This window comes from Phoenix dactylifera, chromosome 4 (genome assembly GCF_009389715.1).
Source record: "Phoenix dactylifera cultivar Barhee BC4 chromosome 4, palm_55x_up_171113_PBpolish2nd_filt_p, whole genome shotgun sequence".
Taxonomy (NCBI): domain Eukaryota; kingdom Viridiplantae; phylum Streptophyta; class Magnoliopsida; order Arecales; family Arecaceae; genus Phoenix; species Phoenix dactylifera.
This window is the reverse complement of record NC_052395.1, coordinates 52,359-124,447: the sequence shown is the minus strand read 5'-3', so window position 1 is coordinate 124,447 and position 72,089 is coordinate 52,359. Positions and strand designations below refer to the sequence as shown.

The 72,089-nt window shown below is 41.0% G+C and overlaps 2 protein-coding genes and 1 long non-coding RNA gene across 3 annotated transcripts; 1 reads left to right on the top strand and 2 right to left on the bottom strand.

Moving 5' to 3' along the window:
• Positions 1-3,799: 3,799 nt before the first annotated feature.
• On the top strand, positions 3,800-7,875 carry LOC113461100. The gene is made up of 2 exons (XR_005511311.1): positions 3,800-4,168; positions 4,440-7,875. It is a non-coding gene; the product is annotated as an uncharacterized LOC113461100 (long non-coding RNA).
• A 9,051-nt stretch (positions 7,876-16,926) lies between these two features.
• On the bottom strand, positions 16,927-21,022 carry LOC103724349 (protein PLASTID MOVEMENT IMPAIRED 1-RELATED 1-like; the record flags this gene model as incomplete). The annotated part of the gene is made up of 2 exons (XM_008815579.4): positions 16,927-18,561; positions 18,675-21,022. Coding segments are annotated over 2 exons (3,495 nt in total), but the record flags the coding sequence as incomplete, so codon positions are not given.
• A 7,435-nt stretch (positions 21,023-28,457) lies between these two features.
• LOC103724350 (glycerophosphocholine acyltransferase 1) lies at positions 28,458-48,469 on the bottom strand. The gene is given in 16 exon segments (XM_039125206.1): positions 28,458-28,944; positions 28,947-29,089; positions 30,811-31,047; positions 33,571-33,605; positions 33,607-33,670; positions 33,763-33,790; positions 33,793-33,853; positions 44,975-44,989; positions 44,991-45,076; positions 45,212-45,233; positions 45,235-45,270; positions 45,514-45,646; positions 45,759-45,776; positions 47,779-47,863; positions 48,164-48,353; positions 48,461-48,469. Coding segments are annotated over 16 exon segments (1,392 nt in total). The 3' UTR covers positions 28,458-28,714.
• Positions 48,470-72,089: the final 23,620 nt, after the last annotated feature.

The window sequence follows — 72,089 nt, the reverse complement described above, 5'->3', positions numbered from 1 at the left end:
ATACACCAAGAGTCCCCTGCTTGGTGCGCGCATCCTCGTAAGTGCTTAGTCACGATGCAGGATGACCAACAATCCAACTACTTCTTTCGCCCGAGCTAAAGAGCAACTTGACCTCGAAAGTCGGAGGGCAAATGATGGGGGGCAAAATGGATCGTCCTACTCACAACAATAGGACTACCCAATTTCAGCCAAATAGACCCCAACACCGATTGAGCCAGACCTCAGTCCCGCTAAGAGCCAGTCCAATTTTGAACTCCGCTGAAGGCTCAACCGACCTCGGCTAGATCTCTCTGCTGCCACGACCTGCAGCAACCTCCTCTGATGTTTATAATGGCGTCCCGAGCCCAAGCAAGAAATGCCTTGCTAAGTCAACTGCGAGCCAAAGAGCTCCTTCGACCGCGGGACTATTCGTCGACGTACCCCAACCAAGCTCGGGGCGCCCCTTTATATTCGCTGACGCGCCCCGACTAAGCTCGGGGCGCCCCCTTTATATCCGCTAACGCACCCCTACCAAGCTCGGGGCGCCCCTTATATTCACTGACGTGCCCCGACCGAGCTCGGAGCGCCCTCCCTTTATATTTGCCGACATGCCCCGACCCGAGCTTGAAGCGCCCTTAGTATCTGACGATACGTCTCGCCCAAGTTCAAGGCACCCTATCTAACAATGCACCCCGACCCTTGAGCTCGGGGCGCCCTACTGAGCAAACCTTGAAATTAGGGATGCTAGGCCGACCTCGCCTAAATATATAGTGCGACCTCTCATCGAGCTCGGCCTCGCTCACAGTCGCATCCACGTACGTGCCCATGCCTACCTATGTGGCCGTACATTGCAACGCCACCACGCTATATTTTGCTTGCTGGCCAACGACAGCCAAGGACAACACCATGCTGCTTCGGCCATACCCCGTCACACTCATCCACGCCTTATTGTTCGCAAGGATGGCCTACATCGTGCGCCTCAAGCAAGCTTTAACTGAGCGCCATCTGTCTAAAACCCACCTCCTTCCATGATGAGGATGGGCCATACCTCCGTCACCTGGATACCTTTGCGAGGACTATAAATAGCCCTATCAGGTAACACTATGGGGACCTTTTGGACTAACTAAGATCCACCCTAACTTGAGCATCGGAGGGCCCTCACTGGAATCGTCGGTGAGGCTTTGTGCAGGTACTCCATCGCGCGGGAGGGGGCTCTCCTCTTTCTCCGCTCCGGCCGGCAGCTCCCTCGACTCCTCCGGCGTGGTCACCCTCAGGCCAAATTTGAACCACAACAACACCAATATAATGCCCACCTAAATACTAGTTCTCTTTCTCTCTCTTTCTTACTTGTACTTTATACTGTTTGCATAATCTAGCCATCCATGCATGCCACCAATCATAAACCCTAATTTCTATGGACTCCATTTAATCAAGTTTGTATCTCAGATACAATGTTAAGAAATAAGTAGTTGTGATTGATGGCGTGCACGGCAACTTGGTGCATGCAATGTACTTACGCACACGCATCTCAGGTCGGCGGCCCCGAAGAATAAAATTGTTTAACTTTACAACCAAAAATATGCTGATTACAATGTAGTCCAATGCACATGCAGGTCACACTTAATATTCTTTTAAATATTTTATTCCTCCGCTGTCCTTAGAGCTCATATTTTTAACGCTGGTAGACCAATCTAACAAAGAACTTTCTCTACCAACTATTACCAGGCCCACTGACCGAGAGTCATTTGGCATCGCCGGCGGGCCTTAAAGCTGTCCTCCAGTCAATTTCAGCACCTTGGTCCGAAAGAGACCGTCAACTTCCCACGGAGTTGCGAAAAGTATGAGCTCGCGCGTCCGCATTTGAAAATGATGGTGTTAATGAAGATCATAAAGAAGTCTGACCTTTTGTGTGTTAACCCAGGAACCGGGAATCTCAGTCATCGCACCCCAACGGAGGGGTTCGGTCAAGTTGGATCGCATGCAGTGCATGAACTCCCCAATTTATGTCTTCGGTCTTCCCCCCCATGACTTGGCCTCGAAGTTGATGAGCCATCACCTGCGGAGGACCCGTTAACGCAGATTTCGCGTCATGGCCTCAGGCTGCGTTGGAAGAACACGAATTGACCGTTCTGCACCAAAATGGCTTTCAGTTCACACCACTGCGTGGAAAACAGTAGGAAGAGTAAGGAGCAAAAATCATATGGGTGGGCACTTTAGAAAGAAATATAGGATGGGACTTTTTTTTTTTTTTTGCCATATTTTTTCTTATGCCTATCTTAAAAAAAATTCAGAAATTAAATAAAGATAAAAATTTTTCTGGAGTCCATGATAACTTTAAAAGACAAATAAAAAAAATTCATGCCCAAATAGAGACCGTGCGCAAAGAAAGACCGTCGCATTTTCTTTCTTCCTCGTTAAGTGATAAACACTCATTGGTTTTCTGATATATATCGTAAGCTTTTTTTGATACACAACTAATAGTAACCTAATATATATATCCAGATAAATCGGTATATAGTTTTCAGAATATGATGTTCACCCGTACATAATATATGACTTATCGATACACACCTAGCAATATAATCATCCAACATCCCAATACACATCTCTTGGTAAATCAATACACAGTCCACAATATGATGCTCATCAGTATACATTATAAGGTTAAGTACATATTTGTCGATTTTTCTGATATATACTATAAGCTTTTGTAATACACACCTAGTAGCAATCCGATACATATCTTCAAGTAATTGAATACATAGTTTCTAAAATATGATATTAATGGCTACACACTGCATGATCAGATGATACATATTTAGCAAAATAGTCATCTAATATTTCAATATACATCTTTAGATAAAACAATATACAGTTTTTATAAGAAAGAGAGAAAGAAACTCGGAAAGAAAAAAAAGCCCTCATAGATGAAAGAGACATGGCGAGAAAGAAAGAGGACGCGAATGATCTTTCTTCACAAATGGCCTCTTTTGGTGCATGCTTTTTTTTTTCATTTTTTTTTAGTTAGGAGATTGACGGTTTGGCTTTTCTTTTTAAAAAAAAATGTAATGCAAGAGAAAACGTGTCAAAAACAGAGCCCTTCCTTGTTTGCCCAATTAGAACCAAATGTTCCCACGGGGCCCCACAAAACACTGATGTGAAGGTCCCACAAGAGAAAAAACTGTGTCACCCTGGGAGCTTGTCAGAATAACATTCCTCGTTTGCCGCATTGAGAATCAAAGCATTTGCATAAGGCCATGAAACAACCGAAGAGAAGGCCAGAAAAACTGGTACCCTCAGAGCTTTTCATTGGTTCTCCAAATCTCACAAGGAACAGGCCTCCCTTCCAAAGTCAAAATCCAGGGGGAAGACTTGGGATTCTCTTGACCACGCTGGCCGGCTAACAATTATGTCTTTCATACATATCAGGAGTATTAAAGGTGGTGATACCAGAAGAAAATGGTGGCAGAATGCACAAAGTCTCTCAGGTCAACAGGTCTACCAAGTCGTCGCTAATGGGTCCTTGTCCGCTTGACTTGGGACAAGTTCGTCTGTTATCCCGAAGAGCAGCACGTGTCGTCAGCTTTGAAGTTTCCTTCCATCTCACTTGGAAGGTCTCCATGAAACCACGGCACTCCTCCGTTAGAATGGTCATGCCCGCTTCGCAAAATCTTCAAGTTACATCTTCCAGCAGAGGATCATACAGAGTTGGGATTTGCTGCCATGTCTTCCTACTCTTTGCCATCGTCAAATTCTTCGGAGAACAATTGGCCTGATGACATGCTGTTCGAGATCACCGACTACCTGGCCCTCAATGATCAGCTCGAGGACGACAAAGCACACCTGGTGCCGCCTCCCACTTGTCAGCAGAGTCCTTCCCCCCTGCAAGCAAATGGCGGTCATGATAACAAAACCTGCACCGGTGGCTGCAGCAAGCAAGTTTTCACTTCAAATAATTTTCATCACACATTTGAGCTGTGATTCTTCAAAATATTACCAGGAGATAATCATTTGTTTTTGGATGCTTTTGTGTGCATGTGTGAAGAAATAAGAATGTTGTGGAGGCTGCTTCGAAGGGGAGTACTACCAGAGTTGCATTCAAAACAAAATCAGAGCTTGAGATATTGGATGACGGATACAAGTGGAGGAAGTATGGAAAGAAGATGGTAAAGAACAGCCCAAATCCAAGGTAAAAATCTGCCCAAGAATACAGCACATACTTTAGAAGGAAAATAAGAAACAGAGAGAGCAATAGGTGAAAGATGTATAATACAGAAAATACTGGAAAACAATCGATAATAATATGCATGTCAATTCAGAAAAGCTTTAATATCATCTATACTCTTTCTCTTGTTTTGCACAGCAGCGACGGCCAAATGACATTATTGTTATTCACAGTGCTTTATAGATAAGTCTGAACTTGTAATTTAGAAACTAACAAAATGGTTGACACTTGACAGGAATTATTATCGCTGCTCAAGTGCAGGATGCAAAGTCAAGAAGAGAGTGGAGAGAGAGCGTGAAGACTCAAGCTATGTGTTAACCACCTATGAGGGTGTCCATAATCACCATGCTCCCTTACCTGTAACATCTCGACCTCAAGCACCTGATACACCTCAATTCCATGATTTCTCTTCATGATAAATATTTGTATTTTGTAATGACAATCAAGAGAGTGCTTTCACAAACTAAAGTTGGCTGATGGTCTGTCAAGGTACCAAACAGGGTTGGCGGCACTGTTTTGAACTGAGCGGTTCTAATCGTACCGAGACATCCCGGTCCGCAACGGAAACGAAATCGTCCCGGCAGCGGACCGGGATGGCTCCGGCAACGGAAACGAAATCGTCCCGGCAGCGGACCGGGACGGCTCCGGCAACGGAAACGAAATCCGTCGCCCAAGGAGGAGAAAGAGAAGAAAAGAGAGGACGAGGGAGGAAGAGGGAGAAGAAGGAAGAGAGAGGGAGGTGGAGGCCGGTCGGCGAACTGCACGGAGAAAGCTCCTTCGGGCTCCATGGTCGGGTCCCCTATTTCGTTCGAAACAGGAGTCCGGCCCATTTTTTATTTTTGTGACTTTTAAGTGAAGTCGGCAAGAAGGGACTCAGTGGCAGAGCCCTCCTCCGCCGCCTCCGTGCCGGCCTCCGCCACCCTCCTCTCTCCCCCCCTTCTCTCTTTTTATCTCCCGTTCGCCCTCTCTCCCGCCTCCTCTACGGGGCCGGCACGAAACCGTACAGAGCGTACCGTTCCGTGCTGCCGGGCAATCGGTCCGGGCCCCAGTTCCAGCACTGGTACCAAGATGTATATTTTTACAACTTAACAGATGTCATTGCATAGCAGTCACACATTGGATCATTCTCTCATTTTTGATCCACTGCAAGATATGTTTAACTTCAATAATGAGAATAATAGAAAGGGCAGCGCACAGGCCATGAACTAAGGGAGACATTATGCTTTTTCTAGATATCAATTAAAGACAGGTACTGGAGGCTCATAGCCTACTAAGATGGTGTACTGCCTACGTACTTCACCAATCAAAAGAACTGAGAGTTTTCAACTAAAATGTACATTTAGGTATATGATAGTCATTTTTGCATCAAGTGCTGTTGCTTCAACATTATTTTAAATCCTAGTGTGCACCTCTTCAAAATGAAGACAGTATCTGATATTTTGGGGAATGGATATTGAAAAACATGGGGGCACGAGATTATGATTTTTGCATTGTGGGTTTTCAGGGCTGCGATGTCTATTGGAAATTGACTCGTTGATTATATAATGCTATGGAAATATTATTTAGTCATTTTGGAAGATACAGAATCACGCAAACATGGTGCACAACTAGCCAAATATTGCATGCACATGAAGACCAGTACACCCATTCTTGCACCTAGAGATGACTCAAAAGGAACCAACAAAATATTGCATGCACATGCAGATTAGGAAACCCATTATTGTGTCAAGACATAACCCAAAAGAAGTATGTCAAAACCGTACACATTACAGCAACCCTGCTCTGTTGAAAGCCTGGATGTAATGTAAGTCGCATGCGCGCGGGCCAGAGAGAGTCAAGGATGTCGAAAGCTGCTTCCTGATTTCAGAGTCCACACTCCACACCTAGTAATGTCCTCAAACCAAAAACTGTAATCATGCAAAAGATTTCGATGCTAAATCATAACAATAAATTAATATAATTATAAGCTGATTTGCTCTTGTTTTCCTCTTCAACAATCTCTGCCAATTAATCATTCCATATCTGATATATCAACAAGGTTCATGTAGGACTATCTTACAGTAGGAGGTGACAAGTATGCTAGCATCAATAGCTGTATTCCCTTCCATTGCCATTTCTAGTTGCCCATAGAATCTCGCTTTGTATGTGATCATCTATCATCTTGTTGCCAAATATAAATGGAATGAGCAAAAGGATACCCTTTCAATTTCCTTATGGAGTAGTAGATCAATAGCAATCGCTAGAAGCAGGATTGAGCTGAACTAAATGTTTTCTACAAACTGGCCCAAGTATGACTTCCTGTTTCAGGTCCACAAGCAGCTTTTTTGTTTACCATTTGAAACCTAAGTGTAACATCCTCACAATCGAACAGAGTACCAAACCATGCAAACAGAGTTCTGTATGAGTAGTGCTGATTAAAGGGTAGGATCTTGGGAATGGGTCACACATAAACTTCAATTAGGATAATTCTTATGTTAAAGATGAAGCTTTGCAATAAAAGAACCACAAAGAACTTCAATGAAAAAGATAAAAGAAAAAACAAGATACATTTTCTTATCTACTTATCTCTCTTCCTTTTTTTTCTTCTTTTTTTTTCTCTTTTATTTTCTTTAAAGAAAGATTCTATCAGCAAAAGTCAATTGAAGGGAAGAAAAAATAGAATCAGCAAAAATTGTAGACCTTTTCCAAGATGTCATTCTCAACTCTGGTACAACCCCCCCACCCTCCTTTGCACATTATCATAAACTCCCAAACAGCATAGAGGTCATTAATTCAGAGATGATGTGCATGTGTTTTTTCCTCTCTCTTTTTGAGGGGGAAGGGGAGAGGGGTGTTGTTTCGATCGACAGGGAGGAATAAACTGGCAAGGATCTAATACACACTGTCCTACCTCCAAATACTTGAACCTAAAATCCTACCAAATGATCAGAAGCATCCAAAATTCTGCTAAGCAAGATAATAACATCCCACAGGGGTTTAGGAGCGACCAATTTCTACCCAAGTATATCTTTATGTCAAGATCTAGCAAAAGTAACTAGTTTGCACACTGTAAATTAACCAATGCCCATGTAGCTCAAGCAAGTTAATAGATCCATCCCTTTTAACCAGTATACATGGAATGAGAAGAGGTTCCCCTTTAACTATATTCAAATTCCTTCATCAAATATAGGATGACTTGGAGATAGAGCCATCAGAATTTACCTTGCAGTCTTGCACCAGCTGACTTCAAGTTTAGGCTTACACAACAGATCTCGTATAGCTACCCACTCTGATAAAATGGCTGCTGTAATTATTAGTAATTCTCGCATGATCATTGCTTTATTCGATTTTAGACCTTCAAGTCTGCATAGCAGCTTGGATATCTATCATAGTACTCCTAATCACTTGTATGTTAAAGGTTGATTCCTCAGAAGTTTAGAAACCCTGCCTCTTTAAGGGATACTACTGAACCCAATATACTACTTCGATCCTAGGCTTTATACAGATAAATTGAATTGAATAAAAATGTTTTTGCTACCAAATAAAATATGTAACGAATGAAGAAAGGATTCTTTATAAAATAATTGTCACAAGCCAGTAAGACTCAGGCAACAATATTTCCTATAAATAACAACAATGGATATGTCATAGTTATCTAGGCCTCTGACACAAGGAGAAACAAAGGAATATATGGCTTAAAAAATAAATTTATCCAACAGTGTTGAAGTAAATTCCTTAGAAAGAAGAAAGCCTCGAAGCAAAGAATATAATGGTTAAAATTATTGCCAAGTATCTGAATACTTTGTATAAATCTGCTTGTGAACATGTCAATGCAACCAAACTACATATCTTAGGGAAGCCACTAAACATGAATCCATCCAGTACAATGATATTGCTCTATGTCCTAGACTATTAATCAGTACAATACAGTTGCATAGATACATCTCAAGACATGTGGCAATTATTCGACACCCTTTTTCTAAAGCATTGGCAAGTTCTGCTTATCTTAATAACTTCACAATAATTGGTGGCCCAATAATTTCATGATGATTGGTGGTTGGCATTGTTAATGTGCCAAAATATTTCCATTTCTAATGACCTCTGTCAATTATGGTAGAGCATAAAAGTAAGAGGTTTCATAGCATATGACAGTTTGCTTGTGTCAAACCAGTAGTTCTAAAGTTTCCAGGTTAAAATTATCATTCACAAGACTTAGCAATGACTAGATGCTTTTTGTTACAAATAAAAATTGACAATGTAAGCACATTTGACTCAAAGAACATGACAAAACTGCTCTTGTTTTACAGGAATTAAAAGATTCGGTGCCTTAGTTTGTTAACATCTCTCTCTTTAGCTACAAATTAAACACTTAACAACCTGAGCACATGTGGAAAAGATGAGTTTAGTCTAGGAAAACCAGATGCTTAAAGACATGCATGATTCAAGGACAATATTGATGATTTTACATTACACACCAAGTAAACAAATGGTAATAACAATGATCAGAATACCTTGGTGGCACAAGATAAAAATTCAGATGTTCAGCTTCTTGGCATACCAGCTTTCTATACAAGCAAATGAAATTCAGAGGCATTCATTGAGTGACCCAGGCTCTAAATGAGTCAATATCATCTTATGATTCAATATTGTGCTGCCAGAAAAAGAAAATATGAGATGTCTTTACGCAATATCATGTTTTCAATAATCACCTAAAAATAAAGTAACAAAGCAAGCATGGAAGACATAAATTTAATCATTTTAAAGTACATGAAAACCTGTGAAATCACAAAGAGCTCTTACATGCCAGGGTTACTATCTGGGGGAAAAAATCACATATAAGCCATGGGAACAACATTTAATACACCTTTAGAACATGGTCTCCTCCTAAACTTATAAGATCATGTTACACTGACTGTTTGTGCTCGCCCTATCAGATTTTCAACAAACAAGAAAAGTTTTTACGATTGCTCGACAGTCCTTTTTTACAATTAAGAAAAAAATATTCTATCAGTTATACTAATGGTCAGAAAAAATTCCAGAAGGACTCATAAATATTCATGGTATTAGCCAAATTACTATTATTGATAAATTAATATTTTCAAGATATCTATTGGGGTTCCTTAGATTAATTGATTATCGCATAGCATGTATAGTGATTGAAGCTGAACAATCCCTAAATATTTCATTCTTGAAGCTAAAGAATCCTTATGATGAGGACCAATGAGAATCTGAAAAATTAATTCTCAGAATTATGATATTAAGCTTTAAGATCTTTCTAACTTCACAACACTTGACAGGAAGATGCTGCCGTTTGGAATTCAGGCGACTGATTATTATCCTTGAAACCAAGCGCAAAGATAACTACAGCTTTGTTGCAAAGCAGTGCAACTTAGATGTACTCAAAATGTAAGAAGAAGAAAGGAGCAAAGAGTAAAACCCTTCCCAAGAGGGCAAAGCAATAAAGCAATTAAATTAACAATAATATATACCAGAAAACTCAGCATAACAATAATGCATCTCTTACTTAACTCTACAGTCCAATATACACTCCTCATTTGAAATCCAAATCCGAAGAACTCCTAAGGACCGTTTGCGTTGCTCCTTTTCAGTTATCACCCAGCATCACCTTCAATTTCGTGTTTCCTGAACTCTCGAGTCATGAGTGGATAAACTTCTATGCTTCCAAATCTCCACCACATTTTCTGCAAACATTTTGATCTGGCCCAATGTTATAGCAAGCACAATCAGATCTAACCAAATGGAAGGCCCATGAAATTTGATGAATAGCACAACGGGAAGATCTTGAAGGACCAACAAAGCAAGTTCTGTCTGGATTACATTATCAAGCAAACTGGGAAGCACAGATATAGACATGGGATACGGTGAGACGATAGGATATGCCGATACAACAAATCTTAAAAAGTAGGATACGATATGACTAGGATATGCCAATGAATATACATACATTCAGTATATACATGTATAAACATCAACATACATATATATGTACATATGTATGCATGTAAAAAAAATCCAAAAAACATACTGAGCTATCAGAATAATGTAGTCCATACTTATATGGTAGCATCACCTTTTACAAGCTCATCATTTAGTCATCATTCAAATCTATAAAGACCCAAATCTATATTGCATATTCTAATACTAACTGTTGGGGAGGAAGCACTCATCCTTCGATCGTACTATTTTTTTTCCTGGATCCAAACTGCGGAAAGACGAATCGAGAAGAAGAAGTAGTAGAGAATAAAATCAAACAATCATAAAGACAGTAATTTTATGTAGTTCACTCCAATACGAGTTACGTCCACGGAGGCCACATACACAGATTCAATATATTCAGCAAGGGTTACAACGATCTCTCTTTTCCGTTGGAGATTTCACAACTAGGGCTTACAAGAAAGATCAAAACCTTCTAGGGTTTACAAGAGAGATAGAACACACATAAGATTCATAAAAGATCCCTATTTATATGTTTCCAACATATAAGGAAACTTCTCTACGAAACCCTAAGTCAAAAGCCCATTTTGCCCACCGTTTCAATCAATCCCGTGATCAGGAGTCGACTCGTGACTTTCAGAGGTCGACTCCTAATAAGTTCGAGTCGACTCGAAAATCCTCGGGTCGGCTCAAAAGATCGGCACCGAGAACTGGCACGCTTTGCCTTCCTAAGAGAGTCGATTCTTTCAGTCTTGGAGTCGACTCGAGCAGACCTCGAGTCGACTCCTGCAGGGCTTGACTCGACTCCTGCAAGCAACCCGAAAAATACTTCTCTGTCTTTATCTGCGGCACTTAGCGAGTCGACTCCCTTAGTCCAGGAGTCGACTCCAGGAACCAAGCTTGAGGACGACTCCTGTAGCCTCAGAACTTTGCAGCTCTCTGTTTCTCCCTGTGGCACATAGCAAGTCGACCCTCTCATCCCTAGGGTCGACTCAAGCTTCACATGAGTCGACTCCTAGATGCTAGGGGTCGACTCCATTCAGCTGGCATAGACTTTTTCAAGCAAACTTGAGCCGAAATTCAACTGCAGTCATTTCGAGCTTCGAGGCACCTTTTCTCAACAATCTCCCACTTGTCGAGAAACAAGCCTGAAGCAACCGTAACCCCATCAGCAACATAATCTCCAAGCATCCTCTATGTGTGTCAACTTCTATCTTCACTTCTAGCTGCGAAGACCAACAGAAGATGCACAGATGTGCAACTTCTCAAGAGTGACCACTTTTGTCAACATATCTGCTGGGTTGTCTATTGTATGTATCTTCTCTAGCCCGAAAAAATCTTCTTCGAGGAGTGACCGAATAAAGTGATATCTGATATCAATATGTAAAACCCATGAAACTGCAGCACTTCCCAGCATGAACACATACCCGGTAGTACTCTTTTTGCTATCCATGTCTCCAGCCATGTCAGAACCCACAAAACCATGTAAGCAAACATCAGAACCACCATAGTATAGTACTAAATCTCTGATATCTTTCAAATACCGCAATATCCACTTCACAGCTCTCCAATGCTCCTGGCATGGATCGCTCATGTATCTGCTCACTACTCCCACTACATGGGCAATATCCGGTCTCGTGCAAACTATGGCATACATAAGACTCTCGACCGCTGATGAGTAGGATACATTCTTCATCTCATTTCGATCATCCTGCGTAGTAGGACACTCCTGCTTGGATAACTTGAAGTGTGCGCCCAGCAGAGTACTCACAGCTTTAGCCCCGTCCATATTGAACCGCTTCAGCACCTTATCAATGGACTCTACCTGAGACAACTTCAACATTTTAAGTTTCCTGTCCCTATTGATACGCATCCAAAGGACTTTCTTGGCTTCACCCAAGTCCTTGAGAACTCCTGGGACAGTTGTTCCTTCAGTTTCACAATCTCTCCCATGTTGGCATTTGCCACCAACATATCATCTACATACAGAAGTAGAATGATATATGAGCTCTTCAATCCCTTGAAGTAGCACCTCTGAAAATCATTCTTCAGCATAAATTGATCAAACTTCAAGTACCACTGACGAAGTGCTTGTTTCAACCCGTACAGACTTTTCTGAAGTCGGCACACCCAATCTTTCTTTTTCTTCACTACATATCTTTCTGGCTGCTACATGTAGATTTTCTCTTCAAGCTACTCAAGATGTAAGTCTTTGGCTGCCACTATACTTAGCACCATCCGGATAGTAGACATCTTCACAATTGGAAAGAAGATCTCGTCAAAATCAATGCCCTCCTTCTGTTGAAAACTCTTGACAACAAGTCTCGCTTTGAACCTCTCAGAACCATCCGGTTCAAGGTTTAGTCTGTATACCCACTTGTTGTGCAAAGCTCTCTTCCCTTTCGGAAGTGGAACCAAATCTCACGTCTTGTTGGATGATAGAAAATCCATTTCATCATCCATGGCAAGCTTCCATTTGTCACTGGCTTCGACTTGCAAAGCCTCCTTGTAGCTTTCTGGCTCACCACCATCCGTAAGCAACAAGTACTGTAAGAGTCAGCATATCTAGACGAAGTTTTTCTATTTCTTTTACCCTTGCGCAAAACAATCAGAATATCAGCTGGCGGTTCTTCTTCTTGCTGTGCTTCTTCCACTGGCTCAGCAACTTCATCGTCTCGAAACACTGTTTGATCGTCCAGCTCTACATATTCTGACTTCATAGCTTTGGCACCTTGGCCTGTCTGTTGCCGCATGTCCTTGTACAGAACCTCTTTATTGAATATAATATTTCTGCTCCTGATAACTTTCTGATCTGTCGCATCCTAGAATCGGTATCCAAAGTCATCACCACCGTATCCAATGAATGTGCACTTCTTTGACTTTGTATCCAACTTGGTTCTATTGTCTGCAGTATCAAGCACGTAAGAGATGCAACCAAAAGTATGCAAGTGAGATAGTTTCACCTCTTTTCCAGACCATGCTTCCTCCGGCAGTCAAAGCTCCAATGCAACTGAAGCCCTCTGTTGATCAGATATACTGCTGTACTGACCGCAAAACTCTTCGGCAACCCCGTATGAAGCCTCATGCACCGTGCCCGCTCGTTGATGGTGCGATTCAAGCGTTCTGTAATACCATTTTGTTGTGGCGCTCCTGGAACCGTCTTCAGTCTTCGAATTCCAGCTAAGGCACAATAAACCTCAAACTCATCACTGCAGTATTCGCTTCCGTTGTCAGACTTAAGACACTTCAATCTCTGACCTATCTTATTCTCCACTAGAGCCTTCCACCTCTTGAACTTCTCAAATACATCAGATTTGTGCTTCAAGAAGTAGACCCATAGCTTTCGGATAGCATCATCGATAAACATAACATAGTACCCTGCTCCTCCATGAGAAGCCACTTGAGTTGGTCCCCACACATCAGTATGTACGAGTTCCAACTTAGAATTTTTCTTGGTACTACCTTCTTTTGAAAAACTGACCTTCTTCTGCTTCGACAGTACACAGTCTTCACAGAATTTCAAATCCACATATTTCAGGTCTCCCAGTTTTCCTTTGGACATCATCACCTTCATCCCTTTCTGACTCATGTGACCGAGTCTCATGTGCCATGTCCTTGCATCAACAGTAGGATTTGCAGCACTGACGGTGAAATCAGTATCAGCTGTCATGTATAGTGTTTCCGACCTTGCGCCTCGAGCAATCACTAAGGCTCCCTTAGTGATCTTCCAAGCATCATCATTGAAGGTGGTCACAAACCCCAAATCCGACAACTGACTTACTAAAATCAGATTTCGAGCCAATTTGGATACATGCCGCACATCTCTCAGAGTTAAAGTAATCCCATTTGATGTCTTTATCTGAGCATCTTCTTTTCTTACAATGTTGCAACTGTCGCCATCACCAAGATACACCTTGCCGTGATCACCTGCAACATAGTTCGAGATGACTGCCTTGTTCCCAGTAGCATGGAATGAGACACCTAAGTCGATTATCCACGACTCTGGATGAACATCACAGGAAAGTATCAGAGCATCATCTTCACTTTTCAGTTTCGGCTAGATTAGCACTTGCCTTAGTGTCAGAACCACCATTATTCTTCAGCACTTTGCAGTCTTTCCTCAAGTGACCCTTCTACCTACAATTCCAGCACTTTCCAAGAGGTCTAGACTTGTTTCTAGACTTGGATCGTCCACTCCTGTTTTTGTCTCCCTTCTTTGAAGTCCTTCCACGTTTTTCAAAAGCCAGCGCATTCCCAGATGAACTCACTGATGGATCCAGAATTTTTTTTCGAGCCTCTTCACTCAGAATAAGAGCCACCACTTCATCAAACCTCGCTGTAATCTTCCTCAAAGAATTACTAACAGCCATGATGAAACCTTCCCAACTTTCAGGCATCTGACCTAGAAGAGCCCACGCCTTCACCTCATCAGTGAACGTGATCTTCACAGATTCCAATTGGGCACATAGGGTGTTGAATTCACTTAGATGTGAATGAACACTCCCACTGTCTCTCATCTTCAAAGTGAACAATCGTCAAATCAGGAATACCTTGTTCCCTCCTGTTGGCTCATCAATACATGGAAGCCAGTGTGTCCATCAAATCTTTTGCAATCTTCACTTTGGATATATTGGCGAGGATCTCCGATGCCAAGGACAAACGGATAGCGGCGAGCGCCTTCTTATCAAGACGCTCCCACTTCTCCGTCGGCTTCGCTTCTTCTCCGCCCAGTGGTAGATCTAGATCCTTTGAAAGCAAGTAATCCTCCATCTGCATCTTTCATACACTAAAGTTCTGTTCGTTGAATTTCTTTATCCTCAATATTCCTTCATCAGCCATTGGAACACAGGAACGTTGCTCTGATACCAGTTGTTGGGGAGGAAAGCACTCACCCTTCGATCGTACTATTTTCTTTTCTGGATCCAAATTGCGGAAAGACGAATCGAGAAGTAGTAGAGAATAAAATCAAACAATCACAAAGACAGCAATTTTACGTGGTTCACCCCAATATGGGTTACGTCCATGGAGGCTACACACAGATTCAATATATTCAGCAAGGATTACAACGATCTTTCTTCTCCGTTGGAGATTTCACAACTAGGGCTTACAAGAGAGATCAAAATTTTCTAAGGTTTACAAGAGAGAGAGAACACACATAGGGTTCACAAAAGTCCATCTTGCCATCTGTTTCAATTAATCCCGTGATCAGAAGTCGACTCGTCACTTTCAGGGGTCGACTCCTGATAAGTTCGAGTCGACTCGAAAATCCTCGGGTCGGCTCAAAAGATCTGCTCGAGTCGACTCTTTCAGTCTTGGAGTCGACTCGAGCAGACCTCGAGTCGACTCCTGCAAGCAACCCGAAAAATACCTCTCTATCTTTCTCTGCAACACTTAGCGAGTTGACTCCCTTAGTCCAGGAGTCGACTTCAGGAAACCTAGAGTCGACTCGACTAAGTGTGAGGTCGACTCCTGCAGCCTCAGAATTTTACAGCTCTCTATTTCTCCCTGTGGCACGTAGCGAGTCGACCCTCTCATCCCTGAATCGACTCAAGCTTCACATGAGTCGACTCCTAGATGCTAGGGGTCGACTCCATTCAGCTAGCACAAACTTTTTCAAGCAAACTTAAGCCGAAATTCAACTGCAGTCGTTTCGAGTTTCGAGGCATATTTTCTCAACACTAACATCATAGATTTTGAAATTAACCATTAACTATTAGAAAGGTTAACATGAAAAAAAGGAACAAAAGCGCTTCCCCTCACTTTTGGAGGTATTGGAGAAGTATCTGAGGTGTATTTGCAAAGCATCAAGATTGTTTCTTTTTTATTTTAGTTTTAAGAAAAGGATACTTAATACAAGTATCAGACATATATCCAAGAAGAATTCGACAAGTATCGGAATACAATACCTATCCAATAAGGACACAATATGTGATTTGAAGTATCCTTGCTTCCTAACAAGAAAATTAAAAATTAGTTTTGAAGGACGTGGGAAATGGGGAGGTGCGCATAATTTTAATTTAAGGCAGTTACTTTAAGTTGGTAATATGGGGAATTGGGATCAAGCTTCATTTGGATATTAAACAATGCTTGAAAATGGTGTTTGTAGGTTGCTTGGCTATATATCTTTTTTATAATGGCCTTCTAATATGTTCCTTCCATCTTTCTCTCCCCTCGACTAGAGTAACTCAAACGAAAGAGAGACTCATTTACCTACAATAACTGGAATCTGCATAAACTGCCTATCTAAATCAACCTCACTCCTAGCAACCATGCAACTCCATTCGATGAAAAATGTAATTTTAATCAGGTGACAGCTTCTTAACTCTTGTTTAAATATTCACCAGTTAGACATCCAGGATTTGCAGTCTGTCTTGACCTCTTCTCAGGATGTTCTTCCGCTTAAGATTGTAGGATGAATTTGCCTTGTATTAAATTCTTTCTTGACTTTGGACTCAATAAACTCTTCAATCATTCACGATATAAACAGGAAAAACTCCTTAAAATTGTAGGGGCGCAGCTCATAAAGCTTAATATCAAAAAATAAGGACCAATAATCAATACCAAGAAATTGCTTTAATGTTGTCATTATGGAAAGTCATAGGAATACAATGAAGTCTGCAAATTAGCAGGATGCAATGTACCATCTATTCTAGCAATGTCAGTGCTGCTCAGCTACATGAACATAACCAACAACAGAAGGTAAGCAGCCATTCAGGTAGTTAGATTGCCATCGATTAGGAAGATGCCCAACATGACAAGGGTTAGAATGTGGACAAAACACTAAAACGGACACAAAAAGTACATAGCTTTTATTTATGGGAAAACACATGTTCATATGCAACTTAGAAATGAAGAAACCAATTACAAGGCAAATGATGTTAAAAATGTCATATTTTCCATAAAAAATGCATTGGCTACTCACCTGAGCAGACATGCATGTACACAGTTCAAAACAAAGATAAACATAGAGGAACAGATAAGACCTGAAACCTGTATATAGTGCAAAGACAAACATATATTTCTTTCCTACAAAGAGGTAATCCATTTACCGTTAAATTTTATTTCATGGATCTTGAAAATGAGTTCGAAGTAAATACAGGGGGGAAAAGCTCCACAATCAGATACAGCCACCTTCTGACCCCAATTAGATGGAATTCATCCATACCAGATATATGCCCTGATAAGCTGAAAAACCAATCTTGATGACTTTCACCTACTTTAACTCTGTTTTCGCTGCCAAAGGTATAATGATAGACTGCAAGATGGCTGACAGTTCTCAATGCAACCTAATAGTTTCATTTGGGAGAATGATATTGGGATTTCGTATGTGAGGGTTGAGAGCTGCTAACTCTTTCCATTTGGCTCCAGTGCCATGAACACGTGAAGAAATGCTCCAAAGAGTATCTCCTGGCTGCACTTTTGTCGTCCCTTGAGAAGGTTTTGTCACAGCCTTTGACTTCATAAACGGATGCTTGTTGCTCTTTCCCATTCCAGTAGCAAGCAACCACCTAGAACCAGATTGCTGCTGTGTAGGATTACCCCATACTTTTTTCTTTCCAGGTTCGGTCTTCAGACCAGCAACATGAACCTCCTTTATTTTGAATTGAGGAATAGCATCCTCTTCCTCATTCTTCTCCTCCATTGCCAATGGTTTAGTTTCGGGCTCAGGCTTGGGCTCAGGCTCATCATCTTGTTCACTGTTCCCTTTTTCTGAAACCGTGCTGTATATTTTGGGCTTTGGGGGAACAAAAACCCTCTCCACTTGAATTAATGAAAGCATTGGTGTTCCAACCGGCTCATAGTTACGCAAGGGGTCCCGAAGCTGCACCATAAGTGCAACTGTAAAGTTATTCCCCAACAAACCCCACCTTCTACCAGATCTCTTGCCTCCTCTTTTATCTCCCTTCCACCCCCCACTAAACAAGTCCATTGAAGTAGCATGATGGGCTGCAAGAATCTTCGATGTTCGATCATTGATCTGATCTTCTCCGTCAACCATTCCAGAATCAAGCCTCATCCACTCATCCAGAGTCAAAGACAAACCCATCAAGCCATCTACGTCATCCCCACAATCCTTAACATCCAGAAGCTGTAATCCAGCAGTACCCTCTAAACCCAGTGACACACTATTCTTGGCCCCTTTTCCTTCCAAAGCAGAAATTTCCCCAATAGATTTGGGGCTAATGTTAGAAGGTGCCTCCTCATCTGACACGCCAGATTGTATCCTCAGCCCCTCAATTGAAAGAGCTTCAATCTTATCCATTGCTAATGGAGCAAGATCCTCCAGTGAAACATATTCTGAGCCCATCTCCACATGACCTGATGAAGCTAGATTCAAGCCTTTACCCTTCTTCCTCCTACCAGCAGCATTCTGACCAATCCTTGACTCTGCTTCTGTGTTCTGATACTGCAACAGATCTTGCCTGTACAAACGAAAGGAGATGGGAAATTTTAAAACAGGATTAGACAAAATGAGTACTGAAGGGCCCAATGTCAAAACACAACCGAAAAGAACTAAATAAGGTAACTCGCAAACCTCTCACATGCCCCCAGTGCTGGTGCAGCGTCCCAGGCTATCTGTTGCATCGTTTTCCCAGTGATATCTTCCAAAGGCATTAGCTTGCTTGCTTGCATTGAGAGCTTTTCAATTCCAACTGAAGCTAAACGTTGCAATATCTCCATAATCTCAGAACCCATTTCTGCAGGAACTACGATGGGACTAGATACCTGCATGACCAAACTACCATTGTTCTTTGCATTCCTGAAGAGGGCTGGGTTCATGGATCGCAGGAATCCTCCATCCTTTGTCTGAATAAATGGACCCAAGCCCTCTCCAACAGGAGGCAAGTCAAGTGGCTCCTCTGGGGGAAGATGAATTGGACTACCAAATCCACACCTGCTTCCAGGTGATGAGCACTGAAAGACCTTCTCATCCAAACCCCACTGACGCATCAAAGCTTCTGTCTCAGCATCTTCCAGCACTTTAGCCCTCGACTTGCTGCACCCAACTTGAGTTGCTTTCTGAAGCTCTGTTTCAGCTTCGCGAACAACAGGCGAGAAATCAAAATTGTCTGGATACTTATCCCAATCAGATTCGTCCCCCAACTCAACATCAGGACCAAAGAGAACATTACCAGAGGTTAGTGATTCCTTCTCAAATTGCTTCCACAATCGCTCCCTTGGTGATTCTGGGTCACTGTCAGAACTCAATCCGAAAGGGCTATGCTCTATACCAAGCATGCTTAGAAACTCGCTAGCAACGGAATCTGTAACATCATCCAAGCTCTGGGATTTGCACTTCATGCTTGCAGTCTTGTAACTAGACTTCACATCTACATAATTCCGCTGCAGAGATGGCTTGGCTTCGGATTGCGGAGACTCCGGCACATTTGATTCAAGAATTGAGAGGCTATGGAAGACCGAGGCCAAATCATCAATGGTTGCATCCAAACTGCTCCATTCAGAATTATGACCATGGTGTGAAGACTCTTGTTGGTGTGAAGACTCTTCTTGTTCCTCTGGCTTCACACCCACCTCCGCTTCTTTCTCATCAACCCCACCACCCCTATCATCAACCACCTCAGGCTCAACCTTTTTTGAGGTAGGTTCATAATTTTGATCCTTTGAGGCAATCTCTATTCCCTGTTCAATTACACTGAATTCAGGTTCATCACACTCCTTTTCCTCATTGCCTTCAATGGACTCTTCCAATGAGGTGCAAGTTTTCAATTTGGGCGACTCCTCATTCCCTTCGATGGGCTCTGGCACTGTGCAAGGCTTCAAATCCTTTGATTCCTCTTTTTGAACAAAAACCTCATGCTCTGATTTTGAACCACCTTCCACAGTACTCAGCTCGTCACCTTCAAACTTCCCACACGCCAATTCCTTTTCAGTATCAGCCAGAACAGATGCCTCCGACTTTGAGCTCGGCAAGACCTCATGAAGCACTTTCACGTCCTCCACCGACCGAGACCGATCCCGGCCTTGAACCTGGCTCCTGACCTGCCCCACCGAGCCCTGCCTCTCAAATTTCCTTGCCCGCGCATTCAAAAACTCCGTAATCTTCTTCTCCCCACCAGCCGGCTCTGCCGACCCATCCCTGACCAGCAAGTGTCCGAAGCTCACGTTAAGCGACGCCCCCTTTGCCTTCCCTGAGAGCCGAAAGCTCGTGCTCCACTTCCGGAATCCCTTCCCCTCCTCCTCCAGCTCCTCCAGCGTGAGCGGCAGCAGCCTGGTGAGGTCTACCAGATTCTTCCCGAGGTCCAGCCCAGGGGCGCCGACCACCGTGACATAGATCAAGAAATGTCTAGGTTCGTATTTGGCCGCGTTGTGGGGGCCGCTCCGGGTGCCGTAGACGGCGCAGCGGTAGGTGAGAGTCTCCTCGAACTCGGCGACGCCGTGGAATACGCGGGCGGGGCGGGTGCCGGCGGCGGCGGCGGCGGGGTCGGTGGTGCGCTTCCAGTGGACGGCGAGGGCGGCGTCGGCAAGGGCCGGGGGCACGCCCTCGACGGAGTGGACGGTAAGGGAGAAGCGGCAGTCGAAGCGGCGGCGGCCGATGTGGGAGAGCGCCCGCAGGGGCTTCCAGCTCCAGAACGACGACGAGGCCTTTTTCTCCTTGCGCGACGACGACGATGACGACGGCGGCTTCTCCTTCGGATCGCCAGAGGAGTGGATTCTGCCGGCGGAGACGGATCGGGGGTGGTGGTGGTCGCCGCCGGTGGCGGCGGTGGAGGGGGAAGGGCGCGGCGGGGGTTCTTGGGATCGAGGGAGAGGGCCTTGCTGAGGGTCTCGATCTCGTGGAGGAATCGGGCGTTCCCGGGGTCGCCGGCGGCGTTTCCCTTGCCAGAGACCCGTTTTCCCAACATGACCTCCCCGGAATCCAAGTTACCGATGATTGCGCTCCTCACGGATGCATACAAAAACAGGAATCGGGAATCTTGGATTCAGGAAAGAAAGCCTTAATAAGAGGTCGGGAAGACGACTTACGGGCGACCGATTTCCGGTAAACGAGTTCCCCGGAGCTGGTCTTCTTGGTTGCTCCGACAGAGAAGGAAGGAGAGAACAAGGGAGAACGGGATCGGCGGGGCTCGGGTTCGAAGTTAATTTACGCCAGCGCGGTATGGACACCGGCGGATGCCTTGCTTGTTTTTTTTTTAATAGTTTGTTTTTCAAACGAGCCTTCTGATATAATAGTCCGCGGAGTAGTGTAAACGTTCACGTTCCGTTTTGCACGTGTTTTTCAATGAAGGATTGGATACCTTCGAAGGAGGGTAGGTTTAGAATGGAGGATTGGATATTTAGGGAGAACAGGGAACAGGATCGGGCACGATTGGGCAAAAAGAAGGGCAAAAAGGACCGGGGGGGTGTTGACCCCGTATACGAAAGCTGCCAAGAATGTTTAATTTAATATTAGGTAGCGTGTTTAAGTTGTTAAACCTTCTTATGCTCGTTTAATTAATTAATTAAGATGTAGTTCTTGATTAATTTGAGAATTTTCTGCGGAAGATTCTTAATTACACTGTGTTTTTGGCTTTTTACGTCTCCCTCCAAAGCAGGCAATCCGGAAAAGAGAATGTAATTAGGGATTTCTTTCCTAATTATTCTATATTCTGCACCGAATTTTGAGCCTTGGGGGATTGGGGAATATGCTTCCCTCCCTCTAAAAGGTCTGATGAATGGGACCGTCGTAAAGTTTGAATTTAAATGGTTACCAAAAAGAGTTTGAATTTAAATACTGTGGGGGCCGCCGGCCAGTGGAACTTACCGTCGTCTCACGTGATCCACGGGAGAAGGATAAGGGAGCCAGCGAGCGCGGCGGAGGCGCTTCAACAGAGTCCTGACACCATGATGTTACCAAAAAATAGTACTCTGCTTTTCCAATCGCTGGGAGCCTCTGTATCTTGATATATTTTCTCGTATATACTTGCTTGGCTATCTTGAGATATAATGCTGGGCTATTGTAGTAAGAGAATTTTTTTTTTCCAGCAACATCAACAGCATAAATATGGCATCATAGTTGTTATTGTTAGAATAATTTTAGAAATCACGTAACAACCTGCATCCTTCATAATATTTTTCTTTATTAGCGTGATTCCGTATCAATCTATATTAGTTTTCTTTATCAGCATAATTTGTTAGAGTGATTTTAGGTATTATATGACAACTTGTATTACCTATAATATTTTTCATTGTTAATGAGATCCTATATCAACCTAAATTACTATTCATGTATACAGTCTGTATACAAATATATATAATTTCTGAGATGTACCGAATATGAAGCAACAAAATAATAAATTTATTTTTTTCTCTTTTTTTTTATTTTTCTTATTTTTTCAAATATTTCAACTGTGAAAAATACCATGGTTTTCCATTGTTGGTGTTATAATTTGATACATAGTGATGGTATGAGTTGATTGGCATCACTTAGGTGCCATCTAGACTATTGATTGCCTCATACTAGTAGTTTAAGAAATTTGAGATTGACACCATCCTCTCTTAATTTGGGAGATTCTTAGGGTACTATGCAAGTGTTACCTGCCTACCCTCGATTATATATATTGTTGACCCAAAAAAATGAAGAAAATATCAGATAACACGGTAGATGAATCTGATTATATACAATACACATTTCTTCTTATAATATTAGTATGGATGGAATGCATGATTTGGTTTTCTATGAATATCTTGATCACACCTTTCTTATAGGTTGTAGCACCTTAAGTAAATTAAAAGATCATGTATTGAATGGGTCAAGTCACATAGAAAATTAACACCAACTCCTCTAGGAGTTGAGCTAGGCTAGCTTACATGCTTCCACCTGATATTAATTAATATTTTATGAAAACAACACCGCGACCTCTCATTTTTAATTACTTAGCAAGACTTATAATGCTTAGTCTATAACTATTTGAAACATTATTTTAAGCAAACCACTTGATTTTACCCTACCTATGAAAGCAAAAATGTGGCTTCCACTTTATTAATGGAATATGGGAACTAGCTATGGAAACCAATAGCAGACAATAGAAATTATTCCTTGTTAATTGAAACTTATTTTGTATTATATGTATATTGAATTAATTGTAGAGAGGACAAGATCATGTTTCGCTGTGAGTGCACCTCAATCATATATAAAATTTGTCGAGGATAAGAGCATAATTGAATTATGTATGTTTCCACACAACAACGTATGATTCATCCTTTTCTTTTTTCTTTTCCTTTTCAATTTAACATGCACATAAAAACTGATAAAAATTAACAAACATAAAAATTGGCAGATAATTCATATGCGATCATCACTCTCGCAGCAAGCATAGCAGACCTAATCCCTTCATCTTTTTCTTCCTCAGAAAAAAATTTTCCTCATTAAATTTTTTTTCTAAAAAATTAATGAGTAAGTATATGATGTCTGAAAAAATAATTTTTAAATATTTAGTTGATCATGAAAAAGTGGCATATTTTAAAGTAATTTATATTTGGTTGAGTATCTACTTTTCTGAAAAAATTATATAAAATACCTTTAATACTCTTAATAAATTAAAAAGATCTTATATTATTCTATCTAAAAGCTTAAAAGCTTTAGGGCACTTTTCAAAAAGAAAATCTAATTGCTAGCCACTGGGAATTGGATTTTCTTATGTCCCATATGAGTTTTTTTTTTATGAAATATAGAAATTTTATTTCTATAGGAAGATTATTTTTTTATCTTTTTTTATTTAAAAACTCTAATTAACTAATGTTTTTCTCATATGCCATTCCCTTGGATTTTGGGAGCGAATGGGCTTGACCCCAGGTAGCTTTGTCGATTTAAGGCCTGTCCCATATCAACCATTCAAGGAATAAGCTGTGACGCTGGGGGAAGGCCCACGCAGGTCCCTATAATTTCAATGTCAATATTGAGAGAGAAAAAAGATGTGCAAGAATGCTGCAAAACGTACAAGACCGTTGCCAATCCTTGGTAGAGTCTATAAACGCGTCATGGTCGCACTAGGATAGTGCAGGAGTCAATGAGGAAGAATTGAGTGGCACTAAATAAAAACTAAATAATTTTTATTTTGGATAAGAAAAATCTATTAATACCTATTGCTTTCTTTAATGGTTAAGTTTTTGATACAATATAGTATGAGCACTTAGGAGATTCCTCACATAGATAACTTCTTCATCTCATTCAAAATTAACGGTTGAAATAACACGATGGATGTGTATTTTTTTATCATTGGATACATATATAAGTTAGAAAATTTCATATCATATGACTTTTTTGAAAGTAAAATAATTGATTGCATTGATTAATTAGGATTATCAATGTTAGATCCCAGGTCATCTAGCCTAGACTAACTTTATTTGGGATGCTATATAGACAATGTATATTATGTGTCTCTAAAGAGAGGGAGGGAAAGTGATAATTTCTTTATACTTGTAAACGTTATAATTATTAAGCAACAACTTGTTTAGAATCTAAGTACTTTGTTATGCATATTTTGCATTGAATAACTATCACATCATTCAACTGAAAAATAAAAAGCTTTATTTCATCTTGAAATGTATTGTGCCATCTATGGCCAAATTATGTTTGCAGTCATCTAATTTTCAAGATAAATGATATCTCATGGTTTTATCTGCGGCATAAAACGTGCGCCGAAGGGGACCCAAAGTCTCACGCCTGTCTTATATGTGCTGATCACTCGAAAGGTTTGTGGATTAGAAAAAGCGAGTTATTTAGAGCATTTTAAAATTTAATATATATATATATATTAAAGGTATCAATAGAGGGGAAGGGGAAAAAAAAAAAAATCGCTCGCGGACGGACGTACGTTGAAATTGGCTGGCCCATTCGCCAACTTCCGACGAGTCCCCCAATTCCTGCGGAAACCAGCGAGGCTTCGGGGGCAAACCCCATCCCGGTTACAAAACCAAGCAATGAGCCAACGATGACAACGAGATCCCTCGTTCCGAAGCTCTCTGATATATAGCCCGCGGCTTCCCTCGCTCTAACTCACCCACAAAGCTAACCAGATGAAGACGAATCACCTCTCTCTCAACCACCCCTTCCCCCCCTCCCGGTTCTCCTCTCCTTTACGCTAACCATCAACAACTGTCCTTTTTTATTTTCCTAACATCTTTCCGGTGGATAGGCGCCATCCCACAGCAACCACCCTAAACAAATATAAAGCAAGAAGCCGAACTAATAGAGGTATCTCCTCGATCTCCCTCCTCCTTAAGGAATATATATATATATATATATATATATATATATATATATATATATATATCTCAATTGGTCCGAACATCTTTCTCTCGAGAAAAAACAGTTCATTCTCAGCTAGCCATTTAGCAATGGCGATTCCAGCGCGCGGCGATTACCGTGGGATGGCGGCGAGGGTCAGGTTGTTGGCGGTGTTCCTCGGCTCGGCGATTGCGATCATCGGGCTCTCATGCTCCCTGGCACTCTATGCCATCGAGAAGACTGGCCAGAACCTGACCATATCCTCCTCCTCCTCCTCCCTCCTCATCTCCTTCCAACGCTTCATGGGGTTCTTGGCAGAGCACCCGTTGGCGGTGCTTTGCGTCCTCGTATTCCTCGCTTTGGTCTACACTATGGTGGGCAAGATTAAGATTTGGCAAGGAAGCCGACGACCAGCCGGCAGCGACGATAGATCAGGGGAGGATGAGGGAGGAGACTTTGGGAAGAAAGGAAGCATCTGCAGCGAGGAAGAGCGAAGGGAATGGGATTTGGAGGAAGGAATGAAACCGGCAGCATTGAAAGAATTGTCTACCAGGCATATTTGGGATCCCGAAACGGGTACATCCATCAAGTTGCCGAAGTGGGGGATTGTGCCATAGAAAACAGACTGCGATATAAGAAAGAGAGAGAGAAGGTTTTTATGATACTAGTGCAAGCCACTGCGATGCAGGTGAGGGAGCATCTGCTCCTCGTGGGATTTAAAGTCAGAGGATTTAGATGATGAAACATCTGCATTCGATGATCTCCGGCCCGATATATGTATCCATATATCATGCAGGCGTTTTCATTGTATGATAGCATAGATAGTATAGATTTGTGATAGTATGATGTTGGTTCATCTTTGGATGAGGTGCATTAGGGTTCAACCTGATATAAATATTCGATCCTTATCTATTTTGTTGAAGAACAATAGTCATTCTTTTTCTTTGTTTTTGTTTTGGTAATTTTTCTTTTTTGGTACTTGCATGCATGCATATGTGCATGCATGTTCTTCCTTCGTAGCAACAAAATTTTTGAGAGATTGGAGAAGCATTGAAAGATCTGAAAGTGAATTTGACCAAGCAATTGGTGATGATGATGAATCCTTTCGTGAATCACATGTGCAGAGGCAAGCTCCGTAGAGCAGTGCACGAAGCATATCCTAAAGCAGGTGAATGATGAAAGGTTCAAATGAGCATTGAGATTGACCCCTTGGACATCCCATTTAATTATAGTGCCCTCCGGTCAACTTGGCAATTAAAACGCTTACGTGCTCGTATGGTATGAGACTCGAAAACCTTATGTAGTTTTCTAAACACCGAAATGTATCGTGGTTGTTAGGAAATTACAAGATTCATCAAATGAAAAAAAAAATCTAATACATCTTTCAAAGAAATTTAAATAAATACATCTTTGCTAAGCAAGCTTTTTTTTCCCTCCCCCGTGAACGTTGAACCTTAACGTACGGCCATGACATGCGTCTAGGTCTATTGAATGTGCTGCACGATTCAGATACCACTTGAGGATCATTTTCAAATGGTGTTACCTCACCAAACAACCACTTTTTTTTTTTTTGCGTCATCAATTGTACACACATATTTCTTGGTTTAGGTCCGTTGATCATCAGACGAGCCGATGGTCCAATAACAGCTCTGACTGCCGGATCTAGCCTCCAATCTCTCACCGTAACAAAATCAAGTACAATTCCTTCTCCCCAGTCCCCACGCACTCTCCCCTTCTTCCTTATTCTTTTTTTCCAACATCCCCGCCTCCGGATACCGTCACCTTCTCCCTCGGTCTCCTCCTCCCTCCAAATCCAAATAAAGACGAGCTCTCTCTCTCTCTCTCTCTCTTCCATCCTTCTCCCACCTTGACAACTTCCTTTCCCCTCCTCTACGCTAAAAGGTAACAACAACTACTTTGTTTATTTATTTATCTTTTTAGGTAGCAAGTGGCCATCCACAACCACCAGCGTAGTAGTAGAAGTATGAAGCCAAGGGCACGAAAAAGCAAGAATCCTGAAGCGGCCATCCTCCAATGCTCCCTTCTTGAATTTCCCATGCCCTCAGGAGGAGGGAATTAGAAAAGAAAAGAAAACTCCAGCTTACCTCTCTAGATCTCCTCTTCACTCCATTCTTGTTCTCTAGTCTCCTACCACGATGGGCGGATCCGGCGAGAGACACGGACCGGGGGCCTGGCGGCAAGACTCCGGTGGGCAGCCCTGGTCCTGGGGTCGGCGATGATGATTGTGGGTTTGGCAATGTTCCCTGGCCATCTCCGCGAGAAAGAAGATCAGTGGGCGAGCCCCGACGATCTCCTCCCTCTTCCTCCTCCAGTTCTTTCAGAAACTTGTGGGGCGTTGTTGGCAGTCTACCCGCTGGGGGCTCTCGCTGTCCTCATGTTCATCGCTCGGGCATGCACATTCTGGTCAACAAGCGCCGCAAGAGCCCATGGAGCGGGATTGCCGCGAATTCGAGGCTGTGCCGCCGAAGGCAGGCTCGATGAGGGTGGCGGCAGCGGAATGGAGTACTTGAGGCCAAGAGGAGATATCCAGGGCGGCAGTGAAGCAACGGCAGCGACATCTACAGGGGAAAGGGTTCCTCAGCGAGGTGACGGCGAGGGGATCGCGGAGACAAGGGCCGTCGACATAGAAGAATGCCTTCCAAGAAGTGCGTTCGATTACGGTAAACGGTAAGCGGGTCACTCCCACTTTGCCCCGTTTTGGCAGGGCAGGAACTTTCCAAATAGAATTTATTTAAAAATATTTTTTTATTAAATATTATTTACTATTTGATAACTATATTTTAAATTACTATAAAATTTTAATTTTTGTTTGATAAATAAATTGAAAAAATAATTTTGTTATGACAAAATAACGATAAAAAAACATTACATAATATTATACAATAAAATACAATAAAATATAATATATATTAATATATAAAATAGAATCTCAAGCTGTAATCTATATATATATATATATAGAGAGAGAGAGAGAGAGAGAGAGAGAGAGAGATAGAGTGGCGGGGGAGACCAGTGGTGCAAGGTGTTGAGTATTTTTTTTGATGCATCAGTCCGCAGGATACGAAATAGACATAAATGAACTCTCCTACTGTAGAAATAATTTAACAAGCAACATAATCAATCTGCATCTGCTGTAAAGGTTCTTTACACAATGTGAAAAACCCACACAATGATTTCAAGGCAAACGTACAAGAAAGAGCTCTGAAAGAACTGTTTACCAACAAACCAACCACCACCCATAGACTACAATTTGCTAAAAGGAAGGAAATTAAATGGACCGATTGCTGCTTCGACAGTGCTAACTCAGCAGGCAAGGCAGAACTATCTTATGTCTTGTGAATTATTTTGCTCGTCGGGTTGTCAGATGTGTACTGGTTGGTGCTTGAGAGATCTACCGCGGGCTGTTGAGGCTGCTCCAGGATGGGCTTCATCTCCAGTTTCTTCTTCTCCTTCAGGACCACCTGCCTTGGCATGACTTCCAGAAGAAAGCTCCCACCGTTCCATGTGGTTGCAGAGACTTTGAGGACTTGAAAAATCACATGCATCTCGTAGGAAGAAAGATGGGGACCGTGAGAGCCATGGTTGCAACGGTGAAGATTCCTTGGAACAAGATATACATGGTGGGGCGGTTCTGATCGCCGAGCAAGCCACTTAACCGCCACCAGATGTTGTTTGCCTTCTGTGCCTTCTTTGAGAGTTCCCTGTAATACAATACGCACAAGGGGATGAATTAAATTATTGTGTCTAGAAATACTTTTTAAAGAATTTTTAAGCGTATCAAGCTCTATTTTGTGCATAGAAACAGTGTCACGACTAAATCCATCGGCTGCTTTTTGTATGAGCAATATCAACAAAACCACAGCAAGAAAAGCATAAAATACTCAAAATGATGCCTTTAATGTATCCTTAGGGTGTGCCAATGATCCTAATGAAGACAAACCACCTGAGAAAGAAAAAAGAGCTTGACATCTCATCAGACATAAAGATAGCTGGATGCTTCCAAATAAAAAACTTGTACATGAACTACTTAACTTTGCAAAGGCATCTAGAGATTACCGTAATTGGATGCATCGATTAGTCAAAACAAATGGTCAACAATTGCACATCTTGCTAATGTATCTAAAAATACATCAGCCACCTCAAACCCCACATTTTCGGGGGAGTCTCTCCAACCGTGGCTGCCCAGTAGGCATTACCATCGTAAGCGACAGCGCGGCAAGGTTTCATGGCAGTCAAGCCCGACATGGAGCAAGCTTATGATCACCTTTATTAGGAATCCTTGAAGCTTATACCAAGGCAATAAAGGTTTCTCGGACCAGTAGCTTTGGTGGATTCAGGGGTGAGTTATGAATCCAACCTTTGCCATTCTCACCAACGGAAGTCGATCATATTCGGATTTGAAAACAGATGCAGTTGGATTTTATCCGACCCGTTTCTTCCCCCCCCCCCCCCCCCCCCCCCCCCCCAACCAAAAAAAAAAAAACACCAAACACCCCCCGGCTTTGTTGAAGTCAACTCTGATGCTTCTGTTTATCATCATGAGTCTACTGCCGGCATTTGTTGTGTAAGACTATCCAGTTCTCCTACATGCAATGACTTCTCTGAATCCTTACACCACAATGCCGCTCACCGAAGCTCCGGGCAGCCTGGGAAGGGCTCCAAACAGCGATGAAGGTGCTGCATGTGACCTTCATATGACTCTCTCACTGTTGTTCGTTGTGCCCAGCCAATGCGGAGCTGCTAGCGTGACACCATGCATGTGTGTCGTGGAGCCAACCAGCAGCAAACTGGTGGCGTCTCATGTTCTTAATAACTTCATATGAATGTAAGCCAGTTACTGGATCATTGATGTGCCCATGGACCTTGGGATTCTTTTGTCCATGGACAGGTACGCTTGTATCTATACTTGATAACCAGCAATAATACAACCTTGTCTACAAAAAACCTCGGATAGCAAATAACTGATACAGAGAAATTTTACATCAGGAACTGAACTAATTGAAGAATGTACTAAAATTCTTCTGGGTCATCCCCTGAACCATTCTTCTCACCCCAGGATATGGGAAAAGGCTTGCCGGATCAGGCAAAAGTAAAGGTGTGTTGCTTTTAAGTCTCTACTATTCAGCATTTCAATATCCATTGAGCAATACAAGTTACCTTCTATCAGTTCTCATTTACAAACAAATCATTCAGCTTAAGTCTATCATAATTTCTAAGATCTTGATATGTTTTCATAAGTAATTCAGTTGATATCTTTTAAGTAATTTTTTCAGACCCCAAAGGTTGGCGCACAACTCATTTGACAAGTGTAAATGTTAGCATCAGTCAATAAATTATATTTACAATATCACAAACATTAGCTGGAAAATAATTATATGTCACATGTCAGAAAAAAAGGTGTCTTGATGTGGCAATGACTAACCTGTAAGAAGTCATTACTTCAGGATCCTGCAGAAGTCTCTGGCGACGTAGGACATTCACAATGAGGAAATAGAGAAGCTGCCACAGTGTGTATGCAACTAAAGGAACAAAAAATAACCACATCCATAGGTACGACTTATCCTCCACATAGGGCCAGGAGACTCTTGCCGCTCTCCCCTCTGGGTGCATAGCAGCAAAAGTTTCTGGATTCCACCACCGAATAGTGAAGAAGACTATCCTGAAATAGATCATATATATCCGTAAGTTAAAATGAATATCTTTAGTGAGGAAATATATTTATAAACTAAACTATTTAAGGAATATTTCAGGTTAAGTACCCATTACTGTAGTTATGCAAATCATTTTGATCATCTTTATCAACAAAGTATTACTAGTTTAACTGTAAAAAGTGAAAGGGAATGATAAGCATTGATGGACAAAAGGAAGAGCGGCAAAAATTAAGCTAAACAAGGAAAGAAACATCATATCTATTAGTTAAAAAAACTACAACATATGATTCATTTTTTGATATTGTTCGATAATTGGAAGGGAAGGGGGGAGGGAGATGGTGACAAGATCAGCACAAATAGAGTTAGAAAAATCATTAATGGGGAAGAGTTTGAAATTCATGACTAGGTGCTTTCTCCACATGAACAAAATTGTGCTACAAAAAAATGGATTAGCATTGGATAAGGGTGTAAAACATTATGAATTAACGCTTGTTGATTTTTCTACAAATGAAGGGTATCAATAATGATGAGCTTAAACAAAGAAGGAAATGACAATAGAGGAGGAGGTTGAGCACTCGCTCTATGCAGTTAACATAAAAGAAAACAGTGAAAGAGAAACTATAGGCGAAAAATCAAGGAAGATGAATGAAAGTCAAAACATCTCCCCACACAAGTCCATATGCTCTAGCTCAAAGCACAGCAAGAGGTTGGAAATTCAGGGACTTGTGAAGACCAATGTAAGTGCTAGATATTTCAATAATTAAATTGTTCACAACCAGTTCCTGATTCATGGTTTCCATCAATCCATTAAGTACAAGCTTCCATATTGGGGAAAAAATTCTGAAGTAAAACTGTCATGCTAAAATTGCAAACCAATATTAAAATTGGCTTTATTGAGCGCAACCATGATTTCAACTTCATGACCTTGAAGGTCTGATAGTAGAAAGGAGAGTCATGGGACCTCCATTGTATCACTTGGTCCAATGCTGCCTTGCAAAGATAATCTTAATTTTAAGCATAAGCTAGAGAACTAAACATTTATTTTGGATTTCTCGCAACATTCTATGCATTCTTCAAACAATCTTTTGCCAATGAAGGTAGTGAGTGGAGATCCTTGTTAACTCAATGTCCTCAGCGCTCCTTTCTCCAACTTTTAGACATATCCCCTTCATCTTGTGATAACTTCAAAATTTTCACTAAAACTACAAATGGACTTAACTTATGCAATCGTTTGCTGCACTTCTCCAAATTCAATCCCTCACTGCTGCTGATATATATTATTATATCATCATCATCTTCAAGATCATGAATCCATGATGATGTCCTTTCTACAACTTTTAGAAATATCCCTTTCATCTTATGCTAATTTCAAAATTTTTCACCAGACTACAAATCAATTTAACTTATGCAATTGTTTTACTGTATTCTCCAATATTCAATCCCTCAGTGCTGCAGATATATGATTACAACATGCATCATCATAAAATATTTCCTGTACCACCTACTATCATCATCATCATCATAGAATATTTCCTGTACCGCTTACCATCATTTGAAAGCTGGCACTCCAGCACCAACCGTCTCTAAGTTAACGTCTCCCGAAAACTTGTGGCATGTACCCACACTGAAATATGGCAGAGATTCAAGATTCACCAAACCTCTACTAGTTCATCTCCAGCTTATGTCATCTAACCCTCTAAATTTAACTACCACATCTAGGATGTTTTTATTTTTTTTATTTTTTGCTTTTTATGTGCGTGTGTGCATGGGGGTTGGCGGGATCTATTTATAGGAACATTTTACCAAATCATTACACACACTAGACATTAATTATCTATTACATTGATCAATCTACAGAAATAAGATAAGTCAAACATTCAAAAATATACTCCGTCAATAATAAAAAATTATTGATAACATTTATACAGTTGTTTTCATTTTCACAAAGTTTGCCTCAGGTTAGGGAACACAGAAAATTATAATTGGATATAAAAATAAAGGAGAACATGACATTATGCATGAATACTGAGTTCCACATGCTACAACCTTACCATAATACAGTTACAACTAATAAATCTAAGAAATATAAGAAAATCAAATAAAATAAGCTGCACCCAGTTAGCAATACTTGATATTCTTACGCTGCAGATACTTGCATAAAAATTTTTTCCCCAGTATAGTATGAGACATCTTCAAAATTAAATACAAAGCATTCCAATGCTCGAATCAATCTGAAAGGAAAATAGCATATGTTCGGTTGCAGATTCTACTGAAATCCAAAAAAAGTTACACAAATTTCAATAACATGTTCTATAACTTTATAGCTTAATCAAGAAACAGCCTGAAAAAAGATATTTCCGCATAAGTGATTATTGCATAACCTATGATATAAGCTTAAGCATTTTATTGATTGTCAGTATCTCATTAACCCAAATATGGAAAAGGTCCAAAGGATCTGTGAGAATGCACAGGTATAGCATAGAGTTATTTTTCAGAAACATAAGTTACACAATCTACCTCATCAAGTAGACAGCTTACCAGGTAAGAGATGTATTAGCACACTAACAAATTTTGTCGAGGGAACTGAAAACCAAGCTGCAACGCCATACGATCAGCGCCCAACCAAGTCCCCTGGAGCAATTTTTGTCATCAAAATAAATAGCTTGAAAATGAACAATTGCTTGGGGAAGAAAAAGAGGACAAGAAGGGAGAAAGGTTCTTACTTCAGCAAAAGAAAGCAAACCATGAAAGCTTCTCATTTTTCGGAAAGAAGAGGAGCATGATAATGAGATTGTATGCATAGTAGCAGAAATCCTGTAAAATCCATGGGCAACGAGGTGTGCATTAAAAAAAAAACACCACATTCCACCATATGAAAGCAGAGAATTGAGGTTGTCTTGAAGTTAGAAATAATATGATATAAGAATTATATAGAGCCAGGACACTTTGATACCCAAATACTAGCAAATTCAGTGGTGTAAGACCCAGGAAAAATCATGCCATGCTTTCCATATAATAATTATAAGCTATGATACAATATGTATTTTAGGAAAAAAAATTGAGCTGAAAATCGCATGACCTGGTTTTCTCTCATCTGGAGTTACAGTAACTTCTCTCCTTTAACAGGATTATGGAATGATTGGGGAATAAGGATTCATGAAGCCAACCCCAAACTGTGGAAAGAATGCCTGAGGGATGTGGCATCCACAAAACCATATTGAGAAAGTGAAAATACAGTTTGATATCTAACATAGCTTCTTAAAGCAAGATCATCTGGCTAAGGTGTGTCAAGAAAACAGCGACGTGGCATCCAAAGCACAATTTATTAGTTCAGTGTCAATCTAAAACTTGAGTGCTGTGAATATACATGTATGGAAGACACTAGCACCTCTAAACTCCTAACTTTTTATCCAAGCTGTGAAGAAATATAATAAGCGCCCTTGTTGCAAGATGTAAGAGAAGAGGCTCTATGCTAAGTTTTTTTTCAAAAGCTAAGATTTGGTCATGCTCTGAACATAGGTATCTGTCAAGTTTTAAGTGCCTAAGTTGCTCAAGAAGCAACTAAGCATTGATGAAATTTTTCATGCTATGACTAATTCTGAGCTGAGTCATGTTTCTATGTATCTTTGATAAAGAAAAAAACAATGCCCTTATTGTTCTAATAGTAAGCACATATAATATCTCCACCCATCCATATAATTGGGACATACTCATTTCACTGGCCTTTGATTCAATATAAAAATTCAATCAAATTCTTATCTGCATAGAATATCAAACCATCAGCCCCCCAACTGCCAGGCGCCTTAGATATCACAACAAACAACCATAGTAAGCCTAAAGAAGAAAAGTACATGGTGCACAAGTTTATACTTAAAAATGCCATATCTATAGATGTTACACACTCCATATATTAAAGTTCTCTCAATCTTGTGTAGAAGATTACATAGGGTAATGGCTTTTATGCAGATTGATAGTACAAGAGAACAGCAAGGTTGCCTAGTAACCTCCCATAAGCATCTTGCTGTGATGGGGCAGCCAGGTATGACCGGCTGGGCCACCTGAGGACAAAGCATAAGCTTAAAAATTCTAATTTGATGCTAGCATAGCCCAAAGTTCCTAGGATCTTCATGGCTGACTCAGAGCCCTTTCTATTCTAGTTTTCATATTAAAAAACCATGACAGCTTTGACTCGATGCTCATTAGTCCTGAATATGAATGATATAATAATATCCCTTTAATATCAGTAACAACAAGCAGTAATGCGAAATCCTGTTCTTTTTAGCACTGGCTTGCATTATCCCTGTTCAGCATTCATTCTAACAAGTAATGGCTCTCAACTTATTGCAATTTTTTACAACTCTTTCATAAATCCTTCATGTGAATTTCCCTTATACCTCACAAATAAAAATCACAACATTTTAAAGGCATGTCATAGCTTTCATCCATCCACTTCCCTGAGTAGGAAAGTTCATCATTTATCTCTTCATTCATATGATAGTTGTGCTTTGACTTTCCTGACTTTCATATGCAGAGATAAATGGTGAAGAACTTGCACTTCATTTCTCTATCGACCATAACGTTAGACTAGAACATCACTTCCATTCAACATTCCACATCAAATGCATTTAATATTCTTTGGTTTGACTCAACTGAATATCAGTCCCCTGTTCTTCAAATAATTCATATTTCCCGTTCAAAATTTACATTAAATCTCACTAGATCAAGTAACACTATTTCAATTAAATAAATGCAATGGGCACTTAAAAATAAGTATCTGTTTAATATTGATATGAGTAAAAAAAGTATAGGCTTAACTGCTTAAGGCCAACTTTAGTGCAGGCCAAATCAAAGCCGATTGTCCCAGCAAATTTACATCTGAACCTGTCATGAGTTTCTCATACATGTCATCATATAATTCAATATTAACCATAGATTCTAATACTAAAGAACTGCTACTATATCTGTAGATTAATCATAAACATGTTTGTACACATTTAAAGTATATATATATATGTGTGTGTGGTTATGTAAATTTGGTCGACACTAAGGTTCTTCCATTGTGACCTGGATATCGTGGGGTTTAAACATGAAAATAGCCTCTTTACATATGAGAGCAAACTGCTTACATCTGACCTCTCCAAACTCTGCAGTGGCAAAAGCCTCAATCACTGAGATGGGTTTTTTCTATGTAATGCATATATCTCATGAAAGATTGGGGATTGATTCATGGCCCAACCCTTTAAAACTTCAAAATTGTCTTGGCACTTAAAAGCAGTGTTTTGGTTGCAGAATAAATTAACTTGGGAGTAAATGGGTTAACCTTACTCCCCAATCTCTTCACAATAATTTACTCCACCATGTAGGCACGGTTTGGGGCATGGATTTGCCGTTTGCTGCCGAACTCTGTAGCCGGTGTCACACTAGTACAGTGTCAGTATGGTATGATGCGAAAATTTTTTTAGCGTACCGTGGGAAGTAGTACAGTATGCCTCGTACCGCCCAAACCGAGTGGTATGGGCGTACCATGGTTTTGGGTGCTTGGTCGGTTAAATGACTAACCATCTCTTAACCAACAAATAACCAACATCCAAACAGGGCCCAAAAAGGTGCTTAAATGCATAGAGCTCTCTGTACTCTCTTTCTTCACAATTTTACAATAACTTAATCCCACTAACCCTCAAATTTCAACTAAGCCAAGAATATCACTGACCCAGGAATAAATGGATAAGGGTGGGATTCCAAGAATTAAGTTAACTATCCTCGGTTAGTTATCCTGCAACCAAATGCAGCATAAGAAATAATAGTTTATTCCAAGATAAGTGAAAAAGAAGCGCAACTTATCTTTACCCATCTTACTCTTTGAATAAATAGGCTAGTTTTTCTAGCATTTTTAGCAGGTTGAAGTGAAATAAGTGGAGCAAAAGGGGCCTTTGTTCCATTTCTTCCTTTAGCCTGTAACCAAACACAGCCTAAATGGTTAAACTTACTCCATTTTTTTCTTGGTACACAAACTTACTCCATTTTGGTGGACAAAATATAACCATTTAACCTGCATTAAAGGGTTAAGTGGAGTAAAAAGTTACAGCAGCAAAAATGTTATGGTCAGATTTTCTGAAATTTCTATTATGCTCTCAGCAAAAGTGTTGTACCCATTAAAAAGGTGGCTGTTTGTTTGAGTAAACAGAATAACGGGCAAACTACCCAAAATAGGATCCTGACTGCCTCGTCTTGTTTGCCCTTACCTTTTGTGCTTCCCTTAAACATTTTACTATAATTCTAGATATCATCCATAAATCTTAGATTCTTAATGGATGCAGTAATAACTTTAAACAATAAATCAATATGCAAACATTTTTGCTGCTACTTTAAAACATATACATTTGTATGTATGTAAATGCATTTACTCTAAATGATCAGATTGATTCATGGCTTAACCCCTTTGAACTTTCAAATATTTGCTCTAGCACTTAAGGTGACTAATTGCTGGGTTCACTCTTGAATTTTGACAACTCTAAAAATCGGGAATTCATTTAGGAGTTCACTCCAGACATATGAAGAAGTGAACTCGAGTAAGAAGCAAACAATACTGCGCACCAAAGAATTGTCCATGGCTTGCTAAAAACATTAGGACCTCATTAAAATACTTAAGAATCCAATTCAAAAATTAATATACCATATTTAATAATTAAGCAGTGGAGGGATAAGAAATAAGCCCGTTGTACCACATTACCAATTTTGCACAACCGATTAGAGCTGAAATCGTATTAGATGCGGAACGGATACTAATATATCCATATCCATATTTGTTTTGTATGACAAATATAAATACGGATACGGATGTTAGTCAGATGCAAAAATTCATATCTATATTTGTTTTTAACGGATACGGATACAGATCAGACATCAAAAATATGGATATAAATACGAATATAAATTGGATAATTAAACTTGATGACCACAGAATCAAAGATATTACTAAGTGGATGATAAATCAAGTTAATAGCATGTCAATATGGTCATTTATTTTTCTTAAAAGTTCATGAGTGCTATATAAAATTAAATAGGATTATAAATAAAATCAAATATTTAGATACAGATCGGATAATTGCCTATCTATATCCATTTTTATTTGATGGATATGGATACGGATACAAATATTAGTCGAATGCTCAAATTTCTATCCATATCTGGATAGATTCAAATATGAAACAGATCCAAATAGATATTATCCAATCCACTTTCACCCCTACAACCAATGGTTCTAAAATTAAATGCATGTTCGACTATACTCAGCACAGGAACCGACAAGCTGATGTACACTATGATGGGATATTTATGGGATTCTGTAAGACCAGGTATTGTTTAGGAAAAAATATAATATGGAATGTAGGGTTTTACATTAGAATTGTATATCACATCACGTCAGGTTGCTGACAATTAATCAAAGTATGGTTTTAAGGGGTGAGGTTGAGTAGGGATGATGGAAAATTGACTTACTGATTCTTGAGAAGGAAAATAATGATGTTAAGATTTGAAGTGAGACTTTAAAGAAAAACATGTCGCAGAAACTCACTTCAAGCACATATACACATGGAAAATAGAAAGGTAGGAGAAAAAAATCCATGGAATCTATCTTCTTCTTTTTTTGTCTTTTTGAGGGAAGAGAAAAATTCAAAGAACCTATCAACGGAGAAACACAATATTTATCAACATGGATATATCTAAAGTATTAGTGATACACAAAAGAATCACATAGATAATTTATGGCTCACGGAACTAATGTACTGAAAAACTAATTTGATTAGGATTCAGCACAATTCAAATTTTATATGGAAAACCATAAGATTAGACACTTGCTCCTAATCCTAAATCTATGTTGTTTGACACACCATACACCAAAGCTTGCTGACTACTAAAGCCTATGAAAGTATAGAACTGCATATAAGCTGGTTGACTATGACACCTGTGAAAATAATAAAAACTGCATATTGGAACACACTTAAGCAATGAACCCTACAAGCAGAATAAGTAAGAGAAGCAAATGAAAGTCGAAATATGTAACAAAGCTCTGGCAGCATGTTGGTCAATAGGTAAGTATTTGTACTGCTAATGGTGCGGACACCAGTGCAGTCAGCCATCATTCGATGCTACGGTCGCCACAAGGGTCCACAGTGCGGCCAGTTTGATTTTATTTGGATTTATTTATTTAGTTGGGTTTATATTATGTTGATGGTTATTTGCATATTGTCATTTTAGGGTCTTTTCGAGTTTTTCTTTACAGGGCCTATTTATTATTTGTGATTCTATATATATGGTCCACCCCATGTTAGGGTTTGATGAATGTTGAATGAAATTAGCCTTCTTGCCTCTTCTTCCCCCTCCCTCTCCTCCTCTTCTTCCCCCTCCCCCTTTCTGCAGTGTCCTCATACAGCTTTGGTAATCAGAGCCAGATTCGACTTTGCCTCTATGTCAAAGCCCAGCCTTGAATAGAACAACTCTCTCCTGGAAAGAAACCTCTCTCTCCCCTGTGACTGCTGGCCGTGAGTTCTTCTTCCAAATCTATCTCGTGCCGTCCAAGGATCAAAAAGCATCAAGGGAAGTAGTGCAAAAATTAAAAAAAAAAGAAAAAAAGAAAAAGAAAAACACCCTTCATGCCTCCTGTCTTCTTCCTGCTCCACACAAAAGACAAAAGGGAACAACCCGTGCGGACCCTCCGCCCGTCGTCGCACCTGAGCCTTACGCCGCATCAGTCGTCGCCGCTGCCTCCCCACCTCGCAGCACCGCAGTTTCGCCACCGCAGACCGTCGCATCTCCACGGAAGCCATCGTCCTGACCCGTGTCTGACGTCCTCCACCACCGCCGCAGGTTAACAGACCCGAGCCGTGACTGCTCCCTCCGCCCTGGAGCATCGTTCCACCGAGTCCGCCGCCCCCTCCCCGCACGAAGCCCGAAATACGGCGCATCCCAACGAACCCGTCGAGATTGAAGACGGACTGCATTAATGGGTAAGATCCAAAACCGGTAACCCCCGCCCACGAAAAAAAAAGAGAGGAGCCGCACGTGAACTGCGCGTGCTCACTCGCACGTGAGTCACACGCGCAAGCGCGCACGTGACCACACGTGCGTGCCAAAAAAGGCAAAAAAAAAAGAAAAGGAAAAGAAAAAGAAAAAAAAAGACAAAAAAAAGGTACTGTTCATCTTCCTCACTGTGAGCACCCGACCCGCCTCGCCCCGTTGTCGCTCGCTCGCCGCTTGCCGCAAGCTCCACATCCTCCTCCTTCCGCTGCTCACTTTTTTTCAACCACGCCGTCCGCAGTGCCACCTAATTGCCGCGACCGCCGTCGCCACTCCATCGCAACGCCACCTTCGCTTGCCGCCCCGCAACCGTCGGTCCAAGTTTTTCCACCGCAAAGCTCACCGTTCCACGCCGCCGAAGCTCGCTGCTCCACCTTCTCCCTCCACGAGCCCACCGCCCTCCGCACCCGGCCCGTCGCACCATTACCCCAAATCTCCCCCCCCCCAATCCTCATCTCCTCCGATCACACCGAAACCGCACCTCCGGGCGCCTTCTCTCCTCCCTCTTTCTTTCCACAGGCCCGACTCCTCCATCAGGCCCACTGCCCACCCGATTTCGTTTCACGGCCAAGACTAACGGCCCGCAGCCACTTCAGCCCGCCTTGACTCTTCTTCACGGGCCTAAACTGACAGGCTTGCAACGCCACGCAGAGCCACTGCAGCCTGCCCTTCCTTCTCCTTTAGGCCACGGCCCAGCAGGCCTACGCACTCCCCTCCCCTCCGTGCTTCGTGCCCGTTGACGAGCGTTTGCCGCACTTTGGTTCGTCGTCCTCTACCGGGCCAGGTTTGTCCTTCCCTGAAAATTTAGTTTGCTTATTAAATTCATTTAATAGTTACTTTTGTGCTGGTGGTTTACCCCAAAAATTCAAAACACACCTTCACACTCCACAAAACACAACATAAAACCCTAATAGTAGCCCTCTTTATTATTAATTGTAGAGCTAAACCTTCGTTGGGAGACCTACGTGGCTCCGTGACACCTTGCAAAACACGAGAACTTAGTATTACTTGACTGCAGCTACTTGTTGGCCTGCGTCTCATATTAATTTTCAGTTTGAAATAATTATTTGCTAGGGAGTAGTTTTAGCTTATATTGAGTATATACTTTGCAATTTCAAATTACTCTCATGCATTAGGTCTACTTAGGAACCTCTATAGTTGGTAGGATCATACATATCTTCATTCATTTTATGCATCTACGTAGTGGTCATGTCGCATTTCATTCTGAGTCCCAATTAGACATAGATTTCAAAATAGAAGCTCTATCAAAGCTATCCAAGACACTAATGCTCAAGTCCAAAACACTAATGCTCAAGTCCAAAACACCAATGCCCAAGTCCAAGCCAACAATGCCCAAATTCATGACCTAACTACAATGTCCACCAGGTTAATGCCCGACTTAATTCAATTGAGGCTTCACTTTAGAGGGTTATTGAATCCAAGAAAGCTAGTGCCTCCCATTTACTGAGTCTTGAGGGGACGACACCCTAGAACAAATCCTAGAACAACAAGGCTCTATTCGGCAGAGCAATTTTGATAATAGGTCTGCTCCAGATCACCATCATGCCTACCCTCGCTCTAGAGGACTTGGTCCCTTCCCTAATATTGATAGAGGTTACTGACATAACGTAGAGCCCAGAGAACCTCGGGACCTTGATGAAGATGTAATGAGAGGCATTAGGGTTGAAGCCCCCACTTTTGATGGTCGTCTTGACCCAAAAGTCTTCTCAGACTGGTTACATGAAATGGACCACTTCTTTGAGTAGTACAATTTATCTGAAGAGAAGAAGATTCGGTTCGCCAGAATGAAGCTCATCGGTCTAGCTAAACTTTTCTGACAAAGCACCGAACATCTGCTAACTAGGAGACATCAATATGCAATAACTGATTGGGTAGTGATGAAAGAGAAACCTAAGGAAAAATACCTACCCTTGAGCTACCAGGATGACCTCCTCAACCGATGGAATAATTTGCGACAAGGTAATCGGTCTGCTACAGATTACATCGCCCAGTTTGATGAATTAATAATGCGATGTAATGTGGAGGAAAACGAAATGAATGGTCCTGAGTCGGTTTAGACGAGGTCTTAATGATGAGCTTAGGAAGAAAGTCATCGTTCGAGAAATATCCACTCTCGACCAAGCCTACACATTTGTCCAGAATTATGAGCAGAAAACCAGGTCTACATTTGCTCGTCATTTTGACCCTCAAGGGCCATTTGCCAGTGCTCTCCCTTCCAGATCCTGACCTTCGCTTGGATCCATGCCTTCTAGACCAGTTTCTGCCACCCCCACCCCTAGTCGGGACACTAAGGGCAAAGGCATTCTTGGTGAAGCACCCAAATCTAGTTCGAGAATTTAATGTTTTAAGTGGACATGTTGCCTCACAATGTGCGACTACATCTCTTGTCATTGAGGCACAAGAACAAGAGGGTAATACCGGCGAATTGGAAGAACAAATCTATAAGCCAAAGTTAGATGGCATCCAAGACATCGATGATAACCAGGATGAACGTCCCGATAATTTAGGATGTATCCACACCATGCCTCCACCAGTTGTGACTGCATCCGATCAGTCCGCTATGAATATAGTAAGGTGTGCTCTCGCCCAACCTACAGAACATGATGACTGGAGGCGAACTTCAATCTTCCATACTTATATAAAGTGCGGAGATAAGGACTGTAAGGTTATCATTGATAGCGGGAGTTGTATTAATGCAATATCTTCAAACGTTGTTTTCCATTCAGGTTTGATTCCAGCCCCTCAGATCCAACCTTACAACGTCTTTTGGGTTGACACGTCTTCTATCCATATCAAAGAGCGGTGTCTCGTACTAATTCAAATTTTTTCTTATAAAGACACTATCTGGTGTGACGTGATCCTGATGGATGTGTCACCTAGTATTGGGGAGACCGTGGTTTTTCGACCTTAATGTCACTATTTCTGGTCGGTCCAATTCTTGTTCTTTCGTATTCGAGGGCACGAAGATTAAGCTCAATCCTTTACCACCTAAGCCACCTGACAAGAACAAGAGAAGCGAAGTATCCAAGGACAGGGGTCTTCACATCCTGCGTCCTGTTGAATTTAAGCGGAAAGTGTTCCACAAATCTTTAATGCCCACCCTATTTGTCCAAAAAGTTTATCCCCATAATTCAGTCCACAGGTCTATAGGCATGAGTGCCTTTGAGGTAGTATATGGTTATAAAGCTAGAAAGCATGTCAACCTTCTACCCATGTCACCGCACATTCACATTTCAGAGTCTGCACTTGCATTTGCACATCACATGCATCAGTTGCATCAAGACATTAGTAAGCGCATTCATGTGCATAATGCTCAATATAAACTACAAGCTGATTTTCATAAGCGGAATAAGATATTCCAATCTGGGATTATGTTATGGTGTGTATTCAGCCTGAGTGGTTTCCGCAGGCTCGTAGTGCTGGACCCTTTCGGGTATTGCATTGGATTGGCACGATTACCTATGTTATTATTCTTCCATCTGATTTTGGTATCAGCTCTACTATTAATATTGAAGATCTGGTTGCTTTCAAGGGTCCACCATCCATCCTTGATGACCCTTTCGCTGAGCCATCTCTTGCGCTCGGTGATTCACCTATTCTGGTTCCATACCATCTCCACTTCCTTTGCCTCTCCCATCAGCACAAAAAGAACTCATTGATGCCATATTAGACGAGCAGACATTTTTTCCGGTGTTAGGAGCATTCAGCGCTTCTTGGTTCGTGGCGCGAACGACTGAAGTTCAATTCGACTTGGATCACGCGCGAGGAGCTACCGCTGATTGACCCAGATTTGTTGGAGCTCTACCGGGCTTCACCGAGCCGCTTTCGTCGAGGTCGACTTCTTCCCACTCGGGGAGAGTTGGTGCAGACACCAGTGCCAAATCAACCATCATCGAGTCTACGATCGCCACAGGGTCCAGCCAATTCGGCCAGTTTGATTTATTTTGGATTTATTATTTTAGTTAGGTTTATGTTATGTTGATTGGGTTTATTTGGCATATTGTCATTTTAGGATCTTTTCGAATTGTTTTCTTTGCAGGGCTTATTTATTATTTTGTGACCCTATATATATGGTCCACCCTCATGTTTAGGGTTTGATGAATGTTGAATGAAAATTAGCCTTCTTGTTTTCTTCTTCTCCCTCCTCTTCCCCTCCTCTTCTTCTTCCCCCTCTTCTTCTTCCCCTTTCCTCTCCTTTCTGCAGTTGTCCTGCATCACTTAACATAAAAAATCTTCTTCATGTGCATGTGCTATCACCAGTAATGAAGAGACTCACCCCTACGTGTCCAGATACAATTTTGCTGAACCCTCATTTAAGGTGACATCTTTCATGTGCATTGCCTTTTTCTTATTTTTCTAAAAGTAACAATTTGTGCCTCTTCACTTTCCACATTGTGTTTAGTGTACTTTTCTCTTGTGGTTTAGGAGCAGAGGAAAATATGCAAAGCTTAGGCAGACATTCTAGACCCACAAAAAGGAATAAAAAGTAAAGTTTCTGCCAAAACCTGAGTGCGGGTCTAATGTCAACACCTTAAACTTTTGGTAGCACCTTGCCACCTTGTTGTTGCATAAGCCATGAAATAAGCACCTTTCTTTCTTTTTATAAAAATTAAAATAATGATAAATCTTCTGCTACTTTAATGATCATGCAGTCCCTTGTTAAAGAAGTAAAGAGCATAAGTTCATATATAGGAAGTGATCGACATCAGCCAGTATTCATCGTAGTCATTAAAAAGCATAATACAAATGACAAACCTAACATGACTGTTCCCAGGAGCATCAATAAAAGATGTGAAAAAGGAAAGCAAAAAAAAAAATTCATTCTCATGCATAGCTCACCAGAAGGTAATAATGCCCATTTCTTGTACCGATAATATATCCACCGAAGAGGAACAAATGTAACATAGAACAAGCAATACACGTAAGGGATATCTTGCGGCCCTGATAAATCAAATTAAAAAAAAAGAAAAAGAAAAAATAAGAGAAGCGAAGGAAAGATTAGAAAGTAAAATAACATGTTAGACAGGAACGAAATCTTTCATCAAAATAAATACCCCGGAATCAAGCATTACTTACGTGCCCCCAGTATGAAGCAAAATGCCACCAAATCCAAGAACACCAATCAAATGGGTCACCTGATATCAGCAAGAAAATTTTAAAAAGATCATATTTTACCCAGTGCACAACCGAGCGATTTAGCATACCCAAATAGGTTATATCGCAACATAGAACTAGAAAACCATAACCCAATCCCCAAATCGATAACCTATCTTTCAATCGCTAAATATCCACAGTAACCGTATCCAACATCAACAGGCCCAGCCCAGAGAAGAAACCCATCGGATGGATTAAAATCCCACAAAAGGGGAAAAACCAACCTTGAACAAAATCCGTTCATGCTCCTCGGCTTGCTTGGCGATCTTGACAGCCTGCTTCGACAGAATTTCTTTGGTCTTTTCTTTCGTCTGCACCGCCTGCTTCGACAAAATCTCCTTCGTCTGAACAACCCCTCTGACAATCGAACCAAGAAATCAAACCGCAAGCAAGAAACCCCGTACAAGATTCACAAGCTAACTCAAACGAATAGAAGAGCAAGACGGGGGAAAATTTTAAAGCTCGGTACCTTAGATTGGTCGCGATCCTTCGACGACCTTTCTAAAGGCCTCGCCGTCGTCGAGGCCCGCCTCCCCTTCCGACATTGGAGAACGGATTCCTTGTTTGCCCTTCGTTGTTCGCCTTCGCCCCCTCTTCTTTGGAGGAGAGAGATTTAGAGAGAGAATGGAGGCAGGGGAAAGAGCAGACGCTTCCGAGAAACGTCTCAACGAAAGACGACGCTTTTTCGTTTGTTTTATCGACAGCTGCAAGTTCTGACGACACGAGGAGTGATATGATCGCTCATGGTTTGTACGCCGTGGATGAAGCCGATTTTTTTTAGGCCTTCGGGACTTTGATGCGCGGCTGGAGCAAGAAAACCGTGGGTGGGAATATCGCGAGCGAATTGATATGACTGTGGGTTGGTGGTTTGTACGCCGCTGGATGAGGGAGACTCACCATATGGGTGCAGCCCATAAAATTAAAAAAAAATAATAGAAGAGAGAGAGAGAGAGAGGAGAGAGAGAGAGAGACAGAGACAGATACATGGTCCTTCCAAATAAAATTTTCGAAGTAATAAGCATAGAATGCCACCTAATCCACAGCACCGTTCGCCTCTTTATAAACCTGAATAGTCCGATAGAAGGCGCGCTCATTCAAAAGACTACGGATGTCGTGGAGCAGCCGTATCTCACTAGCAGCGTGCCCGTGACTTTTAATCTACTCAATTACCATGACTGAATCCCCCTCAAAAAGAATGCGGTTGTGTTTAGCTTCCGATATTCCCACCTATTGTTTTGTGCTCCCGGCATCGAAACTCCAAATGTATTGAACGCATGGAAGCATAAGCAAGGGATACGAGGCTCGCAATCAGACCATCTGCCTTATATAGGTGACGCTCTTCTATGCGGCTATAAGCTTGGCACTGATGACGGTCTGATCACAGCCAGGGGCGGCCCAATGCATTTGGAGGCCTAAGGCGATTTCACTAAATGAGGCCCTTTTTTTTTTGAAAATATGGATCTAGCAATGTGTCGATCCAACACAGTTTTTTTTCACCGTCACGAAGAAATGAATATTTTCTCCAAACTATTTTTGAAAAAAAAATACCTAAGGAAACTATTTTTCCTTAAAAAGCAAACCTATTTTTGAAAAAAAAAGAATCATTAAATCCCTAACTTCTCCAAGCTCCAGAATAAACAAGAAGAAAAGTTGACTCTAAATTGAAAGATTCATATTGCTCCAATCGAATTTCTTAGTCTTTCCTCGTATTCGTCTCTAAAAGACTTAAGACCCTAGGAACAGGTACTCGTGAGTCCTCGTAGGACCCAAAAGCCAAGCAAACCCTTTTTTTTTTTTGCTAAAAAAGAGGGAAGGGGGGAGGAAGGGATAAGCCCCATCCCCACGTAGCAGCCCCCACTGGGCCCCCGCCCTGCCAGGATCCTTTTTTTTTTGCTAAAAAAAAAGGGAAGGGGGGAGGAAGGGACAAGCCCACCCCCGTGTAGCAGCCCCCACTGGGCCCCCGCCCCGCCAGGAGAATGTTCAATGCGGGCAGAAATGGCCGTGTGTTGGGCACCCCAACCGGTTTTACTCATACCCTTCCCATCCGTGGGCCTGGCTCAGCTACCCCTCTAGGCTCTGGCTCGAGTCCCACGTGTGAGTACGTCACACCTGGCACCACCCCGGCTATTAGAGGTCCAAGAAGCGTTCCTATGCCTCATGTCCAAGCAGTAGCGACTCGAACTTGGAACCATGAGGATAGAAATTCCGTCCAGTACCACTAGGCTACTACCTTGGTGGCCAAGCAAACCCTTCAAAATCTCTTTTTATCCAACAAAATGGTAACTTTAGATTTTAGAAGGGGAGGAAAAAAAAAGACAACCTACAAATTGCTCTGTTCTTACTAAAATTTCACAAAACAAAATTGACATACGGCTTTAGAAAACTAACAAAAAAGGAAAGAAAGAACAGAATTATTAAAATTAAATTGAGGCAAAGTTCTTCATCTTCTAAAATGAACTTCCTTGGTTCTTGTACAAGATCTTCAGAACTTGTTCTGCCTCATCCCCTCAAATTTCGAGTTGGTGAGCTCTTTGAGTTCCTGGAGGTTCTCCTCCTCCTCGACCCACTTGAAGCCTGCCATGCAGCAACAGAAGGTTATGTCAGTGTTACCATCCACGACGGCAAGAAACAAAACAGAATAGAGTACACTAAAGAGGACGATGAGGGAGAGACCCTTGAAGTTGCAGGCCGCACTCTGTGTGCGTGCGTGTGTGTGTGTGTGAGAGAGAGAGAGGAGTTTCTTGGAAGAAGAGTAGGTCCGATTGAAGGAGATGAGAAGGGAGGGGCATCCAATCCATCCTATCGCCATCAGAGGAACAAGATATCTCTCCCTCTCAGTGCCAATCACAAAGGAAAAAAAGAAGAAGCCCTAACCTGCCTCGCCGGGGCCCGGGCCCGGGTCACGCAGTGCTTGACTACCTGAGTGGCTGAGCGAGAACTCCGGTCTCCGGACTTCGGAGCAGGGCGGCCGGCGGCCCAAGAACTGAAGAAGTCGTCTAGAAACTGGAGAAGAACTGGAGTCTGGGGGTAGGGGGGAGCCGGAGAGGACTGAGTCACTGAGATTCTGAGAAGAACTAAAGAAGCCTCAGAAGGTTCAGAAAACAAAAAATGCACTGGGAGAGAAGAGGAGGGGGGAGAGAAGAGAAGCGGGGTCAGAGGCTTGTAGCTCACCTCAGTCATCGACTTACCTATAGTCGTAGCTTGTCTCGCTGTCCGTCGACGGGAACCCACTGTAGCGGCGTTGCCAGGCGGGACAGACATCCTCCTACTCCTTCCTAGCTTTCGAATGTGAAAGCTGTAGCTGTGCAGGTGGCAAAACGGGGCTTTCATTGAGCCGGGGGCTTTAGGCGACCGCCTTAGTCGCCTAAGGCTCGAGCCGGCTCTGATCACAGCCTCGTGCCTCTTGCTATGCTTCAATGCGTTTAATGCGTTCGGAGTTTTGATGCTCGAAGCAGAAAACAATGGGTGGGAATATCGGGAGCTAATCGCGAGCCTCATGCCTTCTCCTAACCACAAATATTAGTGTAGTAGCAGCGCACATAAAAATGCCACATTTCAGAAAATGAAGGCCCTCATGCTGCGTATTTGGCAACTATGGCTATCCCAATACCGAATAGACTCGGTTTTCAAAGTAAACAAAAGCGTTTGACCAAAAAAAAAAAAAAGTAAACAAAAGCGTTCCATTTTGGGATAGACGAGGATAGATAACGTAGCAGCGACGCGTGCATGTACGCGATGCAAAAGATTCGCCATGGAGGTCCCTTCACTAGCATTTATTAATCATGGATACATAAAAAATTTTAATCACTGAAACGTGGCATATCAAATGTGGTCCATAAAAAAAAAAAAAACCCAATACCAAATATGATAATTTTGGACTATCAAGGATCCAATTATCACGAGATGAGAACATCAGTGATCTAAGATCACCAAAGTAGCCATATTTGGGTCACCAAACGCCGCCATTAGAAGAAGTAGCAAGAATATGAGATGACCAGTGAACTGATCCAGATTAGTTGAAAATAAGCTGCTTAAGAGATATGACTGATTTAGTTTTTCTATTGGATTATTCTTCTATATGTACGAGGACTGTTTTCCAATTGAGAGGTTGCAAAGACAATCATTTTTTATTAGAGATTCGATCCAATTAGCAAAGAGAAAAGGAGATAGAGACAAAGAAAGCACTGAATATGTATCTTTAATCGTTGAATGGTATTTTATATATCAAACATGCAAAAAAAAAACTAGTAATTAGGTAACATCTAAGATTTGGGTCCAAATTAAACAAGTCGTCATGAGTTTAGTGAATCTTTGCAATCAGGTTGTAGATGCTTGAAAACTTGCAGTAGTACACCAATTTGAGGGCTAGTGCAGATTTAATTAGGATGATTACAATTTAGAAAATATAAATAACACTCTGGGGAGAAATAGAACCAGCAACATGAACAAAAATTTATCATAACTCTTCATTTCAATTTCCTTCCTCTACCTCTCTCACACATCTTATTTGGATGCTTAAATGTGCAGTGTATAAAATTGGCAAGTGAAATTTCTGATAAAGTCGATGGGCTATATTAGCAAAACAATATCACGAACTCAGCAACTTCAGTTTGCAAGCCACGCTGCATGGAGTGATAAGGAGAGGCTTGCAAACTATAAACATCAATCTATCCAAAGAGTGGCAAGGCGTGTGATGAGTTTGAATCAAAGCAACCTCATTTCCAACAAAGCTGAAACTCCAGCCAGCGAAGAAACAGTTTTAGCCAGCAAAGAGATGGCTACGAGTCATTTGAATTCAAAAGAGAGTAAGGTTGTTGCAACTACAAAAACAGATGGTCACCCGATGATCATGAAATAACAAACTATATCTTGTAAAGATATAAACTAACTCGTACTCATTAAATACTCATGAAAAGACATTCTGGTGCTCACGTTTCCTGAGTACAGAAATTCATAAACATATAAGTCCCTTTTTTAGTTTGGTACCAGAGCCATTGTGAGCATCAAGAGTTTCATTCTTCCGCTACAATCATGTCAACCATCTCTTTTAATGTCAGCAACTTTGTCACCCTTAAACTCACACCAGATAACCCCTTATGGCGTGAGCAGGTCATTGCACTAGCCGAAAGCCAAGATCTCTATGGTCATCTCACAGAAGACATGGTGCCTCCAACCATGTACACTCCAAACACATCAACAACAGATAAGCCCCAGTTCAATGCAGCTTATCCTCACTGTAGAAAGTCTGTTCGCTTACTTCGAGGGTGGCTCATTGGCACTCTGACAGAAGAAGCACTTGGGCTTGTTGTGGGACTTCAGACCGCCAAACAAGTATGGGACGGTCTTCAAGAAGCCTACGCCCAGGATTCCAAAGAACGGGAATTCACCTTAAGACAACAGGTAACATATCTAAAGAAGGATTCAGCAACAACCCTGACTATCACCTTCGTGCCTTCAAGAAATTGTATGACAGCCTTGCAGCCATTGGCCGTCCAGTTTATGATAGGAAGAAGGTATATTCACTTCTCACTTGCCTTGGTCCTCGATATGAAACCTTCGTTACCACCATGCTCGAACTGCCGATGCCAGGCTACTCTGAATTGTGTCCCTTCTTCAAGGGTATGAGCAAAGAATCCTATGGCAGGAACCACAACAAATGGCTTTCTATGGCCAACGACAACACCATCAGCATCATGGGACTTCCAAAAATAGCAAACATGATTTCTCCTCCAAGGGACGTGGGTTTCAGCCAACCAACACAAATACTTCAGCACCTCGTGATGGAGGAAACCGAGCCACTGGACCAATCCTCCCAGATGGAACGCACCTCCAGCGCATGACACCTACGGAGCGAGAACGCTATAGAAATCAAACATGTCAGATCTATGAGAAAGAAGGCCATATTGCAACTATATGTTGGGAACGATATAAGAAAAAATCTGTTCAATCTGAAGAAATCCCACAGGCCTTAGCTACTCTCACACTTGATACGTCAGTGCAGGATACAGAATGGACAACTGATACAGGTGCCTCAAATCACATAACAGGTAAACAGATCTACTGTTCAAGTTACATTCTTATTTTGGAAATGATTCAGTTCTAGTTGGTAATGGGAATGCTCTATCCATCAAAGCAATTGGTGATACACGGATTAAACATGGGAAGACAAATTTAACATTGCGAAATGTTTTATTGGTTCCTTCATTGGCTCGCAATCTACTTTCGGTGAGCCAACTTACAGATCAATTTCCATTGAATTGTGAATTTTCTAATGTAAATTTTTGTGTTAAGGAACGAGAGACGGCCGAATTATGATGATAGGACATCGTAAGGGTGATTTGTATGTGTTATCACCTCCCCATGAAGCTCATTTTTCAAATCGATTCACAAAGACAGCAGAGGAGGTGTGGCACCAGAGGCTTGGGCATCCACAAGCTGTTGCTGTCCGTATTCTAAAGTCTAAGGGTTTAATTAGAAGCACTGGTTTGAATAAAATGACCACTCTCCGTGAGAGTTGTCAGTTAGAAAAATTAAGCAAATTTCCCTTCAAACATTCGGAGTCTGTTAGTTCTAATTTGTTTGATAAAGTTCATTGTGATCTCTGGGGTCCTGCACCAGAGTTATCAATTGGAAAATTTAGATATTATGCATGTATTATTGATGATTATTCTAAGTATTGTTGGTTAATCCCTTTACGTCTCAAATCTGATTTTTCCTCCGCTTACTTGGCTTTTGAGCATTATGTTTACAGGCAGTTTGACAAGAAGATAAAAATATTTCACTCAGACGGAGGAGGAGAATTTATAAATGCAACACTGACTTCACATTTCAAAAAGGAAGGGATAATACATCAAATCTCCTGTCCAAATACTCCACGACAAATAGGTTCAGTTGAACGACGACACCGAGTGATCAGAGAACTTGGCATGACCATGCTCTTTCACAGTGGAGTCCCCAAGCAATTTTGGGTGGAAGCCTTTCATACAGCAGTTTACTTAATAAATAGATTACCTTGTTCTGCAATAGATTTTCAGACTCCTTACTTCCAGTTGCATAAGAGACATCCTGATTACTCCAGTTTAAGGGTCTTTGGCTCAAGATGCTATCCTTATACTTGGAAGACAAAAAGAAACAAATTTGACCCTAAAACAATTCCTTGTGTCTTTGTAGGGTACAGTGACAATCACAAAGGTTATAGATGCTATCATCCTTCTACACAAAAATTTTTGGTTTCACGGCATGTTGCATTCGCTGAGGATATCTTCCCATATCGAGCAACAACTCAACCAATTGCACCTCATCCCTCAACAGTGTCCATATCAGAATTTAAAGATTGGATTGAACAACATGACTCTTACAATAATGACTGTTTGCATTCATAGGATAAACCTCTCATATCTCTTGGTGATATCACCATCTCAAGCACTCCTCTCTCATCAGCTCGAGTTACTTCTTCTGAAAACAATACACCCACAACAGTTAGCAGCGAGATCTCCAACTTACCAGTACCTCCTGAAGGACATAGCTCTACACCTCCACATATGGACATAGCCAACACCTCACCAAACGATCAGCAAGAGATACAGTCATGTGGAGATCAACGACAGCTTTCTGATCCACACTCAGCAACTGCAGCAACTGAAGCACTTGTGGAACCTCATCACCCCATGCCTGAGCAACAAGTTTCAGACACTCATGTATATCCGGTTTCAGATACTCCTATGCACCCCATGGTCATGAGACTCAAAGCTGGTATAGTAAAACCTAATCCCAAGTATGCTCTCACTGTGGCTTGGCATGATATTCCGCAGGAATCCAAGACAGTCAAAACAGCACTTCAACACCCTGGGTGACGAGCTGCAATGGTTGAAGAGCTAGATGCTTTACATCACAGCAAAACATAGAGATTAGTCCCTCGCACACCAGACATGCATGTGATCGGTGCCAAATGGGTCTTTAAACCAAAGTTAAACCGATGGTTCTCTTAACAAATTGAAAGCTCGTCTTGTCGCTAAAGGATATCATCAAGTTGATGGTGTTGATTATTCTGAAACATTCTCTCCTATTATCAAACCGGGTACTATTCGACTGGTCATCAGCCTCGCGCTTCTTCGCCATTGGGAGATACGTCAGTTAGATGTTAAGAACGCCTTTCTCTATGGACAAACCACTAAGGACATATACATAATTCAACCACCTAGAATGATGAATCCCGCCTATCCCAACCATGTGTGTGCAAACTTGAACATGCTCTTTATGGTCTCAAACATGCTCCAAGAGCATGGTTTGATCGATTCAGCTCCTTTCTTTTACAATGTGGTTTCTTTTGCAGCTTGGTTGATCCATTCTTATTCATCTATCACTCATCACATGGGACATTAATTCTAATTCTCTATGTTGATGATATGTTAGTTACAGGTTCCAGTTCCGATTTGGTGACCCAGTTCATTGCAGTTCTTAATCAGGAATTTACTATGAGGACCCGTGCGGGCGTGTGTTTAGTCCCACATCGGTTATTCGCTGGGTAGATCTTGGGTACTTATACAGGATCAAGGAACCTAAATAATATCTTCCGGCTAGCCATTTTAGGTGAGGTCCTGGATTGTTACCAATGGTATTAGAGCGGACCCGGCCCATAACCTATGTGGACTAGGGGATACTGCAGCACGGATCCATTGGGGCTGACCACGGGCCAATCGTGGTGTTTGTGATTTGATTTGAATAGATATGAACCCTTAGCCTGACGAGGATGTCAGGGCTTGAACGGGGGGAGTATGTGAGGACCCGTGCAGGCGTGTGTTTAGTCCCATATCGGTTATTCGCTGGGTAGATCTTGGGTACTTATACAGGATCAAGGAACCCAAATAATACCTTCCAGCTAGCCATTTTGGGTGAGGTCCTCGGTTGTTATATTTACCATGAAAGATCTTGGCACACTTCACCACTTTCTTGGAATGGAGGCCACTCCTACTTCAGAAGGTCTTCACCTATCACAAACTCACTATGCCCTCACAATTCTAGACAAAGCAGGAATGCTGGATTGTAAACCCATGCACCAATGGAGACCAAAACCAGGGGTCTCAAGGATGGCACTCCACTTGAAGACCTGAGCTTCTTTCGTGGCTTAGTTGGATCTCTTCAATATCTCACACTCGCTCGACCAGATTTAGCGTTTAGTGTTAATTTTGTGTCACAATTTATGCATGCTCCTTGCTACTCTCACTTAAAAATGGCCCGGCGTATTTTGCGATATATGAAAGGAACATTAGATCTCGGTTTAAAATTTTCGCTCACACTCTACACTTGATCTTTTTGCCTTCTCTGATGCAGATTGGGCAGGTTGTCCTACCACTAAGCGGTCTACCACTGGGTATTGCACCTTTCTTGGCCATAATCTCATCTCCTGGTGTGCCAAGAAGCAGAATACTGTGTCACGATTCAGCATCCAAGCAGAATACAGATCCATGGTTCATACTACTGCAGAACTTATATGGCTCACCTTCATTCTGCATGACTTGTGTGTGCCTCAACGTACTCCACTAGTTCTTTTTTGTGACAACCTGAGTGCTCTCTACATGACAGTCAATCCAGTTGTTCATGCCAGAAGCAAACACATTGAGCTAGATTATGACTTTGTTCGGAAACGGGTTGCTTTTGGTCAACTTGTCACTCGCCATGTCACCTCTATGGAACAATTTGCTGATATCTTTACCAAACCGCTCTCCAAAGTAACTCTTCGCCATCTATGCAGCAAGTAGTGCCTCACACCCTGGCACAACTTGAGGGAGGGTATTAGTGAAACAAAATCACAAACTCAGCAATATCAGTTTGCTAGCCATGCTACACAGAGTGATAAGGAGAGGCTCGCAAACTGTACATATCAATCTATCCATAGAGTGGCAAGTGTGTGATGAGTTTGAATCAAGGCAACCTCGTTTCTAACAAAGCTGAAACTCCGACAGCGAAGAAACAGTTTTAGCCAGCAAAGAGATGGCTGCGAATTATTTGAATTCAAAAGAGAGTAAGGTTGTTGCAACCACAAAAATAGATGGTCACTCGATGATCATGAAATAACAAACTATATGTTGTAAAGATATAAACTAACTTGTACTCATTAAATAATCATGAAAAGACATCTCTGGTGCTCACGTTTTCTGAGTACAGAATTTCATAAACATACAAGTCCTTTTTTTAGTTGGCTATGCATAGGCTGCATAAAAAATGAAGTGCATATAATCCATTTCTATCCAACAACAAAAATTCAATTCTGATTTTTTCTTATTCCATCCAAATTTAACCACACTTGTGGCTAGGATATTGATATGCTGCCAAAAAAATTCTGATATATTGAGATAACAATATATATGTTATCAATATATGCCCTTCTCCTTGGATCTCCCGAATTTGGTTAGAAAACTATTATGTACCCAAGTGAAGTCTGCGTGTTAGCCGAAAATATGGATTTTCAAAGATTATAAAATATCTAAAAAATATTTTTTTGCATTTTGGTTGGTTACGAAGGAATAGTATGCTACAAAATAGCTTATATTTCGTTGAAAGTCTATTTTCTAAAAAAATTATATAAAATATTTATTATATATTTTATTCAAAAAATTCAAAAAAAAATTATTCTAATACTTAACTATAAAAAATTAATTTTTCCATACCTTATATAATTTTTTTTTATTTTTCATAAAATATAAAAAAATTATTTTTATAAAAAAATAAATATAAAATATTTTGTTATTCTTTTGGTACAACAGCAGCTCACACCAAACGATTGTGAATGCAGCCAATAAAGTCAGAAAACAAAAGACTATATAAAGCCTTTGGCAACAACGCATGGTCCACCCAGACAAAGCCTCTCGAGTGGTGAGCCGCAAAGGAGGCAACCCAGTTAACGGCACCGTTTTTTGTCTTCCTATATACATGTGTGGCCTAGTGAGAGTTGCACTCCCTCAAAAGTCTGCATATGTCACGGAGCATCGACCTCTCCTTAGTAGCGTATCTTCATCCTCGGATCCACGCGATCACCGTAGTCGAGTCTCCCTCGAGGAGAATGCAATCCGCACCCAGCACCCACCTGGCATAGGACAGCCCCTCCCAGGCAACATTAAGCTTGGCGCACGCAGCAAACGTATCGAAGATCCGCTGACCCCCTGTTGCCACCAGCCTGGCAGCATGGTCTCTGATGATGAATCCCACACCTCCGCAACTTTCACCCTCGCCCACACTGCCATCGAAGTTCACCTTAAGAAAGCCAGAGGTGGGGGCACCTAGAAAACACATACGGTCCTGGACACTGCAAGAGTAGAATGGACACACCAGATGTCCCTAGCTAACCCAACAGGTGAAGCCTCAGTAGTGCCAATGATCACTGTCGTGTGTAATAGCTCTCTATCCACTACCACCCTCGGATGAGAACTGTCATCCTTGAATACCCGGGTATTTCGGTCTAACCAGCAGTGGTAGGCCAGATAGGCAGCACTGGTCCCCTCTCCTCCAGCTTGGATCTCCACACCAAAGCCTCCAAGAAGCATAGGAACACCTTAATGGACGTCCACCTCCTTCGCTGGTCGTGATGGGCCTTGACACACCTCCAGATCTGCTTGGCCCGCGGGCACTCGATGAGAGTATGGTAAATGACTCCTCCATCTTCGGGCACACCACACATACTGCCGGAATCCTCATCCCCCGCCACGCCAGCACGCCTCTGGTCGACAAACATCCCGAGGCCACCTTCTAGAGGAACAGGGCAACGCGAGGGTGAATGCACATCCTCCAGATCCATCCTCCATCAATCTACCGTGTTAGAGGCCTCCCAACTATCTCAAATATATCTCGAGCGCGCACCACTGACCTTCCGGTCATGGTCCATACTCTCCTATCCGCTGTCTCCCCAACAGGGATCAGCAGGGACAGTACCCACTCAGTGAGTTGCTCCCCAAATATTCGCCTGACGAGGACCTCATCCCACCTTCGCTCCCTCTGAGCAAATAAGTCACAAACTCTGCGTCCAGCCAACCAGCCGTGGTCGATCAAGGTGGGCCAGCCCTACAGTGGTGCCTCAGATAGCCACTTGCCCTCTAGTATGCTGATGGCCCGACCATCTTCGATCTTTCATCTGATCGCCGGTTTCACCACTGGGGCATAGGCACATATCTCTCGCCAGATAAAAGAACACTCTCACCCAGTGTAGAAGTCTGACGGAGAGGCAGGATTCCCAAGCTTTGCCCTCAGCAGAGGACCACAGAGACACCCTGATTCTAGGAGAAACCTAGCTACCATCTTGGTCATAAATACCTCCCACGCTTAATCAATGAGTTAACTCCCAATCCGCCCTACTGATCGGCTGACAAACCGTCTCCCATGCCAAAATGTGAACTCTGCCTTTGTCCCCATGCCGTTCCCAAATGAAGCTTCCGAAAAGTCTCTCCATGCATCGAAGCACTGCAATAGGTACTAGGGTGTAGGATAGCAAGTAAATGGGGATGAAACTCGGGACAAGCCGTACTAGAGTGACTTTGCCTACCATCGATAACGTGCTCGCCTGCCATCCCTCCAACCTGCGTCTGATACTCAACTCCATAAGCGTGCAATCCCCTCTGCGAAGGCGTCGACCAGTGATCGGAACTACGAGGTAGCTGAGGGTCCCCTCCTACTCTCCAATCCCCAAGATGCTCATGATAGAAGCCTTCATACCTGGGTAGATCTTTAGGCTAAAGTAGATGGCAGACTTGGCCAGGTTCACTGCTGACCGGATACTCCACAGTACATGCCTAGGATCCTCCGGATAGCCAGGGTTGATCATCTCATCGCACAGGCTAGTAGCATACAATCATCTGCAAACAACAGATGCAATATTTGGGTCGACCCTGCTGACGGACTGTAAACCTCTACCTCCTACCTTGTTGAAGCATGCCGAAGCGCACAGGACAAGGAATCTGCATAGATAATGAACAAGAGAGGAGACAGAGGGCAACCCTACCTCAGTCCCACAGAAGACTCGAAGAACTACAAGGGGGAGTCATTTATCAGTAAAGCAAAAGATGGGGTCATAATGCATCCCTGAATCTACTTGATCCACTGTAGGTGAAAGCCAAATTCCTCCAGGTAGCTAGCCACGAAGTTCCACCTCATCTTTTTGGTATGCTCGCTCTATATCAAGCTTGACACCCATCAAGAACTTGTGCCTCGGCGTCTTTTGGAGGTCAGCCATGAACTCATGGATAATGAGGACATTGTCAGAGATGGAGTGTTCCCCAACAAAGCCCCCCTGCTCAGAATAGATGAGTCTGGGTAGGATGTCCCTCCTCCTCTAGACCAAGATCTTCGCCACAACCTTATGCAAGGTAGTGCACAAACTAATCAGTCGGTAGTGATCTGACTCCACTGGATCCTACCTTTTCGAAATTAGGGTGACGAAGGTCCGCTTCCACTCATCGGGCATCGACACAAATAAAAAAAACTACTAGACCGCCGCCGCAACCTCCTGCCTGATAATGTGCCAACATCTCTAAAAGAAAACCAGGAGAAAGTCATTTGGCCTCGAAGCCTTATCCTCGTCCAAGGACTAGAGGGCTTCCTAAACCTCCACATCTGATATCGGCCTGACCAGGGCTTCATTCTCGTCCTTGGAGACCCTCCTCTCAGGGTCTAGCCTGCATGCACCACCAGCCACATCCATAAAGTCGGTCCACCTGTGTAGAGTAATTGAGTATTCCCTAATTGATTCTAATGAGCACAAAGCATTTTGAGTATATCTTATGTTGTACTAATGAATTCAATCTATTGATTCAGGCAAATATGTATGAATTTCTGTTTAAGTGCCTTGAGCTTTGGTTCAAAGTAATTTGACTAAGTGTTGGACTCAATTTGAATCAGTCTGCATCACGAGTCGACTCCGGAACTTTGCGAGTCGACTCCGGGTGGTTTGATGTTTCTAGCACAAGCTCGAGTCGACTTCGGAACTCCTCGAGTCGACTCTGACTGAGAACAGACAGAAAGACATAACGATGGGTTTTAGACCCTGTTAACGAGCCGACTCCAAAAGATTTCGAGTTGACTCCGATGCTTGCCGAGTCGACTCCAAAGGGTAACAGACAGAAAGACAGAACGATGGATTTTAGACCCTGTTACCGAGTCGACTCCAAAAGGTTGCGAGTCGACTCCGATTCTTGACGAGTCGACTCCCAGAGGAAAGCAGTCTTGTTCGTTCTATTCCTGTTTACCTAAAAATATGCTAAACAGATCGTTGTTAGAACCGACAAACAAAGTTTAATTTAATTTTACTCTTACTTTTCCTACTCGAAGAATAGCGGTTGTAAGAGGTCGATCCGTAGGGAGGCGATTGGAGTTGCATAAAAATAAAAACGTTCACTCGGATTTGAAATTGATTTTTGAAGGATAAAAAAAATATTACTTAGGGGATGTGGAATGATTCTCTAGTCTATCAGAGAATGTTTTCTATTTGAAAATAAACAAAGGAGATAAAGAAAACTTGCAATTGAAATGTAGAGTAGGGATCGATTCCTGAAAACATAATATAAATGAAAACTGCAGATCGAATGGCAAAGAAAAATTTTAGAGTTATCTTAAAACTAAGAATTTCAAAATGCATAAAATAAATTGCAAAAATTGAATTGAAACTTAGACACGGATTTCATAAAATAACAATTAAAAATTTCATAACAAGAAATGATTATAGAAGTAAAAAAAAAATTGAAGATGAAGCCTAATGCTTCTTTTCTTCTACAAATAAAAAAAAAAGAAAACAAGGACTAAAAGAAAATCAAATAGAAATCTCTTCTTTCTTTTTTTTTCTAATTTTTTAATCTTCTTTTCAAACGAAACAGAGCATGGCTCTGTTTCTTTTTTTTTCTTTCTTTCTTCTCTCCCAAACCGAACACACCCTTCTCCTGTTTCTTCTTCTTCCTTGGACCAGCCGGCCACCCTCACTGCCCAGCTCTCCCCAACCTCCCCCCTCTCAACAGCCGAGCACCACCTCCTTTTATAGCTCGCCCCCACCTTGAAGCTGGCTTGAGAATCGAAACGGTGGTGGGATCACTGACGCATCATGGACAACGGACGAGGATGAAACGCCGGGATTAGCATCCGCATCATGGGCGGAAGCAGAGGCAGAGGGGGGTCTCGAATCCGGAAGGGAGAAGCGGGGATTTCTCGGAGGAAGGCGTGGAAGCTTGATCCGTGGCGTGTGGGGGAGAATCACGGGCGGACGTCTCGAATGGCCGGATCCTTGGACGCGGAAGCTTGATCCGTGGCGTGTGATACGCTAGGATGGGCTGGGAGCGTGGATTCGGGATGGAAGAAGATGAGATGGGAGGCTGGCTGCGGGATCCTTGATGGCTGAAGAGGAATGGATCTGGGATCCTTGATGGCTGAAGAGGAATGGATCCTTGATCGACGGGAGGAAGGAAGCTCGGTCTGAGGCGGAGGAGGGTGGAGTGAATCCGATCACGGCTTGGAGCAGGGGAGGATGGACGGCCGTGATGCTGGGAATCCGCAAGAGGGTGGCACGGGTGTTTGGATGCGATCTGTGAGGCGGGATCACGGGAAGCAGGGACTGGCCGCTGGGATTCCTGGATGAAAGGCCACGGGATGCTGTGGGCGTTGAAGATGGAAGATGTTGATCCGTGGAAGATGGACGGTTGGTGGCTCGACTCCATCAGGGTGATGGTCGTGAAGGAAATGATCGCGGGGCCTTGATGCGGGACTGATTTGGTAGGTGACTGGATGGACGGCGCAGGATTTTATGCTTGCATGGCAACTGGGAAATTTGTTGAGCTCGAGCTGCCGGGCATTGGGCTCAAATCCAATGTTATTGGGTCTCTTGGACTCCTTGCACTCAAACACAAATACAATATTAATTAATTAATTTTATCATTAAAAATTAACAATAATACTAATTAAGGAGGTACGATGATTGCACTTTTGTGCTCTCATCACACCCCTCAACTAGCTTATTGCTAGTCTCTAGCAATTTAGTGCAAAAAATAATAAAAGTGCAAAAGTGTTATTTATTATATAAATATACTAAGATAAATACTCACTTTCGTAGAGCATTACGATTGCACTTAGCACGTGTAACAAGCCGTTAAACTCCTAGGTTATCCTAGTGGACGAGTGTTGTCTCGTGAGGGTTTGCAAAGAAGTTACCTACAAACTTTATTAGTCAGGGATTTCCAAATTTTAACTCGATATTTGAACAAGTATTATTGTATGAAACTAGAATTGCAAGGACAATAAAGACTTATAGCTATCATATTTAAGCAGACTTTAACTCAAGTTTTGTTACTCCCCATCTATCTGCTAACAAGTCAAGAATGTAGTGAAGTGCAAGATAGTATCATATAAATGAGTGGCTTTCACTTACTTCCAACATGATCACTCTAATTTTCAAGACTTTCTAGAGTTAAATGGTAATGAACACCCCATATTTATTTATTTATTTATTTTTTTTTTTTTATATCAGACTGAATGCTAAGAAGAATGACTTGTGCAATATCTAGCCTTATTAAGCTTTCTAGCTGACCCATGTAGCGAGTGTTAGGCCAATGACTCCCGATCCAGATAGCTCAGGGCACTAGGTGTAGAGATACCCTAACAGGCTTAATAACTCAAGTTAACTAGGCTTCAAGGCCAAATTAGTCACTCAGAGTTTAATCTCAATTATCCTCACCTTTTTACGCGAACACTCGCTGCTTGCCAAGCAAGAGGCCCGGTTACTCAGTGAGAAGACTTAAAATAAACTCATTATTTTTATTTTATTTTATCTTTCTTTTTTTTGATTAGGGTGTTCATCACACATATAACTTTAAATTATCCCGAAGATTAAAAGTATTCATATTAGTTGCAAGTATACATACCCCACTATTCATGTGCTTACGTGTTGGTGCTAAATCATCTTGTAACATGTTAGCAGAAGATAGGTGGGACAAAAACTCAAGCTAGAACTGCTATCATATTTCTTAACTCAAAGTTATTGTCAAAGCAATTCCTAGTTTGTATAGCTAAAAAGATTAGAGTTTGAGTTAAAAATTTGAACTCCTTTTTTTAAAAAAATTTTAATTTTAATTTTTTTGGCATAAAAAATCAAAAATATTCTCACCCCCATACCTAAATCTAACATTGTCCTTGATGTTAAAGAAAATTTAAAGCAGTAATAGGATAGAGGAGAAGTTACCTGATATGGGTGGATAAAGTGACAATAGGGACAAACCTGCATTTTTTTTTTTGAGCACAAAAATATTTACATTGGGTTGCCTCCCAAGAGCGCTAAGTTTTATGTCTTCAGCCAGACAATTATAATTCATTCATGATAGACAGGGTCAGTCAGAAGTGTCTCCTCGACTTCTGGACTCAGATACTCAAGGTATGGTTTTAAACGATATCCATTGACTTGAAATGACCTACCATCCTTAGTATTGCATATTTCTACCGCACCATGCAGATGCACTTTCTCTACCGTGTATGGGCCAGTCCAACAAGATTTAAGTTTTCCAGGGAATAGATGTAATCGAGAATCATATAATTTTGTCCTTGGTGAAACTCTTTACGAGTAACCATTTTATCATGCATGACTTTCATGCGATTCTTGTACTTCTTAACACACTCGTAAGCATCGTTCCTAATTTCTTCAAGCTCGTCGAGCTGCAGCTTTCTATGTTCTCCTGCCTTGTCGAGATCGAAATTTAGGCGTTTAATTGCTCAATAGGCCTTGTGTTCTAACTCGACAGGTAAATGGCAAGCCTTGCCATAGACAATCCTTATGGGGACATTCCAATTGGTGTTTTGTAGGCCATTCGATATGCCCATAATGCATCTGTTAACCTAAGGGACCAATCCTTTCGAGATGGGTTGACAGTTTTTTCAAGGATGGTCTTGATTTCTCTGTTGGAACTCTCAACTTGTCCACTCGTTTGTGGATGATATAGTGTACCGACCTTGTGGGTGATGTTGTACTTCCTAGCAAGGGCTTTAAAAATTTTATTGCAAAAATGTTTCCCCCCATCACTAATGATAGCACGAGGGGTGCCAAAGCGAGCGAAGACATACTCCTTAAGAAACTTGATCACTACTTTGTGATCATTGGTCTTACACGAGATAGCCTCAATCCACTTAGACACAGTCAACAGCTAGGAGTATGTACTGGTGCCCAAATAACATAGGAAAAGGACCCATAAAATCAATACCCCAAACATCAAAGATTTATACAATTAAGATCGGGTTCAGGGGCATCTCATTTTTTCTTGAAATTTTTCCTAGTCTTTGACATCGGTCACATGCTTTACAATACTCGTGTGAGTCATGAAATAGTGTGGGCCAATAGAATCCGCACTGCAAAATCTTTGCAGCCATCTTTTTACCACTGAAATGACCACCACAAGCGTGGTCATGACAAAAGGAAAGGACTTTCCTTTGTTCGTATTCAGGGATACACCGTCGGATGATCTGATCAGGGCAATATTTAAATAGGTATGGTTCATCCCAAAAATACCACTTTACACGAGCTAGGAAGCGAAATTTCTCCTATTTGGTCCAAGAGCTGGGCATTTGTTCAGTAACGAGGTAGTTGACTATGTCAGCATACCATGGAACATTGGTATGGAAAATCATCATTAGTTGTTAATCCGGAAAAGTTTCGGATACAGGTAAGGATTCTGCAGATGACTCAACAATCAGTCTGGACAAGTAGTCAGCTACTACATTTTCAGATCCCTTTTTGTCTCGAATTTCGAGATCAAATTTCTGGAGCAATAGGATCCAACAAATGAGCCTTGCCTTAGTATCCTTCTTTGTGAGAAGGTACTTAAGGGCAGCATGATTGGAATAAACAAGAACCTTAGATCCTATCAGGTAGGGACGAAATTTATCTAGGGCAAAAACAACTGCCAACAATTCTTTTTCAGTGGTGGAATAGTTGAGTTGGGCGTCATTTAGAGTTTTGCTCGCATAATGAATAACATGGGGAAGCTTCTCTACTCGCTGATCTAAGACAGCACCTATGGCATAATTGGATGCATCACACATGATTTCAAAAGGACGACTCCAATCAGGACACCTTATGATGGGTGCTGAAGTCAATTCAGACTTCAGTCTTTCAAAAGCAGTTACACAAGTTGGTGAAAAATTGAAAACAACATCTTTGGCCAACAAATCACATAAGGGTTTTGGTATTTTGCTAAAATTCTTGATAAAGCGGCGGTAAAAACCCGCATGCCCTAAAAATGATTGAATTTTCCTAATAGTCTTAGAAGGTGGCAATTTAGCAATTAATTCTACTTTGGCTTTATCCACCTCAATTCTCCTTTTTGACACAATGTGTCCTAAAACAATACCTGATTCTACCATGAAATGACACTTCTCCCAGTTAAGAACTAAGTTTTTCTCTTTACAGCGTTCTACAACAAGTGTCAAGTGGTGCAGACATTCATCAAAATTGGATCCAAATTGATGACCCAAAGATTGATTCATAGATTGATTTTGATGATCACAAAACCTTGAAGTATAGATACTAATGTTTATGTTGCAAGGAGAAAGATATTTATTTTGCAAGGAACATAGCAAGTTGGAAGAACACAAGAAGGCCTCCAAAGCTCTCAAGTTGGAAGAAAGCTACAATTTATTGGTCCAAGCTTAAAGTTCAAAGGATTCAATTTGGAAGAGTAAAATCAAAGGAAAAATTCAAAAGAATAGTCTTCGAGTCGACTCCTGAGGATTTCGAGTCGACTCCAATGTTTACCGAGTCGACTCCGGAGAAGTTTGAGTCGACTCCTAGGAGTCACAGGCAGAAAAGTCAGAGAGCAGTTTTCGGGTCTGAGATTCGAGTCGACTCCAGTGGAACGCGAGTCGACTCCGATGGTTGGTAGGTCGACTCCAAAGAAAGCAAGAGTCGACTCTCAGCGGAACACAAAGAAAAAGTCAGAGAGCATTTTTGGGACTCTGAGATTCGAGTCGACTCCCGCATTGCACGAGTCGACTCCGAGACTCCGCGACCATCAACAGACAGAAAACTAAGTTACTGCCTCTGAGATTCGAGTCGACTCCCAGACAGCTCGAGTCGACTCCAAGACAGCTTCACATCAAAAAGGCAGAAGACCAAGTTTCGCAAACTGAGAGCCGAGTCGACTCCAAGGAAGTTCGAGTCGACTCCAAGACTGGACGAGCCAAAAGACAGAGGATCGGGAGTTCGGGCTCTGAGATTCGAGTCGACTCCCAGGACAGTCGAGTCGACTCGAGAGGACAAAATTCAAAATTGGATCCACGGACTTCAGTGGATGAGCCGACTCCGAAATTGTCAAGTCAGCTCCAGAAGTTGGCGAGTCGACTCCGGGTTAAGACGAGTCGACTCCCAGTCGAGGATGCACCATAATTCAAATTTGGAACAGTGGCCGAGTCGTCTCCAGTAAAGCACGAGTCGACTCCTGCAATAGGCGAGTCGACTCCTGATCGCGCGAGTCGACTCCGATCCCAACGGTAATATTGTCAGGAAGTGCAGACTGTGTCCAACGGCTCTATTTTTGTCTCTAACGGCTATATTCTTGTTTTCACGCCATCTAAAGCTATAAAAACAAGAAGAGAGCTAGGGGAGAACTTATGGAAGTGGGAGAAAATATTTAGGGAAGAGATTTGAAAGAGATTACAAGGGAAATCTCCCATAAGCACAAAAGGGCCATTCAAAGTAAAATAGAGAGAAGAAGAGCATCCAAGTGAATCCCAAAGCTTCCTCTCCATCCGTGTGCTGCCTCGGAGATCCTCTACTTCGTGCAAAATCAGAAGAGGGGCAAGTGAAGAAGAAGCCGAGTTCCTCCATCTACAAATTAGTTTGAGGGCTTCTTCTCTTTTCTTTACTTATTTACATTTGCTATATTTGCTTATTTGAGAAGCTTGTATTTGATTTAAACTCTTGTTCTAATATCTTGTAACTTGATTCAATCAAGGGATTGAATCAAGGGGATAAGATTTGTTGGTGAGCCAAAGGGAAAAACCAACGTTGTAAGGTTGTGGTTGGTGAGCCTTTGGGAAAAACCAACTGGGTTGATTGTGAACCGGAAAACAATCATTGTAAGGTTGTGGTTGGTGAGCCTTTGGAAAAACCAACTAGGTTGGATTGTGAGCCCGTGAAAACAATCGGTTGGTTCTAGTCGGTGAGCCTGTGAAAACCGACCGAGTTCGTTGTGATCTCGCAAAACAACAAGTTGGGTTGTGAGCTTGTAAAACAACCGACTGTAATCTAAGGGATTATAGTGAAATTTCCAAGAGGTCTTGGAGAGTGGATGTAGGTGCTGGGGTGCACCGAACCACTATACATCTTTGTGTTTGTGATGTCTTATCTCTTGTATTTCATGCCTTCCATTCATGCTTGATTGTGTAATATCTCTAGCTTTGTTTTCTATAGAGTTATAAGTGATTTGCTTAGCTTCCACTCCATTCTTACCATACACATAGATTAAGATTGATCATACAACTATAAGTTAATTTTAGATCAATTGCACCCTAAAGCCATAGTATAATTGCTCTAGCTTAATCTTCCACTGCTTTACTTGTAATTGCCTAGAGCTTAAGTAAATAACATCCTATTATACTGCTGCAGTCTATTCAAAGTAAAAATTAGGGAACATAATTTTTAGAAAACCCAATTCACCCCCCCTCTTGGGTTGTCACCTTGGGCAACAAGTGGTATCAGAGCAGGTGCTCTAAAGTCAATTGTTGATCTCACGATCCAGAGCCAAAGATCATGACAACTCATATAGATAGTTTTCTAGAAGAGGGACAATTAATTGATAGACCTCCACTATTTAATGGCATAGACTACACATATTGGAAAGCACGCATGCGCATTTTTATTCAATCACAAAACTATTATTTATGGAAAATCATAATAAATGACCTTCATACACTCTCTAAAACTATTAATGAAAAGGACTTAGCACAATTGAATGCTAATGCTATGAACATATTATATTGTGCTATTCATGAAACGAAGTTTAATGAAATTTCTGCATGCTTATCTGCTAAGGAGATCTGGGATACTTTAGAAACTATTTATGATAAATCTCAGATTAGCTCACATGTGCTTCAATTACGTACTAACAATGAGATTGCAGAATCCTCCACAGTAGCCGAGTCGACTCCCAGTTTGTCCGAGTCGACTCCTAGAGAAGAACAGTCTGAAAGGCAGAGACACAGTCTTGAAGACCCTGTGAACGAGTCGACTCCAAGTAGTTCCGAGTCGACTCCCAAGCTAGCCGAGTCGACTCCAATAAGGTCCGAGTCGACTCCGAGGCAAATCAGCTTCCTAAAGACAAGGAAAAAGAGGAAGCAAGAAGAAAGGAAGAAAGAGATGAAAAGGAAGAAAGCCTTGACCAAGAAAGAGTCAAGCCAAAAAATAAAGGTTAGGAGCAACAATGATGATATTAGCTCCAAGAAACTACAAGAGGTAACTGACTTGTGCTTTATGGCACAAGAAGACAAGGTAAAATCTGAATCTACTCTTACCTCAAATGATTTTCAAGAAGAATTCTCTTATGATGAATTATTAAATGCTTTTCATGAGTTGTATAGTGAATGTAGAAAATTAACTGTAAAGAATAAAAATCTTAAGAAACTAAATTCTGAAAATGAAAGCTTAAGGTCATTTTCAGAAGAATTGATTCAGAAAAATCATAGCTTAATTAAAGAAAATCAAAACTTAAGTAAAGAAATTAATCAATTAAAATCTTTTATTAACAAATTCACCGTAAGTTCAGAACGATTAAAAATGATGTTTGAAAGCCAATATGTTACTTATGATAAATCAAAACTTGGCTTGACTTCTTTACTTAACAATAAATCTCTAGAGAAAAAGGTTATTAATTCACCAAACAAACCATTAAATAAGATAACTTATTTCAAAAACGAAAAGAATGGGCATAACAACTTTACCTATCGTTCTAACACAATTAAATCAAATGGTAAAGTTATTAATATTACACAGATATGGGTTCCAAAAGGAACCATATGTCCTAACTCTCAAGGACCCAAGCAAGCTTGGGTACCCAAAATGAGAAAATGAGGATGAACACATCGGTGTACCAAGATACCCATGGAACAAAAGAAACTTAAAATATACTTATGAAAAGTTATTAACAAAAATCAGTAATCCTTGCATCTCATCATTATTTTTGATATAAAAATTGCTAGTAGTGATCAATTTTGTGATATAGAAAATACTTTTGGAAATATAATCAAATCATTTCATTTATAGTATACTTTACTCACTATTGGATAAGTTGCTAAATGATTAATCAATTTATTAAGAATAACTCTATGAATTCTCTATATGCTTGATTGATAGTTATTATCCATGGCATTATTGTTTATCGATCATAGAAATGATAATGTGTACTTGGTATGCTTTTGAATATATGCACTATGAATACCAAGAAACCATCCTTGGCATATAAAATCAACTCATGCTAGTATGTACTTAATCTCAAAAGACCTTGCCATTGGCTTACTTAGATTATCTTCTGAAAGGTCAAAGTTTGCTATGCATGTTAACTAAGGAAACAAACAAGAATCAATTTCTAAATCTAAAGATGTTGTTTCCAACACTAAGTTTTCAAAAGTTTACATTAGCCTTGTTCTTGGCACTCAAATTAAAATATTTTCTGCATTGGCACAAACTCACAAAAAGCGATCAAATGATAAAGGTTTGCAAACTATGAAAGTAATGTATCATGGCATAGTTTTGAAAACCAATTTTATGTCAAGTTGTGCACAGAAAATAATATTAAATTCGATTATTTCAGCACCAAGGACACCTTAGATAAAATAGGATTAATAGAATCTTTGAAGAATTGAAAAAGGCAATGTTGTATGATAGTCATCTACTTAAATGATTTTTAAAAGCTATCATCACTGCTTGTCATACATATGACTTCTATTAGATCTATCTTTGATGAAAACTTCTTTTGATCTTCTGAAAAATAGAAAACGAACTATTGCGTATCTCTCATATTTTTCAGTCGTACATGTTATGCTTGATATGTTCTCTTGAAAAATAATGCCAAATCTAATAAAGATATTTCTATCTTTGGATATCATTCATCAAGCAATGCATATAGAACATTCATGAAAAATTCTAGTTGTAGAAGTATCAATTCATTTTATTCCTTATGAGACTAATGATTTATTATCAAAATACTAAAATCAAATTATATGGTTAATCTTTTACATATGCACTTAATGAAGAAAAATTAATGACTACTAAAAGACTAAATCAAGAAAAGAGGAAATAGATCTTGATAAGATTCTTGCATGATTAGAAGTAAAGATCATCATTATCATGTGCTTGCTTCATGAGCTTTATATTCTGTCAAATGAATGTGTAGAATTCACTCCTATGTGGTTACTTCATTAAAAAGGAGATCTGTGAAAAATAACCACCATATTTAAAAATACACATTACATATATGATAAAGCAATATGTGATTTAGAACAAGCATCAAAAGCATGATATATAAAAGCTTAAGCAACCTTTTTGATAGAAAGTAATAGTGATAAATCTATGCATCAAAAAGATGAATTTGTGATATCTTATTTGCTCAAAGTATGCATTGATGACATCATTTTTGGTTCTACTAATGAAGAGTTATATTGCAAAGTGAGTTTGAAATATGATGAATGAATTAACATCTTCTCTCAAACTCCAAATTAAGACAAACAGGAAAGGGGATCTTCATTGACCAACGTTAGTCCACAAGAAAACTCTTATAGAAGATTGGCATGAAGAAGGTATATCTATGACCCCATCTTGTAGAATTTGAAAAGGATGAGCAAAGTAGATCTATTGTGTTAAAGCTGTATTGAAGCATGATAGAATAATTATTTTATCATACAGCTAGTAGACCAGATTGTATGCTCATTATGTGACCTTGTGCAAGACTTCAATCTAACTTTAATTAATCATATTTTATTGATAACAAATAAATCATAATCTGAATTTTGATAGAAACAAATGTTTAAGGCAATTTGATCAAAACTTAGCTAGCATGCCTTATTGATAATTATTTTAAGCAAATAGAATCTAAGCTAAATTGATGTTGAAAATAAGAAATTAATTTGACCTTGATGAATCTTCCTATTGCTTCACATGCTTGTCCTTGAACAGTCTTGGTTAATGAAACTATCTCTTTAGTTCAAGTGACATATGTTTGCTTATGTTTAGGCAATTTCTTGAGTAAAGTGACTCAACATTCAATTATTATCATATCTTAGGTTGAGTTACCTAGTTAAGAAATATGCTATATGAATGTTTTGTATCTTAAAGAAACTAAAGACTTTCTTTCAAGAAAGAAAAGAAATTTGGTAATAATGCAGAATCCTTGAGCAAGAAAATGAGTGATTTCAGCTTGAAGGACACCTCCACATAAGATACAATAAACATTCACATGCAAACAAGAGAGAGGATCTTCTTCAGCCAAAAGTTCACACATAAGAAATCTAGTTTGGCTTGAAGAATATATAATGAATAAGTAATTCTAGATATCTCTCTCATAAATTAGCTGAGCAAAGTCAATAACTTTAAATCTTATTATGACATGATTAAAATCATTAATTGTTAATCTTTTGATATCATGTCCATATATGTATTAATTGACTTATGCTTTTGGAAATTGTTTCATGGTTTGCCCAAACTAAATGATTTCTTAGCCTATATCATAACCATGAAATACACAAGTATATGCTTAAAATTTTGGATGTAAAATAACTTGTGAGAAGTTATGAATCCATGAGCATAATAAAAATGTTGTTTGCATGATATACATGTATATGATACATAAGATTAATTCTTTATTCTGCTCTTTCATGTAAATTACTTGAGAATAACAAAAAGAGAGAGAGATAAAGAAAAGAAAATGGATATTATTCAAGAGAAGTAAAATCTAAGTAAAGGCAAATACTTCATCTTAAGGAAAAGCAAAACAAGCATAATATATTTGACTTGTGAAAGGGATAAAATCCGTAATGAATTACACTTAAATAGAGGGAGAGTTTAAAGTAAATAGTTTAACCTTTCTATATTGCTCATCATAGGGATGGTGCCAATGGGGAGGCTAGTGGTAGTATCCGGCACTATTTGACCCAACTATTCGGTGTAGGGCATATTAGGGACGGCACAAGAGGGAGGCTAGTGGTAGTACCTCGTGCCCCTTCCCAACTCCACCGGATAGGGAGCAAATAGAGTATAGAGCATAAGAAAGTAAAAATGAAAGACAAAGTTAATGAAATTATATAAGAAAAATCAAGTCAAATTTATTAATCACTTGAAAACACACTTTAAGGATGAAATCATTGCAAGATAATACTTAAACAGGGGGAGTTTATTTGAAAAGGAATAGATTTTGATTCTTGACATGCTTGTTCTTAGTATTTTAATGCATGACTCAACACATGATATATATTGCATATGGTATGATGTCTTGATTTATGGGTTCTCAATATTTTGTAATGCTCCATGCTTGGACAACTTGATTGAATGTTTGGAATATTACATAAAATTTTTGTTTGGCATTATTGAAAAGAAATTTTCAGATTGGTTGTTAACAATCATCAATTCATCATTAAAACCTGAAAGTTGAATAAAGGAGAAAAGAAGGATATCTCTATTTAGGAAAAATAAATTGATTTTGTTCTATCCTTCAACTTGCCTAAATTTGGTATATAATGTTCAAATTCGTACCAAAACTCAACATTTAATACAAAGATTCTGAATATGCTCTTATATGTTGGAAAT